Source organism: Hevea brasiliensis, unplaced genomic scaffold (genome assembly GCF_030052815.1).
Source record: "Hevea brasiliensis isolate MT/VB/25A 57/8 unplaced genomic scaffold, ASM3005281v1 Scaf276, whole genome shotgun sequence".
Lineage (NCBI taxonomy): Eukaryota > Viridiplantae > Streptophyta > Magnoliopsida > Malpighiales > Euphorbiaceae > Hevea > Hevea brasiliensis.
In genome coordinates this window covers 375-55,732 of record NW_026614780.1, presented here as the reverse complement: position 1 = coordinate 55,732, position 55,358 = coordinate 375, and the positions used below count along the sequence as shown (strand labels likewise).

Genomic DNA, 55,358 nt, shown 5'->3' with positions numbered 1-55,358 from the left:
TGCATTTTTTACATGTGTCATACTTCCATTGTGCTTCTTGGCAATGGCATGTTCCCTAATCATGCAAGGAAGGAATCAGATTCCCCAGTTAATACAATAGTAAGAGCATTCTGCTGTCTGGCCCCTAAGATGGCTAAGAAATTCGCACTAATAATAATCAAAGTGAAGGATGTAGAGAATCCAGAGTTGGTTTTAACTTTTATGATTAGAAATTAAAGTGTGATTATTGAAAGGGAAGTTTTAAAAGAAGGGTGTAGATTTAATGTAGCTGATGGGCAGAATATTTTGATTTGGGATGATCCATGGGTACCAGGAATCAAAAGCTTTAGAGTCAGAAGGCCATAGAATTGTCCTCTAAATGTTAATTTCGTTGCCAATTTAATTGACCATGCCAATTTGCAATGGAAATCACATATGGCTAATACATTATTCAGGGAGGAAAAGGCTTCAGCTATCTCCTCTGTTCCAATCGCCCAACTTGGCTCTCAAGACACTATGGTTTGGCACTTTGATAATTCAGGAATCTATTCGGTTCGTTCGGGTTACAGGATGCTGACTAACAAGCATCGAAAGGAAAAGAATCAGGAGCCTAGCCATTTCCATGTCTTTTCGAAGAATGAATGGCAATCCATTTTGAACCTTTCGGTCCAACCTAAGATAAAGAATTTCCTATGGAAAGCTGTGTTGAATGGGCTGTCGGTGCGAGACAATCTAAACCACAGAGGTATCCATATAGACTCTGCTTGATCTATATGCTGTCAAGGCCCTGAGACAGTTGAGTATATGTTTTTTTGGTGTCCCCATGCAAAAGCCACCTGTTTCTCAAGCCTTTGTCTCTACAAGCCTAACCCGGTAGGATTTCAATCCTTTGCTCATTGGTGGAAGTCCATAAATCAAGAATTTAAAAGTGATTCCAAAATGCTTTGATGTTATTGCCATTATTTGTTGGGTCATTTGGAAAGAACGTAATAGGGCCATATTTGATCACTGTCAACCTGATCCTTTGCAAACTAGCAAGCGTATTGCAATTCTTCTGAATGAGAATTTCTAGTTGGAGGAATCAATTCAAGTTGCTACTCAGAGCGTGCAATAGATCCAAAATCAGGTTAGTTGGGTCCCTTCTCCCCAAGGACTCTTAAAGTTTAATACAGATATTGCTTGGCAAGCACATAAAAATCTTGCTGCAATAGCTGTTGTGGTAAGGAACTTTTGAGGAAGGATCATGGATGGCGGTGCCAAGCAATTTAGGTGTGACTCTCCTTTGGCAGGTGAAGCTTTTGCTGTATTGGAAGCAATGAAGCTAGCAAAAGATATATGCGCTCAGTCCTTCATTGTAGAATCTGACTTAAAAGTAGTGATTTCAACTCTAAATTAAGTATATTATTAAGAACCTACTGAGTTCTTGTTTGAGATTTGAGGTTGACAGGTAAAAAAAAAAAGGTTTAAGTATATTATTTTCAATTTAATTGAAATAATTATTTAATTATTTTGAATTTTTAAATTAATTTTTTAATATTTAAAAATATTATAATATTTTATCTTTTGTGATAAAGTTACTAGATATTAGAGAAATATACTGAAATTAGAGTTTGAGAGTTTTAATTGATTGTATCTTATTCTTTTTTTAAAATTTTTTTCTCTCGTTTTGTCTGTAGACGTAAACCTTATGATTGAAACACGTTAAATCCTATGTTATTATCATTATTTTTTTTATACAATATAATTATGCGATTTGTGTGTGTCTTAAATTTATGTACTTGTTATAACAGATTTCTTATTTTTAAATTGGGGGTTGAAGTTTAGTTTTTCTTGGCTTGAAAGACTACTTTAGAATAGAAAAATCATCAAATGCTCATGTATATATAATATATTCCATTGAATTACTTTTTAGGTTTTGTCTCCATTAGGTAAGATGCAAAGACCGATCAACCTTTAATGAAGAATTGGGAGCAATTACCTTGTTCTGGTAATTGTGTTCTACTCATCCTAACATCATTTTCTCCCCTACCCATCCTAATATCATCTACTCAGTCCATCAGTTTTGGACATACAAGTTCATTCTCAGTCTTGTATAAAAAATGAAGCATTACATATTCCAAGCTTTAATGAGATTTCAATAGATTGCAATGAAGTTCATTGCTGCCTAGTAATCGTCTTCAGTAATACAATTTCTGGATGGAAGACCGAACAAATGCAATTATCAATGTTGCCAGTGTGAGTTAAGCTTCCATTGCTTTAGCCTTGAGCATACGTCATTGCCATGAAAAGGATTCACAAGCTTCTATCTGCTACAAGGCATGTGTTGATGGTGATTGGAAACAAGGTATTAATAAGGGGCTTACAGTGCAAATTTCTTCAAATCCAATTGAGAACTAACTCGTAAAAAACCTTGGGCATGTGAATTTGCATTATTAGCTGTAGCTTATCGTCATTAATGTTATAGCTGTTAATCTTCAATTCAGACAGCCATCACAAGGTGTATGGTTTTTCATAATAGTAGCATGGGGTATTGTTGGCCATGCCTAGCAACAATGATCTGTGAACTTTCTAAGATAACTCGGGACAATGTATAGTTCTTGTAAGAAAATCCCGAGTTGAATTTAACTTGGATGCCATATTGAAGTCACTATTAATAATATCATATGAGATGTTTCCCCCAAGTTGATTTTCTGGCATGATTGCGAAAAATTAGAATGAAGATATATGCAAAATCTACTATAGGGGTGAAGATAGGATAAAGCCAAAACCACTCTTTAGTATCTTCAGTAGTAGAGTAAAATTAATAAAACTAAATTAATAACTAAAATTAAAAAAAAATGAAATAAGTTTGATTATGCTCTGAACTTTGTGGGGAGGTTCAAATAAGTTAATTTTGAGTTTTTTTTTTAATCTAAATTTAATCTCAAACTTTTTATTAAGTCCAAATTGATCCGCTTAATAAAATAATCTATTTTTAATAATAAAATATTAATTTTAAATTTTAAAAATTATTTATTATTTTTAGTTAAATTAAAAATTAAAAAAAAAAAAAAAGAATTCTTAGAAACAGGAACATTACCTCCATTCAATTTCAGATTCAACAAGAAATCAACAAAATTTCACAACATTTACAGCAATTTCTGAATATCCAAAGCAGCAATACCAAAAATGAAAAAAAAAATCAATAGTAACAATACCAAATTACATCAATAACTAATAAACTAAGAACACAAATCCAAACAATCATGACCTCCCTAGCCCAACAATTAAAATGCAATAACTCAAGAATACAACACCAAATCAAGAACACTAAGCGTCCTAACCAAGCAAACTCAGAAATCAACAATCAAAACTCAAAAAATTTTATGAAGTAGATGTTAGCTTATCACTGTTTGTGACACGTTTCGTCGTAGCTGGAATAACAGATGTTGTCTCCGAGCATTGGTCTTCGCCAGAGAGAGAGAGAGATCAAGGAGGGTAACGAGTCGGCAAAAATCTCGATGTTGGAATCTGGACTCAATTAACATTCTCACGACCTGAATCCGATTAAAATTTTTTCTTAACTAATTAAACACTATTCACGACCTGATTTTAGTATAATGCATTGTCCAGCACTAGAGTGTTTTCCCAAGGATGGGCTACCCTCCTCCCTTTCTTCTCTATATATCCGTTATTGTCCGCAACTCGAGCCATTTCCAATAAGGATGTTTGCTGGAAAAATTAGAATCGCTGGATGTTGGTGGTGGCAACAAACTGATCGCAGGCTGCATGCAGTGGGATCTGCAAACCTTCCACTCTCTTGTGAAAATTGTTATTGAAAGCTGTGACGATGTGGAAGCTTTTCCAGGGGAGATGCTGCTGCCATCAACTCTTATCTCTCTTCAAATTAATGGTTTTCAAAACCTGAAATCCATAGACTACAAGGGACTTCAAGACCTCAAAAATTTGACGGTAGTCAATTGTCCAAAGCTTGAGTTGTTTCTGGGAGGGGTTTTGCCCTCTCAATTAGAGTCACTTGGCATTTGTAAGTGCAGCAAACTCGTTGCTCACCTCATGCATTGGGATTTGCGCGCAGCGTCCTCTCTTTTGGAGCTTACCATTGTTGGGTACGATGGCGTTGATATGGTATCCTTTCCTGGGAAGATGCTGCTGCCATCCACTCTTTCCTGGGAAGATGCTGCTGCCATCCACTCTTACCTCACTTAATCTCATCAGTCTTGAGAATCTGAAGTTTCTGGACAAGGGGCTTCTGCACCTCACCTCTCTTAAAAATTTGGGGATAGGTCGATGCTATAATCTTCAATCCCTGCCTGAAGAAGGGCTGCCGTCCTCCCTTACTTCGCTAGAGATCCTTGTTTGCCGTTTGTTGCAACCAAAGTGTGAATTAGGTGGGGAATATTGGCCATTGATTTCTCAAATCCCTCAAGTAATGATGGACTAGATGATCTCTAGTTTATCATTCATCCAAACTCTTGAAGGTATTTCTATTAACAAATTATTTTTCAATTTTTGTTTTATTCTCTCTTCCTCCATTTTCAACTTGTCCTTTTTGTTCACAGTATTGGAGCATCAAATCTCCACAACAGCAGATTCAAAAATCTAGAGGCTTGTAATTGATTCCACTGTGAGCCCAATTCCAGGTGAACTATGATTTTGTGTTTCGCAATTGGAAAGTGTTTTTGGTGGACAAAATCTGTGGTCAAATGATCAGTCCTTGGGAGAAGCGACAGCCATATTCGCAATTGGGCTACTAATGCAGGATGCAAAATCCTGGCAATGACATTGATATCTTTTCACTAGCTGTCTGCTGCAATCAAGAAGGTAGTATTGTGATGCATTTTATTCTCTCCCCATTCCATTGTATTTGCTAACACATGCATTATTTTATGAGATCATAAACATTTAAAAGCAAATTTGCTTCATTTTTTCTTGGCAATATTCTCAAGAGATATCTTTTTATTTTTGATTTGAGGATTGAAGTTTAGATTGCTTGACAAACTACTTTTAAGAATAGAAAATTCATCAAATGCTCATGTATACATGCCTAAAATATTCCTCAAATAAAATGGAGAAATATTTTCTATATTATGTAGAATTCTTAATTTAAAAAGTGGCCTGCGCAGAAGAGAATTTGTCTTTTTCAGCTCATGGAGTGCGGCTGTCGCTCATCAAAGAAGTTTTTGCCAATTGTTAAGGATTAAGTTTTGGCTATTGATGAAGGATTCTGGTTCATTGTAATCCCACAAAAAGACGGGTCTAAGGTGGAAGAAGGACATATAATTTTAAGAGGAATGAATTTTTGTCCATACTCTTGCCCATATAATTGAAGACATCTTTGTAGTACAATAGTTAAAATAGTAAATATATTAGATTATGTTTAGAGAAAATTGAGCTTGGTTGTAATTGGGTTAATAGGGTTAATAGATAGGGTAGTTTTGAAATTGTAATTGTTGATTATTTATTTAATTATAGTGAATAATGGCATTGTCATGGATGTAGTCTCACATGGAGATGGTGAATTGTTTTGTGTTTTTACTTTGTTTTTCTTTTAATTTTTTGTAATTTACACGCATCTGCGGTATATAAGTCATCTACTCTTGTCTTTTTCTGCCAAGTGAGCATAGTTGCTGGAGAATTTGAGGTCTATCAGCTTTGGACATGCAAGTTCATTAAGAGTCATTCATTGTATCAAAATGAAGCGTTACATATTCCAAGCTTGAATGAGATTTCAACAAAATGCAATGAAAGCTCCATTGTTGCCTAGTAATAGATATCAGTCGTACAATTTCTGGATACAATTATCAATGTTGCCAGCGGACTTGCACTTCCGTTGCTTTAGCCTTAAGCATATGCCTTTGCCATGGGGGGGATTCACAAGCATCTATATGCTACAAGGTCTGTGTTGGTGGTGAGTGGAAACAAGGTATAAATAGGAGGCTTACAGTGCAAATTTCTTCAAATCCAATTGAGACCTAACTAGTAAAAACCCTTGGGCATTTGAATTTGCATTATCAGGTGTAGCTGATCATTTATATTGTAGCTGTTACATGCTTGATTCTTCAATCCAGACAGCTATCATAAGGTGTTGATAGCCGTGCCTAGCAACAATGATCTGTGAACTTTCTAAGATAATTCACGACAATGTATAGTTCTTGCGAGAAAATCCTGAGTTGAATATAATCAGAATTTGTTTTTGCAATCTGAGTTGAATTACACCACCAAAATCCTTCCATTTTTGACATATGTGTCATACTTCCATTGTGCTTCTTGGCAACTGCATGTTCCCAAATCATGCAAGGAAGGAACCAGAGCCACTCCGTTAATACAATAGTAAGAGCATCCGGCTGTCTAGCCCCTAACATCGCCAAGAAATTCGCAAGAATAATAAGCAAAGTGAAGGATGTAGAGAATCTAGAGTTGGTTTAACTTTTATGATTAGAAATTAAAGTGTGATTACTGAAGTAATCCATAAAAAGATGGATGCTATCATAATAGACATGACATCAATCCAGCATTGGCAGCATTGCATTTGCACAATCAAATTTAATTAGAAAATCTTTCTCACCATCATGATTCTAATCTTTGCCTGTGTCCACCAAAAGCAGAGCCAGCTTTGATGCAATAATTAATCAAATCTCCATATGAACTAATATTACCTCACCTAATGAGTCTTCATTGCTAATTCATCTCTACGTGCTAAATTTTAGAAGATTAGAAAAAAAAAGAAAGTAATTAGTTGAGTTTCAACGGTAGTTGACTTTATAGAAGAAGACATATAAGCTTCTTCACCCCTTTGTTATTTTTTTATTTTTATTTTTATTTTTTTAAGAACAAGAACAAGTTCTGACTTCTGATGCAGATTTAAGCATTTTTGTCTTAAAATGTGAGGAATAATTTTCTAATTAAATTTATAATTTAATCACCAAATTTTATCAGTCCTTAAATTATAAAAAAATTAATTATTTAACTTTTAAATTTTACACTAGATTAAATTTTAATTTCTAAATTTTTAAAATTTAATTATTTAATCTTTTTAATTTTAATATATAAAATAATTTAATTTATATAATTTTATGTTTGTAATAATTTTATTTATTGATAAAATGATTAAATTATTTTATGTATTAAAATTAAAAAGATTAGAGTATAATGTAAATTTTAAAGATTAAATAATTAATTTTTAAAATTTTAAAGATGGTATAAAATTTAAAAATTTAATAATTAATTTTTTAAAATTAAAAAATTAAAATATAATAAAAATAAAATTTAAACGTCAAATTATAAATTTTCCTACTTCACGCGGCTGATAATATAAAAAAAATGGAACAGATAAATGCAACTATGTCAGAACGCACGCATATAAGATATCTCTATTATTTTATTACAGGATCTGGCAGGAGCTAGCAGCCGACCTACTGAGTTCTTTTGTGAGATTTGAGGTTGACAGGAAAAAAAAATGTTTTAAGTGTATTATTTTCAATTTAATTGAAATAATTATTTCATTATTTTGAATTTTTATGATTACGTTTATTAAATTAATTTTTAGTATTTTCATATTAATATATTTGAAGAAATATATATATATTTTTTAATACAACTCTAACATGTCTAAAATCAAACTTATCTCAAAACAAAAACAAAAACAAAATCTTATGTTCTGTAAAAGCCAAAAACCTTAAAAAGACAAAATTCATGTGTGGGATGCAACAGATTAATAAAAAAAAATAGTATGAAATAGAGCTAAATAATAAAATTTTGTCCACAATAATAAATAATAATAAACTCCATGGTAGATACAGATGCAGTATCCCTTGAATGCTAGCTCTTAGTTTTGGTAACCTGCCTTAAATTCTCTCTTTCTTTATTTCTTTAAATTCATTTGACTTTTTAAAATTTAAAATTTAATACTCTCAAATATAATTTAATTAAACCCATAAAATATTTATATTTTTAACAGAATTATTTTGAAGATTACAGGGACAGAGCTCCTCAGCTTTTATACATTTATTGCTTAATAGTTAGTTCATACCCTTTAATCTTTTATTGCTCAACTAATTCAAGTAATTCTTTCAATTCACTAACGTTAGTTTTTGGTAGAATTCCTAATAAATGCATAAAATATTACCTTCAATAATGGGTTTATTCATTGTTTATTTAATCAAAATTTAATTTAAAGAGAGAATTTTTTTTTAATTTTTGTAAAATTTTTAAATTTTATTGTGAATAAATTATTGACATGATGTATGAAAGCACTGGGTAATGGATTGATATTAAATTGTGAATGATGAATTAGTAGATATGTAGATAAAATGAATTATATATTTATTTTAGGAAAATTTATAAATTGGTCTCCCAATTTTGTTATATATTATATTTTGAAAAATTAATTATTTAATTTATAAATTTTATACTATATTATACTTTAATTTTTAAATTTTTAAAAATTGATTATTTAATTTTTAAATTTTGTATTATATTATATTTTTATCTTCATAATTTTAATATATAAAATAATTTAATCCTTATAATCAATGAATGAAATTATAAAAAATAATAAAATTATAAGAATTAAATTATTTTATATATTAAAATTAAATAGAATAAATAATTTATTTCTTAAATTTAGATATTAAAGTGTAATATAATATAAAATTTATAGACTAAAAAGTTAATTTTTAAAATTTATAAATTAAAATGTAATATAAAGTAGAATTTAGGAAAAAATTATAAATTTTTCTTTATTTTATAGAAATTTAGAAAAAAAAATCAAAGTAAAAAAAATAAGACTTAATTTTATACTTCTTATTTATTAAAAGTAGATCTAATGAAATATTTCAATGTAAAAAATATGAAAGAAAAAAAAGAAAAGAAAAGAAAAAAACAAAAGATATGATATAGAAAGTTGGAACATGGAAGCACATCATTATGTGGGAATAATTTAATGATACTTCTCATAGAATTGACATGAAATTGTTGGATCATCAAATTCATCCTTCTAATAAAATCAAAACAAAACCCTAAAAATTCCAAACAACTTCCATCTAGTTGCAAAGCCACCCAAAATTTAAAATTTATAATTTTTAGCAAAAAAAAAAAAAAAATCCAAGCCTTCTCTTTCATCCACAAGGGCACCCTATTTCTTCAACCTCCACCCTTAATCAGTGCTTCTTTCTAACTAACAACCAGTCTCCTCCTCTCTAATTTATTTCTTTCCTTCTCTCTCTATCCATCTACATCCCCTTTTCATTTCCAGCTCTTCATTGCCTCCCTTTTTCTCTCATCTCCCTCTTTCTAGGGTTTTGGTTCTTCTATTCAGGCATATCCATCTCGCTTTCTCTCTGCTTTTATTGAAAATTTCCTACTTTTTAGAATGACTTCTGTGAAGAACAACTTCCTGCCTCCTGGGTTGGTTTCCAATCTTCAGGAAGTCTTGTTAAGCAGGAAGGGTGAAGAAGGGGACCGATCAAATGATGCTAATGATAAATCAACTGAGCCTTCTACTTCTTCTTCTGTTGAAAATACTTCCGTAAACGAGGATAATTCCAAGCCTATTGTTTTGGTTACCAATGGAGATGGGATTGAGTCTCCTGGTCTTGCTTATCTAGTTCAAGCTCTCGTTCGTGAAGGCTTGTACAATGTCCATGTCTGTGCGCCGCAATCGTGGGTTTTCCTTGCTTATTTATTTAGTTCTGTCTGTTTTGGATGCTCTAGTGTTAATTACCTTATCTGGCTATGTGGTTTCTCTGTCTTGTGATAATTATTATTGCGCTCTTATATGCTTAAGTGGGATGCCTTCAGTTTTTGAACCACGAAATATTTGTGTTGTAATTGGTTTTCATATCTGCGAACGCGGGTTCTCTTCACTTCGCTTTGTTACAGTTTATAATAAATTGTAACACAAGGAATAGCTTTTTATTTCTCTTGCATTTGTATATATAGTTGTCTCTAATATTTTTTGCATTGTTCTATTTTTGAATTGGATTTTTACTTGGGCTACATTGCTGCTCTTTTCTCTAGAAAAATTGAATTTGGTAACATCTTATGACTTCTTTAGTTCTTGAATCTGTTGCTTTAGGGACAAGTCAGTATCTGGTCATTCTGTTACTCTACAACAAACAATTTCTGTGACTTCTGCTGATATTAATGGTGCCACAGCTTATGAAGTTTCAGGTAGACTGCATTTTTTTAAAAACTTTTTACCCTATTTACTTTGCCAATTAATAAACTGATTTCATGGTATTAGGATATTGAATTATTTATCACGAATTTGTGGTTGTTGGATGACTTCTTGTTATTTTGAGATGTATTAATATGTGTTGATTTTGATTTTTTAAGAAAATGATGTGGTTTTTGAGTTTTCCAATTTTATTCATGGGCTAGAATTGCAATGAATGATGGAATTGAGAACTTTTCAGGTGTTAACTTGAATGTTTTTCCTTTTATATTATTGGTTGCATATGTCAGCTGAAATATTCACCTTTTAGTATCAATTGCTTATAGTGATACTAAGATTTGGTGATGGTGCTCGTCACCAGGGACTCCAGTGGATTGTGTCTCACTAGCACTGTCTGGAGCACTGTTTTCTTGGTCCAAGCCTTTGCTGGTTAGCTAAAATATATTGTTGTATGTGAGCTTACATACAGCTTTTGGTATGAATAATTTCTTGAGTTACATTTGATTTGATTTTCAGGTGATCAGCGGAATTAACCGAGGATCAAGCTGTGGCAATCACATGTAAGCACTCTGAAGAGATGTACACGTCATTCCTATATTATTTTGTTTGAATCTCCAATAGCGTGTCAGTGAAGGTCTATTCGTTTTAATCATTTTCCAATGGTTAAATTTGCTCATCTGAATCCACGTATCTCTCAGTCATAGAAGGCTAATAGTAGAATCAGTACATCTTTCATTAGGTTTTATCTTTTTCCTCCAACAATTGCATTCAATCCTAACCCTTTTCTGGAGGCTAAAGGCTATTTTTTTTCCCTTGAAAATTGACTAGGTTTTACTCAGGTGTTGTTGCTGGAGCTAGAGAGGCATTAATTTCTGGTGTTCCATCTCTATCAATATCACTAAACTGGTTAGTTGATGTGGAATTGGCTGCTCTTTTCTTCTTGTTATTTGTAAGCAAATTTTAGACTTTCAATCCATTATAGGAAGAAGAATGAAAGCCAGGAAAGTGATTTTAAGGATGCAGTTGCTGTATGTCTGCCATTGATCAATGCTGCTATCAGAGACATTGAGAAGGGGAGTTTCCCAAAAAGGTGCTCTCTGCATATAGAAATCCCCACACCTCCATCTACAAATAAGGTAAGCATTTTTCCCCCTTTTTTGCTGAGAGTTCAAAGAGGCTTTTGATAAATTGATGAAATCCTCCCTGAATTTAGCCATTATATGCTAATGGTATTGGCAATTTTATCTGTTCATGAATGTTCTGCCTACAATAAATAAATTTCAGGTGTATTCTGAATTTAATTGAGGAAAGTTGCCTTAGGACAATTTTGTTGAACTTTACAGTTACCAAGATTTGATTGCTTAAGTGCTTACACAGGTTCATCTGCTATGCAGAAAAGTTATAGAGGGCAGTTTTTTTGTGAAAATTTTTTTCTTTTATTAAAGAATTAAGTCTTACTACCTCTCTCTCAGTAACTCAAGGTGCTAGTTTGGATGCACACAAGAAACTTGGTTTTAGGGGAGATGACTATAAGTGTCTTTTGCAACTTTAAAAGTTTGGAGCCTAAAGGGTATCTTTAAGTGTCTTTTTGCAGCTTTAATGAGGATGATGTAGAATATTCTATTTGGAGGTGTTAACTCTATTTAGATTTAGGAGCTAACCTTTTTTTTCCCCCAAGACTACATGAAGTGCAGGTCATCGAGCTTTTTATGATATCTGCTTTCATTGGTGGGAGTCATAAAAGTTTGAATTAATCAATGTTGTTGTATAAGCCTGTCATGTTGGTTCCAAAATCCAAACATAGTCGATATTGATATGAACCTACCTAACTCCATCTCAAAAGATAGCTCACAAGGGGAGGTTTGCAAACCCATATTTATAACATCCAAGACCTCTATGCAGAATCGATGTGGGACGCATCATTCCCGACCCCTTTAGACTGAACGTCCTCGTGAAGCAACCAGGGTCATGACTCGTTTACCTTGACCTCTCCCAAAGAACATCATAGAGCCTTTGTGCCCACTGATCCATACAGAGTGAGGTTCTGATACCAAATGATATTAACCTGCCTAACTCCACCTCAAAAGCTAGCTCACAAGGGGAGGTTTGCAAACCCATATTTATAACACCCAAGACTTCTATGCAGAACTAATGTGGGACGCATCAGATATGGTTCATTAGCAGCTTAAGGTTATCCTAGAGTGTTGCAAAAATTCTTAACTGTTAAATATAAGTTTTGCAGCAATTACATTTATCATCTAGGTAATTATTGCAAAAATTGTGTCCATAACTCCGTATGTAGATGCTTGACACATTAGATGTGGAGGACAATTGGTTACTCCAACACGAAGGCAAAGGGCTTGCGAACTCCTCTAATTAATCACTCACTGCAATATGATTAAGGCAAAGTGCAAGTAGTCATTCATTAGAACATTGATTAAGGTTCTCAGTTGAGGCCTGAGGGTATTACATGTTATTAGTGGCTCAAAAACAAATATTTTCCTGTCATTGGACAGTTGTTTACTGACATTCAGCCTATGCGTCATTTACCTTAAGGTAAGTAGATTTAATCCTGCTAGTCAGAAGTTGTGTTCTGGAAGGTGTGCAAACTGGACGCGTTACTGCTGAGTAAAATGCTGTGACATTAAATCACTGAGGAAATATGCTACTTGTAACTTGATTATATGTTGAGATGCGCCTTCAATAACTTGTATATGATTAATGCCTTGAACTTCCAATATCCATGTGGGCATATCTCTTCTAATATGTTAGGCATGATCAGGATTATTTGGCATAAGTGATGTACTGTCAGGCAAAGAGGCAGCATAAAAACTTTATAATCCTGAATTGCAGGCAGTGATAAGGTTTAACAAATTGGGTTTTAACTTTTAAGGTTTATCTGTTAATTGTTGGAGTAATTTTGGACTTATTGATGGATGAAAATCAATGGTGGAGCTAGGAATTGAAACATGCATATATGGCTAAAATTTGAATATTTGTGTATGCAAATGCTGAACTCTGTTATAGATAGCAACAGCAGGAAAATTAACTATTATCGAGGGCACAATTCTGACCATCATTGATCCAAGTTATTTGGGCAACAACAGTCTGTCTCTTGGGCAGTTTGATTGCTGACTTTAATGGTGCAAGCATATTGCAAGGCTAAATTTAACTATATCTTGGGTATAGGCTTGAGTGATTGTATATAAATAGTTTCGTACTCATACTTTGGGGGAGTATTTAGTTTGTTGCTAAAGTCTGTTGATATTTGTCCAAGTTTCAACATATATGATTATTTATCACCATCCTCTGCCTTTTACAGGACTTGCCATGAACCTTTCTTGGTTTCTTGGCTTGTAGTTTATTTACTCTTCAACTTCAAAGTAATCGACAAAACTGAAAATGTAAACTTTTGGCTATTTATCTGGTGTTGATAGAGAATGGTTTATGTTTTGATCTCTTGGTGTTTCAACTTGATCCTTAGGTAGTAATTATAGAGGCTATGTTCTTAGTACCTTGACCGATTTTATGGCCTGATCTAAACGTCTAGCATTTGAAAACACTAAATTCTTGTGTAAGTTAAAAACTTTTTTCCCTTCACCTTATAATCTCTCTCTCACATCCTTGCACCACTTCCCTTGATTTTTTTTATTTTGAATGGATTCCAATTGCTGATACCAGGAGCAAATATCATTGCATATTTCTGTGAAAGAGGTTTGTCCTTTTGCCTGTCATGATAAAATAACAAGACGTTTTACCTAGACTTGGCCACCGGTCGAGTCTGGGATGGTTCAGAGACCGGAATTGTCAGTTCAGGGTTGAGAAAGGGGATGAACTGGAACTGGACTGGTCTTAGGCAGTTCCAACTGGTTCCAGTTCAAGATGGTTCAAGGCCGGTTCTAGTCCGGTCCAATGGTGGTTCTGGTTCCTGTTTGAGTGGTTGGATCAGGTTCGATCTGCTACGTTGTCTTTAAAAGAAAAAAAATCCGGTTTAGGGTTGGGAGAGGGGGCTAGATAGATTCAGGGCCAGTTTCAGTCCAGTTCAGGGCCTGAACTTGCCCCTGACTGGGTCTAGTTTTACCTCATCGCTGTTGACAATTTTTAACTTCTTTTGTGTGAGCACTGCATTTTCATTGGCATGCTAGTGATGGATTTAAATTAAAGGCATTGGTGCTTTCTCTCTCTTTATGCTTATTTGGCTGCACTTTGGAGTATTGAAGCTTTATATTGTACAACTTACTGGATGTTGCTATCTCTTCATTTTTTGTGACATAACTTTCAGCTAATACTCTACGTTTTCTCTCTTTTTGGCTTGGCATGTTTGCTTACTTGGCAGGGCTTCAAACTGACTAAACAAAGTATGTGGAGATCCTCGCCTTGCTGGCTAGCTGTTTCAGCCAACCGGCATCCTTCTACTGGACATTTTATGTCTAACCAACAAAGTCTTGGCATTCAGCTTGCACAACTTAGTCGAGACGCTTCTGCTGCTGTGAGTTGGTCTCACTAAAAATCATTGTATCATTTCTTTTGCTCTGTAAACAATCATTGTGCATTTTTCTCTCATGATTGATGGTATTATTTATTTTGCTTTACTCAGGGTGCAGCTCGCCGTTTGACCACACAAAGGAAGAATGTGGAAATCGTATCAGTTGGGGTTGCAGGAAAATCTGATACTGGTCGGGTGAAAAAGTATTTTCGTCTAGAGGTAAAAAAAAAAAAAAAAAAAATCCCTTTACCAACATTATGTGCGGGAACTCGGAACAACTCAGATTACGGCCTTTCAATTGTAGCAACAATGATTTCTAATGGCTTGTTTCAGTCAGAATTTGTGAACTTCCGAGGCTGCTTTTTTCTGTTTGTTCAAAGTTCAAACATTTTGTTGGAAGCTTCTTTGGCCTGCTTATAATAATTACTTCAAAAAATGAATTTGCTTGAAATTTCTGAATCAAGATCTATATGATTGTCTAATTGATGTGGAACTACAAGAAACCTGCTTTCAATGCATATCTAGGTTCAGAATGGAAATGTTTTTATACTCAGATGTTCTTAATCTTCTTTTTTATTTTCTTTGTGTGTTTGGTTTCATTCTGATTTCCTTTGCTTGCCAGTACTGCTCTATGTTTCTTTTCCACACAAATTTACAGTTATTCTACACTAATGAACTAAATTAGCATTGGTATGGATATGATCAGTTTCTGGACAAGGAGCAGGAAGATTCTGATGAGGATCTGGATTTCAGAGCACTTGAAAATGGATTTGTAAGTTGAAACACTGTACTTTTGCTATTAAAGGGTTTCCTGTTCATTTTTGAAATTGCAAATCCACCAATTTGACCAATGGTTTCTTGCATTATATATTCATTTGAGGGATGGGTCCATCTACAAGCCTGTGGCTTTTACTGGTGTGGAAGCCATCATCATAGCAACAGTTGTAATTGGGATGAGCTCAATATTTTTGTTTTCATTCTTGGAATCTTAATGATGGTTTACACTTGGTAGATTATTCACGCACTAGATAAAGGGCTTACAAGTGATAAGGTCTTGAACAAAAAGACTCGAGCATCAAGGGCTAAGTTCTTTTTGAATGCGTCAACTAGTAGATTTGACTTATAAATTGGAGATAGGTTTTTGAAGAGCTGTTTTTGCCTTTTCTCTCTGAACATTGAATTAATTTAGTGCCTCTTTGTTTTAATTTGAACACCAGGTTGCCATAATTCCCCTATCGCTTTCTCCATGTATTGAGCCAGACATTCATGTAACAGCTTCAGATTGGATTTCTTCTGCAATTCATGAGGATCAACAGAAGTCTACTTAGAGAGATAACCAGCGATTTTGTATACATTTCCAGTAAATTTTTCCAAATATTTGGTGGAGTTGGGTGGTTTGCGTGTAGTAGTTGCCTTCCCTACGCAAATGTAATTACAAATGGCCAGGTCCAAATTGAGTGACCTTGCCTTTTCCCCTAATTTATTTTTCCATCCCTTCCCCTGAGGATTTGTATTTTCTATTTATTTTTTAACACGTGTTTGTTGATTACATATTAATAGCGGTACTAATTGAGGGAATGCTCCAAATGACTGGCAGCATTTATTACTTTTCAATTAAGGCATCGGAAGAACTGAGGTAATAAAGCAAGAGTCTCTGAAATCTTTCTTAAAATGCATTTCTAAGTGAAAGTTGGCTCTGAATAATAATAATAATAAAATTTTACTTAGTTGCATTAAATTAACAAAGTAAAGTTAGACATTAATATAGTTCTTCCAATACAAATCTTCAGAAAGATGGATTGTCGTATTCTTAGGTATGGGTGGAAGAAATGAAAAGACAAAAACACAACACTACACAAGGAGCAATTTCCCGTATTTGCAAGTCCACATGAAACTTTTTGAGGAAACAGAGCACATTCACATTCCTGATGCATGGCATGCTATGTTACTTCCAAATGCCGTCACCGAAGAACAATCCTCAACTGCCATTCTTGAAATGTTCACTTGAAATCGTTTGATGTTTTAAGCATTACCCTCAAAAGAAACAGAAAAGCTTCAAACGAACTCCATTCATTCAATTAAGGCACCAGGACTGCAAATGCCTGCATAAAACTAACAGAATGATATGTCTTAGCATCTAGATCTTGTTTAGCACTCTCATCTACATAAGGAGCAAAGACCGTCTTTCTGGAATTTTGATAGAAAAAATAAAACAACAGTACCTATTTTGAATCCCAGGGAACAGAAGGCCCAGTACTTGGCATTTTTGAGAATGGATTGATACAGTCATTTTGAGAAGCTCGTTCCACGAAGCATCCAGTTAATCCATGTAGGGCATGATTTAAAAAATGAGACTTTCCCAAATTATTCTCTCACCAAATTTCGTTTACATTGAATTTCATCAATTCCAGCTGCACTTTTGCAATAGAAAGATCTTTTGAATCAGACATTATTACATATTTGGTGGGTTACAAGCCGCAAACAGCTATCGTTGAGGAGAACTCTTCCAGGAGGTGTTTGGTTTATTTATTGGGTATAACTGATATCTGATAGATACTTAAACAGATGAATTAGAGTGTTTGATAAACTTAAAAAAATAAGCTGATAGCTGATGGATGATTAATATAATATCAATCAGCTGCAATTTATATCAGTTCTATTTTTAGAGTCATTTCTCATCAGCTGATTGCTGATTTGATTTGATTTTATTTTTTATTTAGACTATATTATCTTTTTTACTTAACTCAAAAATTAATATTATTAATACTTTTATCTTTTTTATTTATAATTTTAAAATTTTAATTAACGCATTATAACTTTGTTAAAATATTTTTTATTAATAATATGAAATATAAAATATTTATTTATTATAAAAATTACATTTTTTATATTTAAAAACTTACAATTAATTATAAATTTTTTCTTTATCAACAATAATAATTACTTTGTTATTTTATACCTATATTTTTAACGTTATTTAATTATTTTTTAAAGAATTTAATTATTTTTTTATTTTAATAATAAAATAAATGATATAGTATAATAAATCAATAATTATATATTTATTTTAATAATAAAATAAATGATATAATATATTAAATCAATAATTATATATTTAATTTAATAATAAAATAAATAATATAATATAATAAATTTATAATATTATATTTATTTCAATAATAAAATAAATTATATGATATATATCCTTATTAGTCATTTTAAATATCAACGGCAACAGCTGAACATAAGTTTACCAAACATTTAATATAAATCAGCTATCATTAACTATTAGCTAATTAGTTAATAAAAATAGTTATCAGCTATTATCAACGGTATCCGATAATTAAATCAAACAAGCTCTCAGTTTCTACCGTAAAGCATGTAAAACTACTTCCAAAGATTTCTGCAATGCTGAAAGTTTCCTGCTCAAGCGTAAAGGAGATAAACATGCACGGTCATTCTATCAATACAGTATCCCAACAAGAAATTTCATATGGTTAATTGTATCATTGGAGTTACAAACAGATCATAGATGCACTACTTAATTTGCAGAGGAATGAATAAAAAAGCCACTCTTGCATAATTCAAAAGTGAATCATGATTGACGAATGTATGGCAGTCCTCACAGAATTGTTCCAAGGTTTTGAGTGTGCGTGCACGCACACACATATTTGGAATGAATGCAATAGTGATGTAATATGCTCTAAATATAATCAAAAGGCAAACCAGAATTCCTGTAACAACTCCACAGAATAGAACCACAAATGCAGATCTCATTATTTTGTTCCACCATATGCACATTCTGCCCATTTACCCTATATTCTCTGTTAATTTATGAACTACATTGAGTATTTGGTTGCATCAGAAAGATTCCTGCAAAACATAGCCCTAGTTCATTATTTTTAGTCTAGCCTGAATAAAGAGATTCTAATCTAGTATAACATATAAACACGTACAGTGAAGGATATAACATAATAGCAGTTTCATCTACATAAACAAACCTTATTGAATAGATTTGCACATGAAGATGCATTTGCTTCGATTCACCAAGGAGATTTTGTCCATTTACAAATAAACAAAAGACATTTCATTTCAAGATATCAAATTATCACTGTGGCTGACTAATTCATGTATGAAATAAAAAGATAAGGATAAAAATAAAGAAACAGAAGAAACAAGGTAAAGTAAAAGAAGAAATTACCTGGTCCCATGAACCTGTTGGTGTCTCATCCTTATACATGCATTACCAAAATTTGATGGTTAGAGATTTGAGATTTGTTTGGCTTTTTCCCTCCTTTCCTCTTTTGTTAAGCAGTCTTCAAATTCGGACATCTTCCGGAGAAGGTAATCTGGTAGTGCCTCCAACTTCAATTTTGGGCAATCCCAAATCGAGAGTGAACAAAGACATGGGAGGATTATAAAATTGGTAATATCTTCTTCTCCATTTGTGTTCATTCCACTCTTCCCACTCCTCCAAGGAACCTAATACAAGTGATGTCAATTTGGGGAAGGCAGCGTCTGCTGATGAAATCCCATGTTGACTTGAAGTTTCTATTCCCAAAAACTCAACACCCAACATTTTCAGGCGTTTCATGCCCCACAAACCAAGTCGTTCAAGGAAAGGCAACTTTCCCAAAGGAGGTAATTTCTCACAGTTGTTAAAATCGTCGAGCACAATGCGCTTCAAATTAGTTAATGACATGATCCAACTTGGAAAAACTGTGCCTTCGTAATGAAGTATATCTAAAAACTCCAAATTAGGTGGTGTTTCTAAGACTTCAAGTAATTGTTCACCGTGACTTACTCTCCAATCCCCTTCCTCTCCATCAAAAGTAAAATGCATTGTGTTGATTCCTTTCTTTTTCTTGAGTTGTGCTTGCTTAGCCCCATTAATGTTCCCCACGTTTCCTAGGCACTCTAAAACAAGCAATCCTTGAAGAAGGTTCAGGCTTTCTAGATCCTCTAGAGAGAATGCTTCTCTATCATCACCAACTCTAATGTTCTAAGACGACTCAATTTTCTAATTTCTTTTGGCAACAGTAATAGTTCTGAAGCAAAATTGTGCAAATGCCTTAAGTTGACAAGTTTTCCAATTCCAAGGGGCAGCTTTTCCAAATTCCTACAACGATGAATATCTAAAGTTTGCAAATTATATAATTCACACAATGCTTCAGGCAACAGCTTCAGTTCACTATTAAAAGACAAGTCAAGTTGCCTCAAATGTATCAATTGGCTTATTGTTGATGGAATTTCTCTGATCTTACAATAACTTAGATCTAAGGATCTCAAACAAGTTAATTCGTTGACTAAAATAGGTAGCACTGTTGTGAGCGCAGAATCCCTTTTAGACTCAACTATGAGGCCACGTAGTTTCTTTACATCATAAAAGCAGCCTGGTAATGAGCCTTCTGCAAGTACTATCCTTGAATAACGAGCTTCTTTATTGACAGATTCCATACTTAGCTCAACAGAACTACAAACCTCCATGCTAAAACATTCATCCCTCCTAATATACTGGGCAAAATCATGCACTATGTCATGCATCTTACAAGTATATGAAATGTATGAAAATTTATCTATGTTGATATCTTGGAAGAAAGAGCGTGAAGCTAAATTCTGGAAATACTCTTCACCAATTCTCTCCATGTCTTTTCTTGATGTTTCCTTAAGATAACCATGTGCCATCCATGACTTAATCAGTTTTTCTTTTATTATCAAATGGTCCCTGGAGAAAATAGCACAATAAGAGAAACACTGCCTCAATGGTGGGGACAAATCATTATAACTGAGCCATAAATGGGGAAAAATATCAACTTCTGCATTTTCTAGTTCCCATACCTCACTATCCATGATGGTTTGCCACTCAGTTTTCGATTTTTTTGTAAACAAAAGACTTCCTAGAGTCTTCACTGCAAGAGGCAAACCCTTGCACCTGCTTACAATTTTCTTACCAATGTCTTCGAATGGCCCACGCTCTCCATTGCTCCATCCAAAAAATGCAATTTGACTAAATAATAACCATGAATCTTCTGCGGACAATTGCCCTATTTTGTATATGTCAATGCAGCCTATTGCATTTGCAGCAATCTCCTTACGTGTGGTCACCAAAGTTCTACTTCCTGATGAACCACATTGGAGACAATCTTTCAGTTGTTCCCATTTTGCAGAATTTTCTTCCCACACATCATCAAGTATGAGAAGAAACTTCTTTCCCTTTAGAGATTGTTGTATGTTCTGCAATATAGTTTGCAATTCATGTAAATTTGGGACCACATTTGTAAGAGATTCAAGGATTGCCTTGGCAATCTTAATCTCATCAAAGGGATCCAAGACACAAACCCATATTCTCATTTTGAAATGGTTTTTCACCTCATCATCATTGTTGACTAATTTGGCCAAACTGGGTGTTATTCCATTTCAAGAGATCATTTCCAAACTGGGAATGCTTAACATTCATTCTCCAGCTTGCGGGAGGTATTAGCTGATCAAAGAAGCAATGACAGCAAAGAAGGCAAAGTAAAAAATGGCCCCAAAGTCAATTAGAGTTTTAGATTGATAAGTCACGTATACAAAATTAGTTACGGTAGCACAGATTCAATTACAATAGCTAACTCATATTGCATATATATGTACGTAGGATCATTCTGTAATTCAGTTGTTGAAGATAAATAAAATTTGATTCCTTTTCTCTCAAAATTCTTAGGATTTTCTTTTCTTCTAGCCAAATTTAATTCCTGAAAAATAGGAAAAAGATTTAAAGAGAAAAGTAAAAGAATCATTAAAAACGGATGGACATGGGCCTATGAAGGAGATTGAGATCAAAATCAAGGGATCCCTACATTTAAACACAGCAGAGATTCTTAATAGAAAACAGAGAGACCACAAGTGAAAATGACACGAAAAATCTCACCTTATTCACATTAAATTAAAAAACTACAGTTGAGACAATCATTCATTTCTCCCAATAGAAATCATCATAGAGATTGATTGTATGAAATAGAGATCTTAGGCATGCGAGGAACAGACCAAAAGACAAAAAATACAACGTCAAAATAGCACGTTCTCTGATGAAACTCGGAGGAAACAGAGGACATCCCATGATGCATGCTGTGTTGCTTCCGGATGCTGTAATTGAATAACAATTCCCAAATGCCATTTCTTGTAATGTTCACTTGAAATAAATCCTTTTTTTTTTTTAATGAAACTTGTAATTTTATAATCTTTTCAAATTTTATTTAATACTTATTAATTGCTTTATATTAATATAATACAAATTTAAGTTAGTAAAAAAAATTAATTTGATACATTATATATATATATATATATATATATATATATATATATATATATATATATATATATATATGGTGAATGACAACATTTAATTTTAAAATTTAAATGTTAATTTTAATTTAATTTTCTATGGCAGTAATTATATAAAATTTTTTACGACTTTTATTTTTGAAGAATTTTAAGACTTAAATAGAATATTAAAAGTTTTTTATAATTATTATTTTATTATCTAAAAACTCATGCATAATTAAAAAAAAAAAGAAGGCTAAAAATGTCTTTTTCTTACTCTGATGATAAAATACTATATATCTTTTTGAATAAAGAAAGTATAATGTTAGTGAATAAAAATTTTAAAATAATTATATTTTTAAAAATAAAATATTAATGTTTTTATATATAAAAAAATGAAATAAAAATTATGATCTTGATATATACTTTCTTTAAAAATAAATACAAGAACAGTTATGTTTATGTATTATATATAATTTAATAAATATTAATATGTTAAATTTAAATTGATATTATTTCATTTTTAATAACAAGTAATTTTTAAAATTGACTATTTTAAATTTATCTTTTCAAGAAATAAATATCTCCATAATTGATTTTATTATAACTTATTAAAATATATAATAATAAATTAAAAGTTTAAAAAAAATCCCTATTTTCTTTATTATTTGTATGCCAATAATTACATTTTAATAAATTTGAAGTGATAAAAATGAAATTAAATTATAATTAACTTTTTATTCTAATGATAAATATGAGATTTTTTAAAAATATATTTAAAGCTTATGAGCTATATCTCAGTTAAATATTTTTATTTTTATTTGATATTTGAACATTATTTAAATATGATTTTTATTAAACACATCAAATGAATTTGATAAAAATTAGGATATACTTTTAGGTGAATCTAATATAAGTTCGAAATTATATGAAAATGAGTTCAATAATTATTAGGTTAAATATTTATATTAAATGTGTACAAAATTAATTAAAGTGTATATATAGAGTGTATAATATTATTTTTATTCACCAAGTTCCTTGTTCATAGTACAGTAAATTTCCTTTAACAAATGTTGTAAACACTTCAACTTTCAAGCCTCCCTTTACAACTCCTTTTCCCTTTATTTTTAGAGATATGCTTGTCTGGTTTCTCCTTATGAATGAAAAGGTGTGTACTGAGTGGGGAATGATATCAAGAATTTAAACAGAGCAGAATTTTTTAATAGAAAACAGAGAGAACACAAGTGAAAATGACATGAAAAATCTCATCATATTCACATTAAATTAAAAAACTACAGTTAAGACAATCATACATTTCTCCCAATAGAGATCTTCATACAAATTGACCGAATGAAATTGAGATCTTAGGTATGCAAGGAACAAACCAAAAGACAAAAATTACAACGTAAAAATAGCACGTTCCCTAATGAAACTCCGAGGAAACAGAGGACATCCCTGATGCATGCTATGTTGCTTCCCAATGCTGTAATTGAATAACAATTCCCAAATGCCATTTCTTAAAATGTTCACCTGAAATTGTTTCATGTTTTGTGCATTACCCTTAAAAGCAACAGAATAGCTTCAGATAAACTTTGTAGTGTGTTCAGCATACAGTTCCATTCGATCAAGGCTTCAGAACTGAGCTCACAACAGTTGGTGCCTGCACAAAACTAAGATGATAATATGTCTCAGCAACTACATCATGCTTTACACTAATGTATACAAGATCAAAGGCTCTGTCCAGAATTTTGGTTCTCTCAACCAAGATTCCAAAAGAGATACTGCATTTTCAGGTTGAAAAGGACTGAAATGGAGTCCAAATTTGAGACTGCAAATGAAAAAAAAATAAATAAATAAAACAACAGTACCTCTTTTCAATTCCAAGGAAGTGAAGGCCCAATACTCGGCATTCTTGATGTGGGCTAGTTGCGCAGAAACTGTAACCTATCTTCTTAATGCTGTCATTAAATGACCTTGAAGTCATCACACATGTGAATCACATTTGCTGCACCTTGAATTTCAGGCAAAGTCTGTATATGACGTCTCCAATATCACTCCTGGAAAAAAGATAGAATCACATAAAGCCGTTTACTCTTCTTGCTACATAAAAGGTTATTAAACTTCAACATCTAAGGTATCGGAAATAATGCACTCAAACCTTTAAGTGTTTGCACAAAGCAGACATTAGGCACAATTTGGTGTCCGTATACCTTATCCTCTAAGTATGTATTGATACATCAGCTCAAGAAGCTAGTTCCATGAAGCATCCATCCAGTTAATCGCCATTGAGCATGATTTGTAAAATTAGACTTTCCTAAAGTCTTGTCTCACTAAATTTCATGAAGTCCAAATTTCATTTTCCTTGAATTTCATCAAGTCCAGTCACACCTTTTGCAATAGAAGGATTATTTTGAATCAGACAGTGTTACATAATGAAAAGCATGAAAAAGAAGGTCAAAAAATTTCTATAATGCCGAAAGTTGCTGATCAGATCAAAAAGAAATAGACTTGCAGGATGATTCTATCAATACTGTATCACAAGAAGAATTTTCATATGGTTGTATCATTAGAATAAGGAATAGATCATAGATGCAATAACTAAATACAGAAGACATTCCTGATGATATGTTGCTTCCAAATGCTGTCATTAAAAAACAATTCCAGATATCACAAACCCTGGAACATTGGCATTCTTGATGTACCTGCGCTAGATGTGCAGACACAACTATTGGCAGATGTAGTGCACAAAATGAGGGACCCCTCTTTTTCTTGAAAATTCTTTTGTATATATATATGTTTATATATATTGATGTCACGACCCAACCTATGGGCCGGACCGGCACTAGGACCTGGGCCAGCCTAAAGCCCCCGAGGCCCGTAGTAAGCCTAACTGTTCATTAACCCAACTCTAAGGCCCATTTGGGCCCAATATCAAGAAAACAAACGGACAGTCCGCCATAAAATGGACTTACCAACGGGAGTTTTCACTCACCCGACTGTAAACACAATATATAGTCAATTGGGGAGCTCGGCTCACCCTCCACATACTCATCAACATAATAATAAATGGGAGCTCGGCTCCTCATCCAATCCATCAAACATGCATAGCATATTAAGTTTCTGAGTCCCAAAATAATAATTTAGTTTACTGACCCAAATCAAATAACATTTCTAACACATGCGGAAATTCTAAGATTTAACAAGTTTATACAAGCGGTAATAATTGACTGCGAGGAGAAAAGCGAGTTAACCAAAATAAAATCCTCCTGTAGCTTTGAAAAATATTGAACAGAGTGAGCGTTCGACTCGAGAGAGTAAAATATCAATTTTAACCATAATCTCTATAACTATCTAGAACTAATGCACTCAGAGTGAAATGCAACATCAACAACATTTTCACATCATAACATCAAAAGGTAATTTGGAGCACTCACACACCTGTAGTATCAATCATAACATATGGGAGCCGATCCTATACGGTTCTCTTAAATCCAACCCGTGCCGTGATTTACTCAAGCTCGGACTTCCACTTAATAACCAAATCGAGGGTCCCAAATTACTCAAGCCGTGACTACCCCTCGAAGGATCGGGTCCCAATTACTCAGCCGTGACTACCCGTCCTATCCATAGTCCATACCACATCACACGACGCCAACGCACGCACACCGCTCCAAATTACCACAACAATATCCATGGCACATCAACGATTATGAATGCAACATAAATCGTGCCTAGAGTTTAACTACATAAATATATGCATATAAGTGATGCATGGGCATGCTTGAACATATAATAATATCGAAATTACAATTAAAATTAATATTCTACTCACGACTTGACGACAATCAACGTGGCGGGCCGGGCGGAGGAAGAAGGTCATCCGCTCACCGACAATCATATTACATTTATTTAATACAATCGACTCAATACAAACAAAGAAAAGACCAATTCGTCCTAAGTCGTGCAGAAAATCCGTGAGTCCCCTATACCTAGGACCTACCCAACCCGCAAAGGGCTAAAAACGCACTTCTATATTCACAATCCATATATCAACAGTTCAATCATATCACACACCCTCCTGGGCCCATCAAATCGATCATCCATCACAATATGTAAAATTTCAATTTAGTCCTTATTATTGATCATTTTTGCAAAAAGCGCCCAAACAAGCTCTAAAAATTATAAAACTTTGCCCTGGTCCTTAGCAATATTACTAAGCTATTGCAAAAGAATCGTAATTTTCTAAGCTACCACGAATATTTTATGGATTTTTAATCCTATTTAAGCATTAGAAAATTACAAAAACAAGGTTGGGTTTACCTTTGCCGATTCCGACTTTGGGAACGCACTCGGGACGTCTGACAATGAGGGCTAGCCAAAACCTCGGTCCAATTCGGAGACTTTTCCAGTAGCAGTGCATGCGGCCCGAAATTTGCGAACTTGGTCAATCGCCGAATTTCCGCGAATCGAGGATACCTACAAGCCCATAACACGGGGTTAGTACATTAATTTTTCAGAATTTTCTAAGCTCATTATATTCTCTGAAAAACACTGCGGTTCGTAGGACCCACCAAAAAGCGGTGTCGGAAAAATTCAAATTTATGTCGTTGCGAAGCTCTCGACGAATGGAGCGTCTTGGTGGCCTCGGTTTTCGTGGATTCACGGTTTTGAGAAATCTAGCCCAAAAGTCGAAATGGGCTAAAATCTTCGAGCAAAAATGGACAATCCGCTCGATGGATTTCGGCGTTCTTGGTGTCTATGGAAAGCTCTCGCCGAGTAGATGATTTTGGACACAAGACCGGTCCAATTGGTGGCGGATCGGCGGATTTGGCGGGGAAGCTGAAAATGGCCTTGCGCGTGGCGTCCCTTCCAAGGCCGTTCCAGCGTTTGGTGGCCGGCCGTGGGAAGAAGGGCGAGGTGGGCGCCGGCAAGGTGGGGACGCAGGGCGGCGCGGCAAGGGGAGGAGGGAGGAGAGAGAAAAGAGAGAGAGAAGGGGAGAGGGTCGTCGCGCGCGGGAGGGAGGAGAAAAAGAGAAGAAGATCGGTCCGATTCGACCGGTCAGATCCGGTCCGGTTCGATTCGGCCGGTTCGATTCGAAATACAAAATTTTAAATTTTTACTCTGCCTCGGGACCGAAAACGAGGTCCAAAAATTCCGAAAAAATTCCAGAAAACTCAGAAAAATACGTAAACTCCAAATATATTTTTAGTTTTGTCACGTGGTCTTTAAATAAATTTTTAAAAATCATTAAAGTTTATATTTTCGAAAAAACGAACCCGATTTTTAAAATCCGAAAAATCTCAAAAAAAATTCCTAAAATTTAAATAAAATTAAAATACCAAAAATGCTCATAAAATTTAAAATTTTGGGGTGTTACAATTGACCTCTCATTAATTTAATTATCGAACCATCTTTTTGATAAAATTTAAAGTTGATTGAGACAAAAAAAAAAGCATTTCGTGTTTTCAAAGTTTATGTACTTTTATTATACTATAACTTTTTTAATAAATGAAATTTGTCAAGATAAAATTATATAATTATACATGTAATAAATTGATAAATGACTTTTAGTTACTTATATAAAGAGAGATATATATGTGGCAGCATTAACAATGATATATATATATTTTTTTAACCATTTGAAAGGGTATTAGATTTCATTGAGTCTAATTATTAAATATTAATATTGTATTTTTAATTTTCTATAATATTTTATTACTTAGTTTTTATATGCCAACCCCGAAAAAAAAATTTTTAGATCCGCCACTAGACATAACATGTTCCATAAGTGCTGCTCACTGCATAAATGGCTCTTCTTAAGCTTTCAACAATTAAGATATCAGAAGTAATGTTGAAGTATCAATTAAGATTCCAAATTAGGAGGTGGTTCTAAGACTTCTAACTATATGTCTCAGCATCTAGATCGTGCCTAACGCTCATATCTACAAGAATCAAAGGCTGTCTTTCTAGAATCTTGGCTTTGCCAGCCAAGATTCCAAAAGAAATTAGAATTACATTTTCAGGTTGAAACCAAGATTTCAATATTACACCTGAAAAAAAAGGAAAATCACATAAAACTTTTTGCTCGGCTTACTACATAAATGGTCCATAAAACTTTCAACCACTAATGCATCGTAAGCTATAAGTTTTGCACAAACCAAAGATAAAGTTCGCTTTGGTTTCCACATACCTCACCCCGAGAATGGATTGATACATTCAGTTTGAGAAGCTAGTTCCATGAAGCATCCAGTTAATCCATGTCGAGAATGATTTGAAAAATGAAACCTTCCTGAAGTCTTCGATAACCAAATTCCGTTTACCTTGGATTTTACCAAATCCAGCTGCACCTTTGTAATAGAAGGATAATTTTTAGTCAGACAGTATTACATATTTGGTGGGCATGAGTTGGCACAAAGCCACAGATAACTATGGTTTAAGAAAAATTTTTCTAATGAAAATTATGCAAAACTACATCCAATAATTTCGCAATCTTTGAAAGTTTGCTGCTCAACTAGAAAAGAAATTAACATGCATGGTGATTCTTTCAATACTGCATCCCAAGACAGAATTTCATATGGTTAATTGTATCATTAAAGTCAGTGGCAAAGCTAGGATTTTTGTTGAAGGTGGGCATTGGTTTTAAGTTACCATATGGTGGGCATTGGTTAATCATTAAGGGGGACAAAACTATAACTATAAAAGTAGATCTCTATGTTCATTCCAAAATATAAGGTGATAAATTGCCTACCGCACAATGGGCATGGTTTCGCCACTGATTAGAGCAAGAAATAGATAATAGATGCAATAATTAGATTGTAGAGGAATGAATAAAAAAAATAAGGGCACTCAGTCCGATATAATTCAAAAGTGAAAATGGATAATTATGCTTAGTCATATGATTGATAAATGTATGGCATTTCTCACATAATTGTAACAATTGTCCCAAGGTTTTGAACCTAATTTGAAGGCACTCTTATGTCTACAATTAGTTTAACCATCATAACTGACTAAATTGCATTGATCCATGAATCTTTTTAAGATATACACACACACACGCACACGCACATTTGTCTCACACACAAATTAGAAATGAAGAATACAATAATGATGTACTGTTCTCTAATCCAAAGACAAACAAGGATTCCAGTACAAATCCATTGAATAGAACCACAAATGAAGATCTCATTACTTAATTCCACCATAAGTAGATTTAGCTCATTTACCCTGCATTTGAAGCAAAGATATTCATGGATGGAATAAAATAGCTGAGGTACAAGTGAAGCAAGAAGAAGGGACAAAGAAACAAGAAATCTGCAATTGTTTAACATGGCTTTTACCTTAACTGGCTAAACTGTATTGATCCATTTAGTCTTTAATACCAATTTCAGTGTGTAAGGCGCCTTGAACTTACGCATTATCTATTAAATGTAAGAACTAACATTGAGTATTTAGTTGCAACAGAAAGATTCCTGCAAAAAGTAGCCCTAGTCCATTATTTTTAGTCCAAACTGAAAATAGAGATTCTACTCTAGTATAATATTTATACACATACAGTGAAGGATATAACATAATGGCAATGAAGGATTTGCACATGAAGACGCAATTGCTTTGATTGACCAAGGAGATTTTGCCCATTTGCCCTACAAATAAAGAAAAGACATTCCATTTCAAGATATGTAATTACATTGTGGCTGACTAATTCACAGATGAAATAAAAAGAAAAGGATAAAAATAAGGTTAATAAAGAAACAGAAGAAATTACCTAATCCCGTGGAATCTGTTGGTGTCTCACCTTTGCACATGCTCATTACCAATATTTGATGGTTAGAGATGCAAGATTTGTTTGGTCTTTTCCCTCCTTTCCTCTTTTGTTAAGCAGCCTTGAAATTGATAAATATTCTGGAGAAGGTAATCTGGTAACGCCTCCAACTTCAACTTTGGGCAATGCTAAATAGAGAGAGAACGAAGACATGGCAGGATTGTAAAATTGGCAACATTTTCTTCTCCATTTTTGTTCATTCCATCATCCCACTCCTCCAACTCCTTCAAGGAACGTAATATAAGTGTTGTCAATTTGGGGAAGACGGTGACTGATGACGAAATCTCTTGTTGACTTGAAGTTTCTATTCCCAAAAACTCAACGCCCAACTTTTTCAGGCGTTCCATTTCTTCCAATTCAAGGATTTCAAGGAATGGTAACTTTCCCAAAGGAGGTAATTTCTCACGCTTTTAAAACCTCGAAATTGAACACGCTTCAAATTAATTAATGACGTGATCCAATCCGGAAAAACTATGCCTTCATAGTCACGTATTCCTAAAGTCTCCAAATTAGTGTGTGGCTCTGAGACTTCAAGTAATTCTTCATCATGACATATTCTCCCTTCCCTTTCCTTTTCATTAAAAATTAAATGCATTCTGTTGATTCCTTTCTTTTTCTTGAGTTGTGCTTTCTTAGCCTCATCCATGTCGTCCACATTTCCTAGGCCCGATAACATAAGCAATCCTTGAAGAAGGTTCAGACTTTCTAGATCCCCAAGAGAGAATGCTTCTCTATCATAAAAAACATGGACCCACTCTAATGTCCTAAGACAGCTCAATTTCCTAATTTCCTTCGACATAAGAAAAAGGCCTATACCAGGAAAATACAGATGTCTTAAGTTAACGAGTTTTCCAACACCATCGGGCAACTTTGCCAAATTATAACAATCATAAACATCTAAGGCTTGCAAATTATATAATTCACACAATGTTTCAGGCAACGACTTCAGATGATCATTAGAAGACAAGTCAAGTTGCCTCAAATGTATCAATTGGCTTATTGTTGGTGGGATTTCTTCAATGTCACAATTGCTTAGATCTAAAGATCTCAAACAAGTTAATTCATTGAAAAAACTAGATAGCACTGCAGTGGCCACAAAACCTCCTTCGAACTGAGCTATGAGGCCGCGTAGTTTCTTTGCATCATAAAAGTAGCCCGGTAACGAGCCTTTTCCTGCAAGCACTATCCTCGAATAACGTGCTTCATTACTGACAGATTCTATACTTGACTCAACAGAGCTACTAACCTCCATGCTAAAACATTCATCCCTCCTGATATACTGGGCAAAATCATGCACTATGTTATGCATTTTACATGTATATGAAATGTCATAGAAATCGTCAACCATGTTGATATCTTGGAAGAAAGAGCGTGAAGCTAAATTCTGAAAATACTCCTCACCAATTCTCTCCATGTCTCTTTTTGTTGTTTCCTTAATATAACCATGTGCCATCCATAACTCTATCAGTTTTTGTTTTTCCATCAAGTGGTCCTTGGGGAAAATGGCACAGTAAGAAAAACATTGCCTCAATGGTGGGGACAAATCATTATAACTAAGCCATAAATGGGGAAAAATATAAACTTCAGCATTTTCTAGTTCCCACACCTCACTATCCATGATGGTTTGCCACTCACTTTTGGATTTTTTGGTGACCAAAAGACTTCCTAGAGTCTTCACTGCAAGAGGCAATCCTTTGCACCTGCTTACAATTTTCTTACCTATGTCCTCCAATGGCTCACGCTCTCCACTGCTCCATCCCAAAAATGCAATTTGACTAAATAGAAACCAAGAATCTTCTGCGGACAATTGTCCTTTTTTGTGAATGTCAATGCAACCTATCGCACTTGCAACAATCTCCTTTCGTGTGGTCACCAAAATTCTACTTCCTGGTGAACCACATTTGAGACAATTTTTCAATTGTACCCATTTTTCAGAATTTTCTTCCCACAAATCATCAAGTATGAGAAGAAACTTCTTCCCCTCTAGAGATTTGCGTATGTTTTGCAGTATAGTTTGCAATTCATGTAAATTTGGAGCCTCATTTGTGAGAGATTCAAGGATCGCCTTGGCAATCTTAATCTCATCAAAGGGATCCGAGACACAAACCCATATTCTCGTTTCGAAATGGGTTTTCACCTCATCATCGTTGTAGACTAATTTGGCCAAAGTAGTTTTTCCAATCCCCCCCATTCCTACTATAGAGATGATGTGGAGGCTTGGTGTTTGGCTACTCCCCGTCAACAACTTCTCCACTATTGCTTTTTGTTCTTGGTCTCTACCTTTGACCTGCTACATCAATGAAAGATGTAGTTGTAAATCGCTCAACTTGTTTAGTTTCCTTTTGAAAACTAACAAAGTTGAGCACGCCGTTGATCAACAATGATATCTAATCTTGCATTAAAATCTTTAATCTTGACAAAGAATATCACGGCGTACACCAACTTCTCTACAACGAAAGCAAGAGAAGCGATTAAGCGTACCTTCCTCTTATTCTCACCCAAACACGTTCATCTCCCATAATTTGGGATTTCTGAATTGCAGTGGTCCACTCGTCTAGCACATCATCCATATCGTAGGAAATGTTTTTGAGCTTCTGCATCCAAAGTTTGATCGCATCATCCTTCACTTGTCTATTCTCGGCATCCACCAGCACGGCCTTGATGAACTGGAATTTGGTAGTCAGCATTTGAACTTCTTTCTTGACACCCACAACGAGCCTCACCTCTTGTTCTATCTCACGAGCAACGATTGAAATTAGTTCTTCCAAGACTTTGGAAACAAGAACGTCAGCCATAGTTAAAAGGTGGTAGGTAATTGATTGATCAGAAAGGAGAAATGAGAATTGAGCAATGACGGGTGAATATATATTTCTACAATAATGATTTCGTCTCTTAAAAAAACAATATGTATGTTATGAACTTTATAATCTTAGTAGAATATGAAAATATTTATACTTATATAATATAAATATATATTATTATTTAATATTATAATTAAATAATAAAAATATTTTTTTATATATAAAAATTTTTTAATGAAACTTGTAATTTATAATTTTTTGTGACTTTTGTAATTATTATAATTTCTAGTTTCTAATTTACCTTTATTTGGCGATAAATGGTTAATATTAACATAAATATTAAAAAGTCTACAAATTTTATCAAGAGTAGTCATAAACTCAAAAGAGTTGTGTAAATTATAAAATGGATATAAAAAGATAGTCTGTTAAATTAAAAAAAGAAATTAAATTGATAAATTGAATGCAAATTTGCATTGGATTAATTAATCAAATTTAAAAGAAGGCTAAAATTTCTTTTTTTTTTCACTCTAAAAATAAAATATTTTGAATAAAATTTCAAATGTTATTATATTCTAAATATCTTTAAAAATAAAGACCAGATCAGCTATATATGTTAAAAGATAAACAAAATCTTTTTCTAGATATGTTGAGTTGATATAAAAATCAACAATTTCAAAGGCATTAAAAAAATTATCCTTACATGTTTTTTATATTAAAAAATTATTATTTATTATTTATATTTTAATAAAATTAATTATTTGATCTCTTTATTTATAAAATATATTATTTAATTCTTTTATTTTTAACACATTAAATTGTTTCATCCATTTATTAATTTTTTTTTGTTAATTAATAAATTGTAATATTATTTAAACTAATTAATTTATCTATATATTTAAAAAAATATATTAATTAATATTTATAATTTAATTTTATTAACTTTTTATTCCATTCAATTATTTTTTTATATCTAAATTATCGTAACTTTTTTTTCCCTTATTTCTTTTTTATCCTCTTTTATTTCTCTTACTCCTTATTTTTTCTCTTTTATATACACACTCTTTTCCCCTCGTTGTCTCTTCTTTTTTCATCTATAAATAGAAAATAATACAACATAATTTCTCTTTCTTTTATAAATTATAAAAAAATGAAATAAAAATTATGATCTTGATATATACTTTCTTTAAAAATAAATACAAGGACATTTATGTTTATGTATATGTACATGGTGAAGGATAAATAACAAAATGTTCATTTTAATTGAAGTCCAATTAATAAAAAAATATATATTTTCTGGATATAAAAATCAGCAAAGGCAATTTAAATTGTCTTTTATATAATAATAACCACATAATATGAAAATTTTCTTTTGATTTGCCCTTGAAGCTCCTCCTCTTGATTTGTCATGGTGGACTACAAATGAAAGCAGCGCAATAATAGGAATTATTCTTGCCCTGATTTTCCATGGTGGACCACCAATGAAAGCAGGGCAATAATAGAAGTTAAGGGTCCCAAAAGGTTGAAAAGTAAAAGATAAACACAATAATTAAAAGAATACAAAATTAATGGAGCCCACCATGTCAGCAAAATTTAAAAGAACTCAGCTCTTTTAAAAAAAAAAAAAAAATTAGAGCCGTTCATAACCATGGTTAATAAAATAAAGATTACTATTTAATAAAATTAAATTTATATTATGCAGTTAATATTTTTTTTTTAAATTAACACTAGAAATATTAATATATTATAACAATATTATATTATATTATATATAATTTAATAAATATTAATATATTAAATTTAAATTGATATTATTTCATTTTTAATATCAATTAATTTTTAAAATTGACTATTTTAAATTTATCTTTTTCATGAAATAAATATCTCTATCACGTTATTATTTTATTATTTAAAAATTCATGCAGAATTAAAAAGAAGGCTAAAACCATTTTATGTTTATGTATAATTACCTCTGATTTTTTAATTATTTAATTATTTTAGAAAAATAATAATTTTTTTTATTTAAATTTAATTCATCATAAATTTAAGACATGTATATATATTATCTATGTATTTATATGCTCATTCATAATAAGTTAAATATAAATAAAAATTTCTTTGATATTAATATATATTAAATTTAAATTGATATTATTTATTTTTAATAACAAGTAATTTTTAGAATTGACTATTTTAAAGTTATCTTTTGAAGAAATAAATATCTCCATCACGTTACGTGTGATTCTTTAATTAATTAGTTAATTAGATTATCCTAGACAACGTGATTGCATATATATGGTGTCCACATAGAAAAGCAGGACAATAATAGAACTTAAAAGATAGATAATAATAAATTACAGGTTCAAAAAATTTCAATTTTTTTAACTGTCGGTGGTGGGATAGAAAAGATAAAGTGGGTCAAGAGAACTGAATAATTAGAAGAATATAAAATTAATGGAGCCCATGAAATAATGATTTGCAATTATTTTTCTACTTTATGCCTTTTCCATTAACATTATGGAACTTGTACATAGCCACTTGTAATACCAAATGTTAAACTGGTTTGATCTCTGACAAGCAACATACAATAATGCACTGACCATTTAAAAAGTGAAGTAATTTCAAGGAAAATTGAAATATTCTAAATTTATACAAATATTATAAAGTTGAGCTATATAAAAAGAAGAGTAATAAATTGTCTGGTTTCTTCTTATCAATGAAAACGGTGTGTACTGAGTGTGTGAATGATATCAAGAATTTAAACAGAGCAAAATTTCTCAATAGAAAACGGAGAGAACACAAGTGAAAATGACATGAAAAATCTCATCATATTCACACTAAATTAAAAAACTACAGTTGAGACGATCATACATTTCTCCCAATAGAGATCTTCATACAAATTGACTGTATGAAATAGAGATCTTAGGTATGCAAGGAACAAACCAAAAGACAAAAAATACAACGTAAAAATAGCACGTTCCCTAATGAAACTCCGAGGAAACAGAGGACATCCCTGATGCATGCTATGTTGCTTCCCAATGCTGTAATTGAATAACAATTCCCAAATGCCATTTCTTAAAATGTTCACCTGAAATGGTTTCATGTTTTGTGCATCACCCTTAAAAGCAACAGAATAGCTTCAGGAAAACTTTGTAGTGTGTTCAGCATACAGTTCCATTCGATTAAGGCTTCAGAACTGAGCTCACAACAGTTGGTGCCTGCACAAAACTAAGATGATAGAAGTTATTCCTACGTTCTCCGATCTCTATAGGTCGCCTCCCGTTTCTTCCGATCTTCCCATCATGACCATCCCCTTTTCCGATCTCTATCCCTTACATCGGGTCCCCTCTTATTTCCCGATCTCTTTTATTCCAAATCTTTCCTCTCTATCTAACTTGTATTGGTCAAAGCAATAAATTTTCCAGTTACCGATGCGTCCGCTTCGGTTTCTGTATGCAATAAATGTCAAGGCCCTATATATATGCAGCGATAGGAAACCACCCTCACATTTCACTTCTCATTTTTTCAGTTTATTACCAATGCACCACTTCCCCAATTTTAGCTTTTCCGGTGATAGTTCTAATTATGATGGCCATTTTGATCTTTTTCTGACTGTTTCTTTCGCCCCTCGCCTGAAGAGAGCCGCAAACGAAAGAGGGAGGTCTCTCGAAAGGTACGGGCGATGAAGGAGGCCACTGTTACTGCTGCTCAGACTCCTCAGCGAGAATTGGTAGAAATACCGAGCTCCCCTCCTCGACCTCAAGAGCAGCCGGTCTCTGAAGTAGAGGTCGCCGTTTCTCCACCTCGGCAGATTGAATGTCCGCCTCCTCTGCCTCCTTCGATCTCTTCCAATGTGGAAGGGGAGTCTTCTGGTCCCACTGTTAGGACGCTTTCCCGGGGAGCTCAACTTCTCATTCAATCACTGGAAAGGAACCGTTCTACCCGAGGGAATCCTGGCCTAGCCAAGGTCATGGGCGCTTCCATCTGCTTCCAGGAAGATTGGAATAGACTGGCAGAGGAGAGCATCGACGATATTTTAACTCAAACAATGAGTTTGGGCTTGGAGGCTATTGCAAATCAGCATGTAATCAGAGAAAAAGCCCACGCCTTAAGGAGGGAGATCCTTAAGGAGGTCCAGGATGCCTCGGCTGCAAAGGCCCAGCTCTCCTTTGCCAATGATTATATCGCCAAATTGGAAGATCGAATGAAGCAGTACAAAGAGAAGATAGCCGAAGTGGAGCAAGAGCTTGAAGTCTCCCGAGCTGATCGATCTGCCGATCTCGCTCGTTTCTCCGAGGAACTTCGGGCGATGGAGGAGGAGCTGGAGGCGAAGGAAGAGGAGCTCAAGGCCAAGGAAGAGGAAAGCACAACAAAAGAGGCTGGGGCATATGTGAACGCCCATAATGACCTCCTAGCCGAGCTGAGGAAGCGTTATCCTGAGGAGGACTTATCCTGGATGAATTAGCTCATTCCAGAGGCCGAAGAGCAGAGCGACGAGGAGCCTGAGAGAGAGGGAGAGGATCAGAGAGCTGACAATGTACCCAGGGAGCAGGCTGGGGGAGATCCTCCTACTGAATGACTTGTATATTTTTATTTTGAAATGAATTGAAGTCCTCTTTTTTTACGTTCAATTTTTAGATCGGGAAGCGTCCAAATTGTCTGAGTACTTAATTGATTGAACGTAGTTGAATATTAAATTTGAAAGCGACTATTAATCAGAGTATAAGATATCAGAAAAACATTACACGTGAACATGAGATCAGACTAAGTCATGACCAAATGCTGGGTGAAACTTTAAAATATTATAATTACAAAGGTTTGACAATGACTTGAACTTTTAAGATCGGAACCATTATTAGACCGGATAGAAACCTTAACTTCATTTTAAGGAATATCTAGGGCATTTAAGCGAGAAGCCCGATCACAACATTATCCGAATGAGGTTCTACGATATTTGCACACAGAGAGATTGAAGAACATCAGTAGGCGAGATTGGATGGTCCGGAGACCCGATATTGACTTGAACTCATCTGATGAAGACTAAGAGATCGAAAAACAATCTATCTTGAGCATATGATCGGTTTGTTCCAGGGACGAACAATTGGTGAGTTCGGAAAAGCCATTTATGATTAAGGGACATCGGTTGAGAGCGGATAATAGAGTCAAAAGTTTAAAAGTTCCTTGACTTCAGAGGTCGGCCAAAATATGGTGTCTACAGAGCCCACGAAATTATGATTTGCAAATTTTTTCCCTACTTTATAACTTTTCCATAACTGATTTGATTTCTAATAAGGAAGATAAAATAACGCAATTACCATTTAAAAAGTGATATAATTTCAAAGAAATTTGAAATATTTTAAATTTATAAATTTGAGCTATATAAAAAAATACTAAAAAATTATCAGGTGACGCTATCTATTTTTCTTATATACGACAATCTCAAATTTTCAGATGTGCTAAATTTATTTAATAAGTAATGATATTTAGTAATGCCAATATAACTTATTGAAAACTCATGAGCTATATCACACTTAAATATTTTTATTTCTATTTTTATTTGAATAATGATGAACATTATTTGAATACGATTTTCAGTAAAAACATCAAATGAGCTCGGTAAAAATACATTGTATAATATTATTTTTATTCACCAAGTTCCCTGTTCATAGTACAGTAAATTTCCTTTAACAAATGTTGTAAACACTTCAACTTTCAAGCCTCCCTTTACAACTCCTTTTCCCTTTATTTTTAGAGACATGCTTGTCTGGTTTCTCCTTATGAATGAAAAGGTGTGTACTGAGTGTGTGAATGATATCAAGAATTTGGTGTCCGCATACCTTATCCTCTAAGTATGTATTGATACATTCAGCTCAAGAAGCTAGTCCCATGAAGCATCCATCCAGTTAATCGCCATTGAGCATGATTTGTAAAATTAGACTTTCCTAAAGTCTTGTCTCACTAAATTTCATGAAGTCCAAATTTCATTTACCTTGAATTTCATCAAGTCCAGTCACACCTTTTGCAATAGAAGGATTATTTTGAATCGCATGTTACATAATGAAAAGCATGAAAAAGAAGGTCAAAAAATTTCTATAATGCCGAAAGTTGCTGATCAGATCGAAAAGAAATAGACTTGCAGGATGATTCTATCAATACTGTATCACAAGAAGAATTTTCATATGGTTGTATCATTAGAATAAGGAATAGATCATAGATGCAATAACTAAATACAGAAGACATTCCTGATGATATGTTGCTTCCAAATGCTGTCATTAAAAAACAATTCCAGATATCAGAAACCCTGGAACACTGGCATTCTTGATGTACCTGCGCTATTGATGTGCAGACACAACTATTGGCAGATGTAGTGCACAAAATGAGGGACCCCTCTTTTTCTTGAAAATTCTTTTGTATATATATATGTTTGTATATATTGACCTCTCATTAATTTAATTATTGAACCATCTTTTTGATAAAATTTAAAGTTGATTGAGACAAAAAAAAAAGCATTTCGTGTTTTCAAAGTTTATGTATTTTTATTATACTATAACTTTTTCAATAAATGAAATTTGTCAAGATAAAATTATATAATTATACATGTAATAAATTGATAAATGACTTTTAGTTACTTATATAAAGAGAGATATATATGTGGCAGCATTAACAATGATATAATTTTTTTTTTTACCATTTAAAAGGGTATTAGATTTCATCGAGTCTAATTATTAAATATTAATATTGTATTTTTAATTTTTTATAATATTTTATTACTTAGTTTTTATATGCCAACCGCGAAAAAAAATTTTTTAGATCCGCCACTAGACATAACATGTTCCATAAGTGTTGCTCACTGCATAAATGGCTCTTCTTAAGCTTTCAACAATTAAGATATCAGAAGTAATGTTGAAGTATCCATTAAGATTCCAAATTAGGAGGTGGTTCTAAGACTTCTAACTATATGTCTCAGCATCTAGATCGTGCCTAACGCTCATATCTACAAGAATCAAAGGCTGTCTTTCTAGAATCTTGGCTCTGCCAATCAAGATTCCAAAAGAAATTAGAATTATATTTTCAGGTTGAAACCAAGATTCCAATATTACACCTGAAAAAAAAAGGACAATCACATAAAACTTTTTGCTCTGCTTACTACAAAAATGGTTCATAAAACTTTCAACCACTAAATGTATCAGAAGCAACTATAAGTTTTTGCACAAACCAAAGATAAAGTACGTTTTGGTGTCCACATACCTCACCCCCTGAGAATGGATTGATACATTCAGTTTGAGAAGCCAATTCCACGAAGCATCCAGTTAATCAACATTGATCATGATTTGAAAAATGACACTTTCCTAAAGTATTCTCTCACCAAATTCCGTTTACCTTGAATTTCCTCAAGTCCAACTGCACCTTTACAATGGAAAGATTATTTTGAATCAGAAAGTATTACATATTTGGTAGGCATGAGTTGGCACAATGCCACAAACAATTATGGTTCATGAAAACTGTTTATAATGAAAATCATGCAAAACTACATCCACTAATTTCTGCAATGCTGAAAGTTTGCTGCTCAACTGGAAAAGAAATTAACATGCATGGTGATTCTATCAATACCGCATCCCAAGACAGAATTTCATATGGTTAATTGTCCCATTAGAGTCGGTGGCGAAGCTAGGATTTTTGTTGAAGGTGGGCATTGGTTTTAAGTTACCATATGGTGCGCATTGGTTAATCATTAAGGGGGATAAAACTATAACTATATAAGTGGATCTCTAAGTTCATTTCAAAAATCTAAGGTGATCAATTGCCTACCGCACAATGGGTGTGGTTTCGCCACTGATTAGAGTAAGAAATATATAATGCAATAATTAAATCGTAGAGGAGTGAATAAAAAAAATAAGGGCACCCAGTCCAATATAATTCAAAAGTGAAAATGGATAATTACGCTATAGTCATATGATTGATAAATGTATGGCATTTCTCACAGAATTGTAACAATTGTCCCAAGGTTTTGAGCCTCGTTTGAAGGCCCTCTTATGTCTACAATTAGTTTAACCAGCGTAACTGACTAAATTGCATTGATCCATGAATCTTTTTAAGATACACACAAACACACGCACACACACATTTGTCGCATACACAAATTAGAAATGAAGAATACAATAATGATGTACTGTTCTCTAATCCAAAGACAAACAAGGATTCCTGTACAACTCCATTGAATAGAACCACAAATGAAGATCTCATTACTTAATTCCACCATAAGTAGATTTAGCTCATTTACCCTGCATTTGAAGCAAAGATATTCATGGATGGAATAAAATAGCTGAGGTACAAGTGAAGCAAGAAGAAGGGACAAAGAAACAAGAAATCTGCAATTGTTTAACATGGCTTTTACCTTAACTGGCTAAATTGTATTGATCCATTTAGTCTTTAAAACCAATTTCAGTGTGTAAGGCGCCTTGAACTTGCGCATTCTCTATTAAATGTATGAACTAACATTGAGTATTTAGTTGCAGCAGAAAGATTCCTGCAAAAAGTAGCCCTAGTCCATTATTTTTAGTCCAAACTGAAAATAGAGATTCTACTCTAGTATAATATTTATACACATACAGTGAAGGATATAACATAATGGCAATGAAGGATTTGCACATGAAGACGCAATTGCTTTGATTGACCAAGGAGATTTTGCCCATTTGCCCTACAAATAAAGAAAAGACATTCCATTTCAAGATATGTAATTATCATTGTGGCTGACTAATTCACAGATGAAATAAAAAGAAAAGGATAAAAATAAGGATAATAAAGAAACAGAAGAAATTACCTAATCCCGTGGAATCTGTTGGTGTCTCACCTTTGCACATGCTCATTACCAATATTTGATGGTTAGAGATGCAAGATTTGTTTGGCCCTTTCCCTCCTTTCCTCTTTTGTTAAGCAGCCTTGAAATTGATAATTCTTCTGGAGAAGGTAATCTGGTAACGCCTCCAACTTCAACTTTGGGCAATGCCAAATAGAGAGAGAACGAAGACATGGCAGGATTGTAAAATTGGCAACATTTTCTTCTCCATTTTTGTTCATTCCATCATCCCACTCCTCCAACTCCTTCAAGGAACGTAATTTAAGTGTTGTCAATTTGGGGAAGACGATGACTGATGACGAAATCTCTTGTTGACTTGAAGTTTCTATTCCCAAAAACTCAACGCCCAACTTTTTCAGGCGTTCCATTAATTCCAATTCATGGATTTCAAGGAATGGCAACTTTCCCAAAGGAGGTAATTTCTCACAGTTTTTAGAATAATCGAGCAGAACACGCTTCAGATTAATTAATGACATGATCCAATCCGGATAAACTGTACCTTCATAACCCTTTATTCTTAAAGTCTCCAAATCAGCGTGTGGTTCTAAGACTTCAAGTAATTCTTCATGGTGACATATTCTCCCTTCCCCTTCCTTTTCATTAAAAACTAAATGCATTCTGTTGATTTCTTTCTTTTTCTTGAGTTGTGCTTTCTTAGCCTCATCCACGTTGTCCACATTTTCTAGGCCCGATAAATAAAGCAATCCTTGAAGAAGGTTCAGACGTTCTAGATCCCCAAGAGAGAATGCTTCTCTATCATCAAAAACATGGACCCATTCTAATGTCCTGAGACAGCTCAATTTCCTAATTTCCTTCGACATAAGACAAAGGCATCCACCAGAATAATACAGATGTCTTAAGTTAACGAGTTTTCCAACACCATCGGGCAGCTTTGCCAAATTACAACCATGAGCATCTAAGGTTTGCAAATTATATAATTCACACAATGTTTCAGGCAACGACTTCAGATGATCATTAAAAGACAAGTCAAGTTGCCTCAAATGTATCAATTGGCTTATTGTTGGTGGGATTTCTTCAATGTCACAATTGCTTAGATCTAAAGATCTCAAACAAGTTAATTCATTGAAAAAACTAGATAGCACTGCAGTGACCACAAAACCTCCTTCGAACTGAGCTATGAGGCCGCGTAGTTTCTTTGCATCATAAAAGTAGCCCGGTAATGAGCCTTTTCCTGCAAGCACCATCCTCGAATAACGTGCTTCATTACTGACAGATTCCTTACTTGACTCAACAGAGCTACTAACCTCCATGCTAAAACATTCATCCCTCCTAATATACTGGGCAAAATCATGCACTATGTCATGCATTTTACATGTATATGAAATGTCATAGAAATCGTCAACTATGTTGATATCTTGGAAGAAAGAGCGTGAAGCTAAATTCTGAAAATACTCCTCACCAATTCTCTCCATGTCTTTTTTTGTTGTTTCCTTAATATAACCATGTGCCATCCACAACTCTATCAGTTTTCGTTTTTCCATCAAATGGTCCTTGGGGAAAATGGCACAATAAGAAAAACATTGCCTCAATGGTGGGGACAAATCATTATAACTAAGCCATAAATGGGGAAAAATATCAACTTCAGCATTTTCTAGTTCCCACACCTCACTATACATGATGGTTTGCCACTCACTTTTGGATTTTTTGGTGACCAAAATACTTCCTAGAGTCTTCACTGCAAGAGGCAATCCTTTGCACCTGCTTACAATTTTCTTACCAATGTGTTCGAATGGCTCACGCTCTCCACTGCTCCATCCAAAAAATGCAATTTGACTAAATAGAAACCAAGAATCTTCTGCGGACAATTGTCCTATTTTGTGTATCTCAATGCAACCTATCGCACTTGCAACAATCTCCTTACGTGTGGTCACCAAAATTCTACTTCCTGGCGAACCACATTTGAGACAATCTTTCAATTGTACCCATTTTGCAGAATTTTCTTCCCACACATCATCAAGTATGAGAAGAAACTTCTTCCCCTCCAGAGATTTGCGTATGTTTTGCAGTATAGTTTGCAATTCATGCAAATTTGGAGCCTCATTTGTGAGAGATTCAAGGATCGCCTTGGCAATCTTAATCTCATCAAAGGGATCCGATACACAAACCCATATTCTCGTTTCGAAATGGGTTTTCACCTCATCATCGTTGTAGACTAATTTGGCCAAAGTAGTTTTTCCAATTCCCCCCATCCCTACAATAGAGATGATGTGGAGGCTTGGTGTTTGGCTACTCTCAGTCAACAACTTCTTCATTATTGCTTTTTGTTCCTGGTCTCTACCTTTGACCTCTGCTACATCAATGAAAGATGTAGTTGTAAATCGCTCAACTTGTTTAGTTTCCTCTTGAAAACTAACAAAGTTGAACGCACGCTGTTGATCAACAATGATATCTAATTCTGCATTAAGATCTTTAATCTTGACAGCAATATCACGACGTACACCAACTTCTCTACAACGAAAGCAAGAGAAGCAGATTAAGCAGCGTACCTTCCTCTTATTCTCAGCTGAAACACGTTCATCTCCCATAATTTGGGATTTCTGAATTGCAGTGGTCCACTCGTCTAGCACATCATCCATATCGTAGGAAATGTTTTTGAGAGTCTGCATCCAAAGTTTGATCGCATCCTCCTTCACTTGTCTATTCTCGGCATCCACCAGCACGGCCTTGATGAGCTGGAATTTGGTAGTCAGCATTTGAACTTCTTTCTTGACACCCACAATGAGCCTCACCTCTTGTTCTATCTCACGAACAACGATTGAAATTAGTTCTTCCAAGACTTTGGAAACAAGAACGTCAGCCATAGTTGAAAGGTGGTGTGTAATTGATTGATCAGAAAGGAGAATTGAAAAATAAAGGGTGCTTATATTATGACAATGCTGCCATGACAGCACATTTATAGTAAATGGCAAAGCGAAAGAATCCTTTGTTTGGTGTGTCCCAAAGCAAAACCTTGCTTCTATGCTGGTTTTGGCATCAACCTTTCTCAAAGAAATGCCCATATTAATTGATTCTTTGCTTACTTTTCCAGTTAACAATTATTCCCAGCCATGCCTGTAATTTCACTATTTGTTCCTGCCTTGCAACTAGAGGAATAAGTTGTTCCCTTGTGCATATTCTTAATCAAATATGCCTTACAAGCTTTATCCCTTCCTGTCCCCTTAAGAAAATGGTAGACATGTTTGCATTACAAGCTTTTTGTTTAGCATAAATGAATTAAATTGGCTTTAGATCAAGATATTTAAGATTTACTTAAGTTTTTAATTAATACCAACTATATTTAAAATTTAGATTTTTTTTTATCAACAAATAAAACATAGGCACATACAGATTAGTAACAAAAATAGTTAATCTATGACCAACAAGTGATTCAATCAATTGCGTGGAAGTATTTTCAAAAGGTCTTTATTGTTCAAATTCTACAATTAATTTGAATACTTAAAGATTTAACTTTTCACTTTATTGATATTTAAAAGTTAAAAGGTAATATTTATCATTAATTTTTTAGCTTTCTACCAAACCCATTCTAAGTATTAGATTTTGTCTTTGAAATTTCTATATTAATTTATTGTCAAATTAATTATAACATACATTTTCTAAATTTAGCTATTTCTAGTTGATGAATATACCGAAACTAATGCCGTCTCTCTCAGGCCCTCGAAAAAAAAAACTCTCAGGCCCGATAAACAAGTCATTTTGGGCTTTTGGGGCAACCGTGGGCTTTTAAAAGCCCAATTTATATTCTCCTCCCATATGGACCTTGAACATGTTCAAAATTACGGTTTCAATATATTTTTAAAAAAAATAACATTTGAAATATTATTTTAAAGAATTATTAGAAAAAAAATTATTAATTATTTTGAAATTTTTATAATTAAAATATACTAATTTAATTTAAAGTTAATTTTAAATAATATTTATCTGTATCTCCAAATAGTAACTATAAAGTTTATGAATTGAGTCATTAGGCCTAATAAATTGAACATTTTGGGCTTTTGGAGGACAATCATGGGCTTCATGAAGCCCAATCGAAGTTCTTATTCGCTCTCTGTCACTTCACTTCAAGCTAACACTCCTCGCTAGGGTTTGTAATTGAGGAAAACCGATCATTTTTATCCAAAACAATGGCGTCCAAAACCCTAATTCGAACCGGAGCTTCACTGATGAACCGCATGTTCTTATCGAATCCGATTCTCCACCAAAACCCTAAGGCCAATGCTCAAATTGTATCTCACAGCTTTCAAATCACTCCTCAGCTATTTTCTTCTCCCTCTAAATTGCAAACCACTTACGATTTGCCCCAAAATGATGCCTATTCCGTTAGTAATCTTGCCAAAGAAGAGTTTTTCCATCCCTTTGGTCTCCCTTCTCTTCGCTTCTTCTTGCCGGACGGTACTCTCTCTCTCTCTCTCTCTCTCTCTCTATATCGATATCTTTTTTTTTTTTTCCTTTTCTGGTGGTGGGGGGTGGGTTTCTTGTTACTTTTAGGAGAAAAAGCGCATTGCTTTTGTTTTGATTGTTGAATTGTACATGACTGGCAAATGGGTATCAATATTAATTCAGCTTATCATCTTGTCACTGTCAATTTTTTTTTTTATGTTACGTTTTTAATTGGTTGATGCTTTTGAATAATTGTTAAAAGCAGCAGGAGATACCTGTTTCTTCTAGGAATTATACGTTGATAACTCCTGTCACCTCCATTTTCACTATAGCAGTGCATGCCATTACAGGGGAAGTTGTACTATGGAATCTTTTACCTGGGCAATTGCATTTTTGTTAATCTTCATTTGCTAATACCAACTTTTTGGAGAAAATTAAGTTGCAATTTTTTTTTAATTATTTCCTAGTGTTTGAATCCTTATTGAAAAAAAACGAAGAAAAAAGGTGAATAGAAAGAAGATCAACTTTTTGAATCCTTACTAATCATGTATCTTTAGGTTTCTAGTCATTCTCATTTCCTTTGTTGCAGAAGCTTACTACAAAAATAACAACAACAACTAAGACTTAATCCCAAACTAGTTGGGACTTGGGGTTGATATTATTGCAGAGGCTTACTAATAGAATATAATTGTTGTCAGGCTACAATAATCATCTTTGGGCATTGGTATCGTATTATGCCTTCTCTTGTTTAGTCATTGGTCATATTTTGTGCTTAGTTAGAGACACTGTTTATCAGTCAATTTTTTTGTTTTTCATCTTACTTTTAGTTAGTAGTCAATCTTTAGGCTCTCAATTCAACTCATGCTTTTATTACTAATAGCTGATGGTATTCTGTCATGCATTACAACAATATATTCCATTTGCTAGATTACCCTTTTTATTTATCAGTACACTTGTACCATTGGTCCCTTGTTGCTGTATTCTGTATTTAGAAATGCATGCTTTATTTGGAAAGACGGTATCCATTGGAATTATTTTGTGATGCATAACATTATTTTCAAATTCCATGTAGCTAAGATGGAGTTTTTTTTTAGTCTTTTTCGTTTTGATCCTCAGACAGTTTGCAAGCATTAACATTTGGAAGTAAATTTCTTGTTTTAAGTAGGCAGCACATTAATGATTTAAGATGACATGCTATGGAATCTAAGGACATGCTGATATGATGCCCGTGTTAAGCATGCTTTTTGTCTTGAAGCAATTGGATTAGCTTACTGTTGAGGAATCTGAATACTTGCTTGATTAGACATATAGTTGAGAAATGTTGTGATTGTTGACACTTGACATTGAGTATAGGAAAAAGGTTGTCTGTTGTTGGATATTATCACTAAACACAGTCGCCAGCTTTCTAGTTGATTCTACAGAGTTGATGCAATTCTAATTTTGGATTGATCTCTTATAACAATTGTATGTCCCTTCTCTGGCTCATGGAAAATTCTTCAGTCCAAGAGGTATTGCCAGGATTTTAATGAGGTTCAGATTTATCTTGTTTTGTTCAGCTAAAATCATTAGAATAAAATTACCTTACACAATTTCCTGCAAAAAATAAAAATATGAAGTGTTGAGTGGATAGCATTTTGGCTTGCGGAACTGATCCTATAATAAGTAATTGTTGCTAAGCACTACTGATATGTCTATTCTACAACTTTAGAATGGAGGTTGCATGGGGCTGGCCTGGTCAATTACTGATTACCTTGAACTTTTTGCTTTTCCTTCTTGATTAATTTATGACTGGTTTGATCCTTTTATTCAGGTGATTCATCAAGTGAGCCAATGCTCTTATTCCCTAAAAGGACATTCCAACCCAGCCTCATCAGGCGTAAGAGAAATCATGGTTTCTTTGCGCGGTAATAGATCATAGATGCAATAACTAAATACAGAAGACATTCCTGATGATATGTTGCTTCCAAATGCTGTCATTAAAAAACAATTCCAGATATCAGAAACCCTGGAACACTGGCATTCTTGATGTACCTGCGCTAGATGTGCAGACACAACTATTGGCAGATGTAGTGCACAAAATGAGGGACCCCTCTTTTTCTTGAAAATTCTTTTGTATATATATATATATGTTTGTATATATTGACCTCTCATTAATTTAATTATTGAACCATCTTTTTGATAAAATTTAAAGTTGATTGAGACAAAAAAAAAAAGCATTTCGTGTTTTCAAAGTTTATGTACTTTTATTATACTATAACTTTTTCAATAAATGAAATTTGTCAAGATAAAATTATATAATTATACATGTAATAAATTGATAAATGACTTTTAGTTACTTATATAAAGAGAGATATGTGTGGCAGCATTAACAATGATATATATATATATTTTTTAACCATTTGAAAGGGTATTAGATTTCATCGAGTCTAATTATTAAATATTAATATTGTATTTTTAATTTTCTATAATATTTTATTACTTAGTTTTTATATGCCAACCCCGAAAAAAAAAATTTTAGATCCGCCACTAGACATAACATGTTCCATAAGTGCTGCTCACTGCATAAATGGCTCTTCTTAAGCTTTCAACAATTAAGATATCAGAAGTAATGTTGAAGTATCCATTAAGATTCCAAATTAGGAGGTGGTTCTAAGACTTCTAACTATATGTCTCAGCATCTAGATCGTGCCTAACGCTCATATCTACAAGAATCAAAGGCTGTCTTTCTAGAATCTTGGCTTTGCCAACCAAGATTCAAAAGAAATTAGAATTACATTTTCAGTTTGAAACCAAGATTTCAATATTACACCTGGAAAAAAAGGAAAATCACATAAAACTTTTTGCTCGGCTTACTACATAAATGGTCCATAAAACTTTCAATCACTAATGCATCAGAAGCAACTATAAGTTTTTGCACAAACCAAAGATAAAGTTCGTTTTGGTGTCCACATACCTCACCCCCTGAGAATGGATTGATACATTCAGTTTGAGAAGCCAATTCCATGAAGCATCCAGTTAACCAACATTGATCATGATTTGAAAAATGACACTTTCCTAAAGTATTCTATCACCAAATTCCGTTTACCTTGAATTTCACCAATTCCAACTGCACCTTTACAATGTTGGAAAGTATTACGTATTTGGTAGGCATGAGTTGGCACAAAGCCACAAACAATTATGGTTCAGGAAAACTGTTTCTAATGAAAATCATGCAAAACTACATCCAATAATTTCTGCAATGCTGAAAGTTTGCTGCTCAACTAGAAAAGAAATTAACATGCATGGTGATTCTTTCAATACTGCATCCCAAGACAGAATTTCATATGGTTAATTGTATCATTAAAGTCAGTGGCAAAGCTAGGATTTTTGTTGAAGGTGGGTATTGGTTTTAAGTTACCATATGGTGGGCATTGGTTAATCATTAAGGGGGACAAAACTATAACTATATAAGTAGATCTCTATGTTCATTCCAAAATATAAGGTGATAAATTGCCTACCGCACAATGGGCATGGTTTCGCCACTGATTAGAGCAAGAAATAGATAATAGATGCAATAATTAGATTGTAGAGGAATGAATAAAAAAAATAAGGGCACTCAGTCCGATATAATTCAAAAGTGAAAATGGATAATTATGCTATAGTCATATGATTGATAAATGTATGGCATTTCTCACAGAATTGTAACAATTGTCCCAAGGTTTTGAACCTCATTTGAAGGCCCTCTTATGTCTACAATTAGTTTAACCAGCATAACTGACTAAATTGCATTGATCCATGAATCTTTTTAAGATATACACACACACACGCACACGCACATTTGTCTCACACACAAATTAGAAATGAAGAATACAATAATGATGTACTGTTCTCTAATCCAAAGACAAACAAGGATTCCAGTACAACTCCATTGAATAGAACCACAAATGAAGATCTCATTACTTAATTCCACCATAAGTAGATTTAGCTCATTTACCCTGCATTTGAAGCAAAGATATTCATGGATGGAATAAAATAGCTGAGGTACAAGTGAAGCAAGAAGAAGGGACAAAGAAACAAGAAATCTGCAATTGTTTAACATGGCTTTTACCTTAACTGGCTAAATTGTATTGATCCATTTAGTCTTTAAAACCAATTTCAGTGTGTAAGGTGCCTTGAACTTGCGCATTCTCTATTAAATGTATGAACTAACATTGAGTATTTAGTTGAAGCAGAAAGATTCCTGCAAAACGTAGCCCTAGTTCATTATTTTTAGTCCAAACTGAAAGTAGAGATTCTACTCTAGTATAATATTTATACACATAATGTGAAGGATATAACATAATGGCAATGAAGGATTTGCACCCGAAGACGCAATTGCTTTGATTGACCAAGGAGATTTTGCCTATTTGCCCTACAAACAAAGAAAAGACATTCCATTTCAAGATATGTAATTATCATTGTGGCTGACTAATTCACAGATGAAATAAAAAGAAAAGGAAAAAAAGTAAGGTTAATAAAGAAACAGAAGAAATTACCTAATCCCATGGAATCTGTTGGTGTCTCATCCTTGCACATGCTCATTGCCAATATTTGATGGTTAGAGATGCAAGATTTGTTTGGCCTTTTCCCTCCTTTCCTCTTTTGTTAAGCAGCCTTGAAATTGATAAATCTTCTGGAGAAGGTAATCTGGTAACGCCTCCAACTTCAACTTTGGGCAATGCCAAATAGAGAGAGAACGAAGACATGGCAGGATTGTAAAATTGGTAACATTTTCTTCTCCATTTTTGTTCATTCCATCATCCCACTCCTCCAACTCCTTCAAGGAACCTAATTTAATTGTTGTCAATTTGGGGAAGACGGTGACTGATGACGAAATCTCTTGTTGACTTGAAGTTTCTATTCCAAAAAACTCAACGCCCAACTTTTTCAGGCGTTCCATTTCTTCCAATTCAAGGATTTCAAGGAATGGTAACTTTCCCAAAGGAGGTAATTTCTCACAGTTTTTAAAACCTCTGAGCTGAACACGCTTCAAATTAATTAATGACGTGATCCAATCCGGAAAAACTATGCCTTCATAGCCACGTATTCCTAAAGTCTCCAAATTAGTGTGTGGCTCTAAGACTTCAAGTAATTCTTCATCGTGACATATTCTCCCTTCCCCTTCCCTTTCATTAAAAGCTAATTGCATTCTGTTGATTCCTTTCTTTTTCTTGAGTTGTGCTTTCTTAGCCTCATCCATGTTGTCCACATTTCCTAGGCCCGATAACATAAGCAATCCTTGAAGAAGGTTCAGACTTTCTAGATCCCCAAGAGAGAATGCTTTTCTATCATCAAAAACATCGACCCACTCTAATGTCCTAAGACAGCTCAATTTCCTAATTTCTTTCGACATAAGAATAGGGCCTATACCAGGAATATGCAGATGTCTTAAGTTAACGAGTTTTCCAACACCATCGGGCAGCTTTGCCAAATTATAACAATCATAAACATCTAAGGTTTGCAAATTATATAATTCACACAATGTTTCAGGCAACGACTTCAGATGATCATTAGAAGACAAGTCAAGTTGCCTCAAATGTATCAATTGGCTTATTGTTGGTGGGATTTCTTCAATGTCACAATTGCTTAGATCTAAAGATCTCAAACAAGTTAATTCATTGAAAAAACTAGATAGCACTGCAGTGGCCACAAAACCTCCTTCGAACTGAGCTATGAGGCCGCGTAGTTTCTTTGCATCACAAAAGTAGCCCGGTAACGAGCCTTTTCCTGCAAGCACTATCCTCGAATAACGTGCTTCATTACTGACAGATTTCTATACTTGACCTAAAACATTCATCCCTCCATGCTAAAACATTCATCCCTCCTAATATACTGGGCAAAATCATGCACTATGTCATGCATTTTACATGTATATGAAATGTCATAGAAATCGTCAACCATGTTGATATCTTGGAAGAAAGAGCGTGAAGCTAAATTCTGAAAATACTCCTCACCAATTCTCTCCATATCTCTTTTTGTTGTTTCCTTAATATAACCATGAGCCATCCACAACTCTATCAGTTTTTGTTTTTCCATCAAGTGGTCCTTGGGGAAAATGGCACAGTAAGAAAAACATTGCCTCAATGGTGGGGACAAATCATTATAACTAAGCCATAAATGGGGAAAAATATCAATTTCAGCATTTTCTAGTTCCCACACCTCACTATCCATGATGGTTTGCCACTCACTTTTGGATTTTTTGGTGACCAAAAGACTTCCTAGAGTCTTCACTGTAAGAGGCAATCCTTTGCACCTGCTTACAATTTTCTTACCTATGTCCTCCAATGGCTCACGCTCTCCACTGCTCCATCCCAAAAATGCAATTTGACTAAATAGAAACCAAGAATCTTCTGCGGACAATTGTCCTTTTTTGTGAATGTCAATGCAACCTATCGCACTTGCAACAATCTCCTTACGTGTGGTCACCAAAATTCTACTTCCTGGTGAACCAAATTTGAGACAATTTTTCAATTGTACCCATTTTTCAGAATTTTCTTCCCACACATCATCAAGTATGAGAAGAAACTTCTTCCCCTCTAGAGATTTGCGTATGTTTTGCAGTATAGTTTGCAATTCATGTAAATTTGGAGCCTCATTTGTGAGAGATTCAAGGATCGCCTTGGCAATCTTAATCTCATCAAAGGGATCCGAGACACAAACCCATATTCTCGTTTCGAAATGGGTTTTCACCTCATCATCGTTGTAGACTAATTTGGCCAAAGTAGTTTTTCCAATCCCCCCCATTCCTACTATAGAGATGATGTGGAGGCTTGGTGTTTGGCTACTCCCCGTCAACAACTTCTCCACTATTGCTTTTTGTTCTTGGTCTCTACCTTTGACCTCTGCTACATCAATGAAAGATGTAGTTGTAAATCGCTCAACTTGTTTAGTTTCCTTTTGAAAACTAACAAAGTTGAACGCACGCTGTTGATCAACAATGATATCTAATCTTGCATTAAAATCTTTAATCTTGACAGCAATATCACGACGTACACCAACTTCTCTACAACGAAAGCAAGAGAAGCAGATTAAGCAGCGTACCTTCCTCTTATTCTCAGCTGAAACACGTTCATCTCCCATAATTTGGGATTTCTGAATTGCAGTGGTCCACTCGTCTAGCACATCATCCATATCGTAGGAAATGTTTTTGAGCTTCTGCATCCAAAGTTTGATCGCATCATCCTTCACTTGTCTATTCTCGGCATCCACCAGCACGGCCTTGATGAACTGGAATTTGGTAGTCAGCATTTGAACTTCATTCTTGACACCCACAACGAGCCTCACCTCTTGTTCTATCTCACGAGCAACGATTGAAGTTAGTTCTTCCAAGACTTTGGAAACAAGAACGTCAGCCATAGTTGAAAGGTCGCAGGTAATTGATTGATCAGAAAGGAGAAATGAGAATTGAGCAATGACGGGTGAATATATATTTCTATAATAATGATTTCGTCTCTTAAAAAAACAATTTGTATTTTATGAACTTTATAATCTTAGTAGAATATGAAAATATTTATACTTATATAATATAAATATATATTATTATTTAATATTATAATTAAATAATAAAAAATAATTTTAATAAAAATATCTTTTTATATACAAAATTATTTTTTAATGAAACTTGTAATTTATAATATTTTTTGACTTTTGTAATTATTATAATTTCTAGCTAGTTTCTAATTTACCTTTATTTGGAGATAAATGGCCCATATTTTAATATTAACATAAATATTAAAAAGTCTACAAATTTCATCAAGAGTAGTCATAAACTCAAAAGAGTTGTGTAAATTATAAAATGGATATAAAAAGATAATCTGTTAAATTAAAAAAATAAATTAAATTGATAAATTGAATGCAAATTTGCATTGGATTAATTAATCAAATTTAAAAGAAGGCTAAAATTTCTTTTTTTTTTTTCACTCTAACAATAAAATATTTTGAATAAAATTTCAAATGTTATTATATTCTAACTATCTTTAAAAATAAAGACCAGATCAGTTATATATGTTAAAAGATAAACAAAATCTTTTTCTAGATATGTTGAGTTGATATAAAAATCAACAATTTCAAAGGCATTAAAAAAATTATCCTTACATGTTTTTTATTTTAAAAAATTATTATTTATTTTTTATATTTTAATAAAATTAATTATTTGATCTCTTTATTTATAAAATATATTATTTAATTCTTTTATTTTTAACACATTAAATTGTTTCATCCATTTATTAATTTTTTTTGTTAATTAATAAATTTTAATATTATTTAAACTAATTAATTAATCTATATATTTTAAAAAATATATCAATTAATATTTATAATTTAATTTTATTAACTTTTTATTTCATTCAATTTTTTTTTTATATTTAAATTACTGTAACTTTTTTTCCCTTATTTCTTTCTTATCCTCTTTTATTTCTCTTACTCATTATTTTTTTTCTCTTTTATATACACACTCTTTTCCCCTCATTGTCTCTTCCTTTTTCATCTATAAACAGAAAATAATACAACATAATTTCTCTTTCTTTTATAAATTATAAATTATGTTTAAAAACGTCTTATTTCCCTTATTTGTATATTAAATAACATTTTAATAATTTTAAAATGATAAAATTAAATTATAATTAATTTCTTATTCTAATAGTGAGTATGAGATTATTTAAAAATAAATGTTAATATTTGAATTCAATTATAATGATTTCGACTTATAGTGTAAGTAAAATTTTATTTAATACTTATTAATTACTTTATATTAATGTTTTTATATATAAAAAAATGAAATAAAAATTATGATCTTGATATATACTTTCTTTAAAAATAAATACAAGAACATTTATGTTTATGTATATGTACATGGTGAAGGATAAATAACAAAATGTTCATTTTAATTGAAGTCCAATTAATAAAAAAAAAATATTTTCTGGATATAAAAATCAGCAAAGGCAATTTAAATTGTCTTTTATATAATAATAACCACATAATATGAAAATTTTCTTTTGATTTGCCCTTGAAGCTCCTCCTCTTGATTTTTCATGGTGGACTGCAAATGAAAGCAGCGCAATAATATGAATTATTCTTGCCCTGATTTTCCATGGTGGACCACAAATGAAAGCAGCGCAATAATAGGAATTATTCTTGCCCTGATTTTCCATGGTGGACCACCAATGAAAGCAGGGCAATAATAGAAGTTAAGGGTCCCAAAAGGTTGAAAGTAAAAGATAAACACAATAATTAAAAGAATACAAAATTAATGGAGCCCACCATGTCAGCAAAATTTAAAAGAATTCAGCTCTTTGAAAAACAAAAAAAAAAATTTAGAGCCGTTCATAACCATGGTTAATAAAATAAAGATTACTATTTAATAAAATTAAATTTATATTATGCAGTTAATATATATATTTTTTAAATTAACACTAGAAATATTAATATATTATAATAATATTATATTATATTATATTATATATTATTTAATAAATATTAATATATTAAATTTAAATTGATATTATTTCATTTTTAATATCAATTAATTT

At 33.2% G+C, this 55,358-nt stretch overlaps 6 protein-coding genes and 4 long non-coding RNA genes across 10 annotated transcripts; 3 read left to right on the top strand and 7 right to left on the bottom strand.

The window, feature by feature from the left end:
• Positions 1-3,480: 3,480 nt before the first annotated feature.
• LOC131176922 (uncharacterized) lies at positions 3,481-4,288 on the bottom strand. Its single transcript, XR_009146728.1, has 2 exons — positions 4,177-4,288; positions 3,481-4,145 (listed from the first exon to the last, which is right to left on the bottom strand). It is a non-coding gene; the product is annotated as an uncharacterized LOC131176922 (long non-coding RNA).
• Positions 4,289-4,319: 31 nt separating this feature from the next.
• Positions 4,320-4,915, top strand: LOC110634061 (uncharacterized). The gene is made up of 2 exons (XR_009146727.1): positions 4,320-4,457; positions 4,539-4,915. It is a non-coding gene; the product is annotated as an uncharacterized LOC110634061 (long non-coding RNA).
• Positions 4,916-8,981: 4,066 nt separating this feature from the next.
• On the top strand, positions 8,982-16,311 carry LOC110634072 (uncharacterized). The gene is made up of 10 exons (XM_021782959.2): positions 8,982-9,639; positions 10,055-10,149; positions 10,515-10,582; positions 10,670-10,713; positions 10,982-11,059; positions 11,136-11,289; positions 14,490-14,642; positions 14,751-14,858; positions 15,346-15,411; positions 15,857-16,311. The coding sequence occupies exons 1-10, from the start codon at positions 9,350-9,352 to the stop codon at positions 15,965-15,967; spliced, it is 1,167 nt and encodes a 388-aa protein (XP_021638651.2). The 5' UTR covers positions 8,982-9,349; the 3' UTR covers positions 15,968-16,311.
• A 2,646-nt stretch (positions 16,312-18,957) lies between these two features.
• LOC131176920 (putative disease resistance protein RGA3) lies at positions 18,958-20,990 on the bottom strand. Its single transcript, XM_058141940.1, has 2 exons — positions 19,711-20,990; positions 18,958-19,618 (listed from the first exon to the last, which is right to left on the bottom strand). Exons 1-2 carry the CDS (start codon positions 20,988-20,990, stop codon positions 18,958-18,960), a joined length of 1,941 nt encoding a protein of 646 aa, XP_057997923.1.
• A 9,408-nt stretch (positions 20,991-30,398) lies between these two features.
• Positions 30,399-32,657, bottom strand: LOC131176919 (putative disease resistance protein RGA3). The gene is made up of 3 exons (XM_058141939.1): positions 32,259-32,657; positions 30,605-32,047; positions 30,399-30,491 (listed from the first exon to the last, which is right to left on the bottom strand). Exons 1-3 carry the CDS (start codon positions 32,553-32,555, stop codon positions 30,399-30,401), a joined length of 1,833 nt encoding a protein of 610 aa, XP_057997922.1. The 5' UTR covers positions 32,556-32,657.
• A 7,855-nt stretch (positions 32,658-40,512) lies between these two features.
• Positions 40,513-42,082, bottom strand: LOC110634104 (uncharacterized). The gene is made up of 4 exons (XR_009146729.1): positions 41,380-42,082; positions 41,169-41,256; positions 40,954-41,085; positions 40,513-40,840 (listed from the first exon to the last, which is right to left on the bottom strand). It is a non-coding gene; the product is annotated as an uncharacterized LOC110634104 (long non-coding RNA).
• Positions 42,083-42,219: 137 nt separating this feature from the next.
• On the bottom strand, positions 42,220-44,237 carry LOC131168952 (putative disease resistance protein RGA3). Its single transcript, XM_058141938.1, has 2 exons — positions 42,323-44,237; positions 42,220-42,227 (listed from the first exon to the last, which is right to left on the bottom strand). Exons 1-2 carry the CDS (start codon positions 44,235-44,237, stop codon positions 42,220-42,222), a joined length of 1,923 nt encoding a protein of 640 aa, XP_057997921.1.
• Positions 44,238-45,483: 1,246 nt separating this feature from the next.
• Positions 45,484-47,997, top strand: LOC110634075 (uncharacterized). Its single transcript, XM_021782968.2, has 2 exons — positions 45,484-45,825; positions 47,624-47,997. The coding sequence occupies exons 1-2, from the start codon at positions 45,558-45,560 to the stop codon at positions 47,719-47,721; spliced, it is 366 nt and encodes a 121-aa protein (XP_021638660.2). The 5' UTR covers positions 45,484-45,557; the 3' UTR covers positions 47,722-47,997.
• Positions 47,998-49,390: 1,393 nt separating this feature from the next.
• LOC131176923 (uncharacterized) lies at positions 49,391-50,032 on the bottom strand. Its single transcript, XR_009146730.1, has 2 exons — positions 49,901-50,032; positions 49,391-49,787 (listed from the first exon to the last, which is right to left on the bottom strand). It is a non-coding gene; the product is annotated as an uncharacterized LOC131176923 (long non-coding RNA).
• A 357-nt stretch (positions 50,033-50,389) lies between these two features.
• LOC110634073 (putative disease resistance protein RGA3) lies at positions 50,390-53,132 on the bottom strand (the record flags this gene model as incomplete). Its single annotated transcript, XM_058141944.1, is given in 2 exon segments — positions 50,390-51,567; positions 51,699-53,132. Coding segments are annotated over 2 exon segments (2,612 nt in total), but the record flags the coding sequence as incomplete, so codon positions are not given.
• Positions 53,133-55,358: the final 2,226 nt, after the last annotated feature.

What these genes read in the sequence shown, in the direction of transcription:
- LOC110634072 (XM_021782959.2), top strand. Translation starts at nt 9,350, where the DNA reads ATGACTTCTGTGAAGAACAACTTCCTGCCTCCTGGGTTGGTTTCCAAT. An exon ending in CACAGCTTATGAAGTTTCAG is followed by an intron (nt 10,150 to 10,514) that starts GTAGACTGCATT and finishes GCTCGTCACCAG; the next exon opens with GGACTCCAGTGGATTGTGTC. An exon ending in GAGCACTTGAAAATGGATTT is followed by an intron (nt 15,412 to 15,856) that starts GTAAGTTGAAAC and finishes TTTGAACACCAG; the next exon opens with GTTGCCATAATTCCCCTATC.
- LOC131176920 (XM_058141940.1), bottom strand. Translation starts at nt 20,990, where the DNA reads ATGAGAATATGGGTTTGTGTCTTGGATCCCTTTGATGAGATTAAGATT. An exon ending in GGAAAACTTGTCAACTTAAG is followed by an intron (nt 19,619 to 19,710) that starts GCATTTGCACAA and finishes TGGTGATGATAG; the next exon opens with AGAAGCATTCTCTCTAGAGG.
- LOC131176919 (XM_058141939.1), bottom strand. Translation starts at nt 32,555, where the DNA reads ATGGCTGACGTTCTTGTTTCCAAAGTCTTGGAAGAACTAATTTCAATC. An exon ending in TGGGAGATGAACGTGTTTGG is followed by an intron (nt 32,048 to 32,258) that starts GTGAGAATAAGA and finishes TTGATGTAGCAG; the next exon opens with GTCAAAGGTAGAGACCAAGA. An exon ending in CCGATGGTGTTGGAAAACTC is followed by an intron (nt 30,492 to 30,604) that starts GTTAACTTAAGA and finishes TTTTTATGATAG; the next exon opens with AGAAGCATTCTCTCTTGGGG.
- LOC131168952 (XM_058141938.1), bottom strand. Translation starts at nt 44,237, where the DNA reads ATGGCTGACGTTCTTGTTTCCAAAGTCTTGGAAGAACTAATTTCAATC.
- LOC110634075 (XM_021782968.2), top strand. Translation starts at nt 45,558, where the DNA reads ATGGCGTCCAAAACCCTAATTCGAACCGGAGCTTCACTGATGAACCGC. An exon ending in TCGCTTCTTCTTGCCGGACG is followed by an intron (nt 45,826 to 47,623) that starts GTACTCTCTCTC and finishes CCTTTTATTCAG; the next exon opens with GTGATTCATCAAGTGAGCCA.